The sequence below is a fragment of the Carex rostrata genome, chromosome 5, assembly GCF_964058835.1.
Source record: "Carex rostrata chromosome 5, lpCarRost1.2, whole genome shotgun sequence".
NCBI classification, from domain to species: Eukaryota; Viridiplantae; Streptophyta; class Magnoliopsida; order Poales; family Cyperaceae; genus Carex; species Carex rostrata.
Genome location: NC_135922.1, coordinates 10,084,792 through 10,156,880, shown reverse-complemented (window position 1 = coordinate 10,156,880; position 72,089 = coordinate 10,084,792). Strand labels below are relative to the sequence as shown.

Here is a 72,089-nt window from a genome sequence, read left to right as displayed (position 1 = left end):
AGGTCCTTCCTGTATCAGGTTCAAAACATGTATAACCCTTTTTTCCAGATGAGTATCCAACGAAAATACATTTGTGGGCTCTTGGATCCAATTTGTTTCCTTCTTGAGAATGTACATAACATACACATCCAAACACCTTTAAATGAGATATGTTAATTTTCCGATTGTACAGGATCTGTAGTGGGCTTTTAAATCCTAATACGCGACTTGGGAGTCGATTAATTAAGTAGCAACTGGTACGAATTGCAACAGCCCAATATTCTCTTGGCAAATTTGCAGAAAAAAGTAAAGCCCTGGTAACTTCTAGTAGGTGTCTGTTCTTTCTTTCTGCAACTCCGTTCTGCTGAGGTGTTCCTACACACGAAGTTTGATGAGAAATACCTTTACTCTGTAGGAATGTTTGCAAATCATTGTTGACATATTCTGTTCCGTTATCGGATCTGAGTACTTTAATTGTGGTGCCAAATTGATTTTTTACCATGTTGTAAAAATTTTTAAAAATTGTTGGTACTTCCTTTTTTGATTTTAAAAGGTACAACCAGGTGGCACGAGATTTGTCATCTATAAACGTGACAAAATATTTAAAACCTTCCTTAGAATCAACCGGGGCATTTCCCCAAGTATCCGAATGAATTAAATCAAACAAATTTTCTGCTTTATCAAGACGGTCCGAAAAAGGCAGTCTGTGCTGTTTTGCATAGTGACAAGAATCACAATCAACTGAATTTAAAGTAATGCCTAATAACTTTATTACATGATCAGAAGGATGCCCTAAACGGCTATGCCATAAATTAGGAAAAACAGAATGAGAGTTTATTGCGGCCATTGCAGATGGTATGGAATCCACCACATAAAGTCCTCCAGATAACTTGCCTTCACCAATCATCTTCCTCGAAACCCTGTCCTGAAACAGTACTTTCTGTGGAGTGAAAATGACATTACAATTCCAATTATTTGTGCATTTGCTAACAGATAGTAGATTAGACTTGAGATCCGGTACCACAATTGCATCTATTTCCCTTTTAAAGATGTTAAGTTTACCCTTGCCTTTTGTGGAGACTTTCTGTCCGTTTGCAACTAACACATGAGAATATGCACAATTGTTGTCAATTTGAACCAATCCGGTATCACTATATACCATATTATCAGAGGCCCCAGAGTCTATAACCAATTTAAACTGAGTATTGAGATTTAAAGAATTACCATTGGCTTTTACGGCATTGACTGTTTCCGGGCCAGATGTGATTCTCTGTGCGTGAAGAAGTGCTTGAACTTGTTGAGTCAAAAGGTTTAGTTTAGCCTCCATTGCCGAATCAGCACCTTTAGACTCTGTTTCTGTTGCACTGTTTCTGTTAGTCTCCATTGCCGAATTGTCATCAGCACAGAAGTTCACTTCGTGTGGTTTGGATTTGTTGGGTCGTAGGTGAGGGTGTAGCACCCAGCACCTTTCTCTTGAGTGCCCGTCTCGCCGGCAGTGATCACAGTAGAATTTAGAAGTCCCTTTTCCCTTTCCTTTGGACCAGCGATCTCTATCTTTTGAAACAACGTTAAGAGCTGAATTTTCAGTAGGTTCAGATATTACCTTGTGTTCTGTGGACATAACCCGGCTTCTATCTTCTTCGCTCTGAATGATGGAACACACCGTGTTAAAGGATGGTAGTTCGGGCCTTAAGAGGATAGAACGTCTCGCTTCTTCAAATTCAGAGCCTAGACTTGCTAGATACAGAAGAATTCGATCTTGTTCCTCTCTTTTGATGTAGTCATTGACTTCGGATGAGACCGGTCGGTATAACCGGAGTTCTTCCCATTGCTTTGTCATCTTGCCGAGATGCTCTGTGACAGATTGGTTAGGTTCCTTTTTGCACTTAGCTAGGTTCTGTTGCAATTCGAACACCCGAGAAACGTTGTTGGAGCGACCATACATCTCTTTGAGCTTGGTCCATAGGATTGCAGCGGTTTCGGAATAGGAGAAGATATCATAGATTTCAGGGTGCATGGAGTTGAATAGCCAATTCATGACCAGATGATCATTGGCTTGCCATTCGTTAATTTTGGTCTCATCTGCCGTTGGCTTGCTGGTTGTACCAGTAACGTGACCTATCTTGGATTTACCGCCAAGGGCGACGGTCACGGCTCTGGCCCAAGGTAAGTAGTTTTTTCCATTGAGAAGGATGTTGGTAAGAGGTGAATTTGTGGGATTTGAGTAAGAGTTTCCTGCCATCTTCAAGTATCTCGTACAGGTGGAAGAAAAAAAGGTTTAAGCTGTGGATTAGAGATAGGTTTTGATGGGAGATGGCTCTGATACCATATCAAACAATTCAGAGATAAATCAAAGAACACAAAGACTCCCGAGAAAGCACCCTTCCCACCCAGATTTCATTAACATAGAGAAAATAGAAGAATTACAGAAGGCTCTCTTAGCCGTGTATTGTATATTATGATTAAGGAATAAAGATAGGTGCCTTTTAACATCTCAGCACATAGCTAAATCTAGAATATACAATCAGCACAATAATTTACTTCTAAATAATGCGGAGACAGAGAAGATTTCCAATTCTGAAGCAGCTGATCTTTTGTGGCAATTTCTACAATAATCAACCAATTATTGTTAAAAAGATGAGTGATAAAATTCACCTCCTTATCTTATCTATACTATATGTAGAGTTGTATTTTCCGAAAACTGTTTATAAGTCATTAAATATTTTTATTAATGGGTATTATTAGACATTTTTCTGTTTCATGGTTAACTAAAGAGAGTTAATCCCGCTTGCCTAACAAAAGAACTACTTCCAATCCAAGTTTTCCTACTAGATTCCATTCAACATTGCCTCATTTATGTTATGAGTTTGGTTTTCTTTTAGTAAAATTATAGTTTCTTCTTTTCATAAGATTTGGCCGTACAGTAACATTGCTATACCCCACTAATGGATACGAATATCTTTCTAATAATGGAAGCTAGTAGGCAATTTTCTATATAAAAAAAAAGAGCATAATTATAGGGTTTAGGGTTTAGGGTTTCATTAGCATAACCGAACAGAAGTAATGTAAACACATAAATGAAAAGGAAACTAATTAAACGTGTGATAACAAATGATGAAACAAAGTACAAACAATCCATATACAACATGAAACACTAGTATAGAAAGCGCGACTATACACGGTTCAAATAGCTAACGACACATGGATCCACGATGTGTCAATGAGCGTCGTGTATGAATAGAAAGGTACATTGTACACGATTACTGAACCATGTATATATATAGTATTAACATACACTATTAATAGACTTAAACTGTGTCAGATCTAAAAAAAAAAACGTTGAATAAGGTGATTTCTAATTGGTCAAAGTAACTGTGTACAATAACAAGGATTATATACACTGATTCTACAAGGCATCTATGTATTTTTTTTTATTTTTGTAAACATACACAGCTTGTTATTTAAAACCATGTATGATTACTTTCTATTTTTTTTATACGATTTATAAATGGCTAGCATCCATTCCCATAAAAAATACAATTAATATTTTATATACATATATAATTCAATAAATTATATTCAACATCACAGCATACGTAAAACAACATTCAATATTTCAACCTTCAACATATATATACATCCTTAATTTAACATACATATACAACATAATTCAACATATTTGCAGAATTGTAAGTTAAAGATGAATAAGCCTTTAGGAGGAAAGAGAAATCCCAAAAAACAAGCTTGTTCACCCAAAATAAAAAAGTAAAAATTATAAAAATTAAATGTAAAAATAATAAAACCCAAAAACCTCTTGAGTGAGGCGTGGCGAAAGCAAGCAAAGGCGACAAGGCGTTAGTTGACAATTTATACCATGTTATGAAACGTCCGCACTTTGTTCATAGTGCCCACTTCTGATTTTGCTTTCGACTGAGGTGATCAAGAATTGCTATTAGTTTCATGAGCTACTCCATTCTCATAGTTCTTTTCTATCATTATTGGCGAAGTATTCAACATTATAAGTTAATGAGACATGCAAAAAGAACTACCAAAACACTAACTATTCAAATCAAACGGATGATTTAAGTACGAAGCACTTCCTTTGTAACACAATTTACCTTTAGTCAAACCTGCACGATATTTAAGAACTTGTTACATCCAAAACAAAGTTTCACTCATCAAAAGATACATGCAAAAAGGTGGAGCAAAACTCTTACTTAATAATTAAACAACCTTTTCAGGTGAGTTAATTTGAAGTAACTTACTCCACATTTTCAGGAGGAGGAGAATTAACTTACTATACACTTACTCCACCTATAAAATCCACTATCATATAGGTCGATATTCATTTTTCAATATCTTACTCATCTAAACAGATTAATTTAAATCATGACTTAAACTATCAAACAAGATGTGAAATATAAAGAGCAGATGAAGTAATTTAATATTTGTTAACTTTACTCCGTAACCAATTAAACATGACTTATGTCTTCAATTCTAACTCTATCCATCATCTTCACTCTCTGTACCAAGGGATGGGGAATTCGTCTATTAATTATTATAAAATTAAATCGCATTGTTAAAAATTATTCGAGTGATCGATCAGATTATGGTAATATGTATATTATGAATCAACTTGTACTATGAATCTATATCTCTACTTCTAAAGTTTAAACATGTAATATTAACGGCCATTTAACATGATCTTCATATATATGAAAATGTATTCGCAGATCAAATTTTTTTATTTGATTAGAATTTTTTTTTCTTTTTAATCAATTGATTTTCTTCCTATAAAAAAAATAGTAAAGAGTTTCTGAAAGATTGTAAAATTTGATCAGTAATTATATTTTCAGATAAAAATTATGTTGAACAATTTAAATTGACTATTTGCATTTTAAAAATAAAGATATGAGTCTATAATAGTGGCTGTTGTGTAATATCCATATTATTAGAACCCATATACTTTGATTTTTACCAACAAATATTCATCAATTAATGCGTAAAATACATCCAAATTTAATGTATGAAACTAGTTATCTACCCTGTGATGATTTATTGAAATTTTTATATTACATTCTATAAAATTATCTCAATTTACAAAATAAATCTGAAATTTAAAATATAATTTTGTTTAGTAAATTACCGTGATTTAAGAAAATGAACAACGCAACGGGCATCAAAAGCAACTGGCAGTGATGGAAAAAAATTCAGTAGAAATTAATAGAAAAGAAGAGAGAGAAACAGAAAGAGTTTAGAACACACCGGTCCTAAATCTTTTCTTATTTTTTTAAGCAGGGATAGAAAAATTTGAGTTTAGATTAATTGGTAATTTTCTTACCGTTGTACTGTAAGAAACTATGTTGTTTCTTTACATACATAAGAGAGGAAAAACCAATATAATATTTAATTAAAATATTGATGTTGTTTGTATCGGTCTGAATTATATTGATCAAAAATTGAATTAGAATTATACCGATCAATATAATATTTAATTAATATTCTAAGAAGGAGAGTAGAGACGAGACATAGAGGGTTGCTAAAACCCGAATGGGTAGTACTCGTTTTGCCCGGCCCGTATCCGTTACCCAAGGTATTCGTACCCGTGCCCGGGTATAGGCAGGTAAACAGGTACACGGGTACGGGTTTGAGACGGATCGGACACTATAATTTTGGAAAAAAAACCATCCAACCCGTACCCGTCTTACCCGTACCTGAAATCCGCCTACCCGCACCCGTTGTACCCGTACCCGCACCCATTTACCCAAACAACTTTACCCGTTTACCCTTTACCTGTTTTTTTTTAAATTCAAAATTCAAAATTATTTTGCTGCCGGAAAAAAAACGGAAAAAAAAAACAGAAAAAAAAGTTTAAAAAAATGGAAAAAAAAACAGAAAAAAAAGTAAAAAAAAAAAACCGAAAAAAAACATAAAAACAAAAAACAGAAAAAACAGTATTAAAAACTAAAAAAAACTAAAAAAAAAAGAAAAAAAATATCCGTACCCTACCCGAGATACCCGTTACCTGTACCCGTACCCGTTACCCGAGACGGGCACGGGATTGAAACAGGTAGGGTATATTTTTTTTTTAAATTACCCGACCTACCCATACCCGTTCTACCCGACTACCCGTCTTATCCGTACTCGCCCTACCCGTTACCCGTCCCGAAATTACCCGAGGTACCCGTACCCTACCCGAGAGCAATCCACTAACGAGACCCAAAAAAAATACCTAGGATCGGTAGTAGCTATATCGTTTCAAAATTTGAGATTTTTAAAATCAGTACAATTCATACCAATCTTACTATTAATAAAAATGCAATTGTACTCTTTATATTACTCTCTCTTCTTTTTTATCAATTTGTACTTATAAAAAATTTTCGGTGTACAATTGACAGCCCGTTTTTTTTTTCCTACCACCCTCAAAAATTAGAATTAAATGAATACCACCCGAATAATCAGATTTCAGATTCCGCCACGTTCGCACCGTGGATCTGCGAATGGATCACCAACCCGTTCGCGAAATGGATCTGCTGACTGACCCGCTCGCGTGACCCGTTCGCACCGTGGATCTGCGCACCGACCCGTGGATCTGTGCACTGACACGCTCGCTTTGACCCGCTCGTGTCATGACCCGCTCGAGTGACCCGTTCGCACTGTGGATCTGCGCACCGACCCGTTCGCACCGTGGATCTGCGGACGGGTCCCGTCCGCAGATCCACGGTGCGAACGTGGCGGAATCTGAATTCCGATTTTTCGGATGGTATTTATTTAATTCTGATATTTGAGAGTGGTAGGAAAAAAAAACGGATTGATAGCTTCTGTCGAGCTTTCAAAAAAAAAAAAAAATTCCGGTGTCACTCCAGTAACTCAAATTTGGAGTTTAGATCAAGACCGTCTGATCTGTCTTGGCACGGATATTAAGGAGGTCCCTTGCATTCTATCCAGGCTGGATATTACCAATTCTGATCGGACGGTCCAGCTTCAATCTCAAATTGTGAGTTACCTCAGAGGTGTCGAACTGTCTGTTCCCCTAAAGTATCCCATTTTTTTACTTTAGTTCTTGACCGTCCGATTCGAATCCCACACAATCCGATCCGAGGTGGAGCGCACGGGCCCCTTTAATCGGACGGTCCGATCTAAACTAAAAAATTGGGTTACCTTAGGAGATCGGAACTCACTTGCCTCAAGGTTTTTGCGTAAAATTCGATTTCCAACGGAGTGAGACGGGCGAAAGAGAGCTCTAATGGCGAGTGAAGAAGAAAACCTCTCTAAAACCCTAGAAACCCTAGAGGAATCCGATCACGATGAGGAGATGCCGACTGCCTCGGAAACCCTAGCCACCGCTACCGCTACCGCCTCATCCTCCGACGACTCTGGTTCGGAGGAAGAAGCCGATGAAGGGGCTGATGAGCTCCGCATCCAAGCCCTCGAACAAGCTTTGCGCAACCAACCCCTGGACTATGATTCCCATCTCCAGGTATGGTAAATTTTCTTCTGATGTTAGATTCTCAAGTGCTATATTATACATTTACTTTATCACAGAATCAGCTAATCCAGTAAATAATCTCTTAATTCTTACAAAATAGCTTTGTTCCTGCTATCTGGTACGAACAATTTGCAATTTAACCTTGACTTCTGATACATTGTATTTTTTTTTTTTTGGTAGTATGTAAACTGCTTGAGGAAATCAGGAGAGATTGAGAAGCTGAGAAATGCTAGAGAAGAGATGAATAGGCTATTCCCTCTCAGTCCTAAACTTTGGCAGGATTGGATTGGTGATGAAATCTCTTTGAATCAAGGGTAATTTTGGATTTTCCTTATCGACCTTAACTGTTGCTTGTGTGCCGGTATTCTTTCGGCTTATTTAATTATGTTTTCAGTTCCACTCTGATATAACTTCTCCTTTTCCTTAATGACTAGCGCTGAAGCATTTGCTGAGATTGAGAAACTTTATGAACGAGCTGTGCAGGAATATTTGGTATATCCTTTGTTACCTTATAAAATAAAATTCTGAATTTATGACAGTTTCTTTGCGAAACGAGAAATATTATTTGTGCTAATACTGGTTTATGCATTATGATTACTTACGAAGGTTCATTTCTCAAAACTGACTTAAATAAATAGTAGTCGGTATGATAGTGATTACACACTAGGAGCAAATGAAAAGTTTCCTTGGGCATATATGCAAAAGCTTCTCATAAGTCATGTTACTATTTATGGATTCTTATCTTGCTATAATTTTTTGTGATCAGTCAGTTCTACTATGGTGCGACTACATAAACTTTGTGCAAGAGCGTGATGAGTCAGTGTTGCAGTGTTCACCTAGTGGTGTCAGTAAAATGCGTGAATTGCTCGAGCGGGCAATTACTGTGGCTGGTTTTCATGTAACTGAGGGGAATAAAGTATGGGAGGCCTATAGAGAGTATGAACAAGCTCTTCTTCTTACTATTGATGAAGAAAACACTGAGGTTCGCTAACCTGATACATTTTTTTCCTAAAAATTTTGGTTTCCTTTTTCAAAATAAAATATTATTTTTCCAACTTTTTTTTGTCTATCAGGAAAAAGCGAAACAAAACCAGCGGATACGCAGTTTGTTCCACCGCCAGCTGGCGGTACCTTTAACAAATATCAAGGCAACTTTGATGGATTACAAAGCTTGGGAGGCTGATCAAGGGAACAGCAATGATATGGATAATGAGTTGGATGGGGTTCCTCCTAATATTGCATTGAACTACCAAAAAGCTTCTGCAGCTTACAATGCGAGGAAACAGTATGAGGATCAACTGTCAAGCCCGGTACTAAATGAGGCTGATAAACTACAGCATTTCATGGTACTTCATACAATTTCAGCTTATTGTTTTATAATATTGCTTTTGTAGAATTTGCATGCACAGTTCCAATTATGATACGTGATCTTGGTTTGAAAGTAGTTAAGTCTATCTGATCAATATAGTCATCTCCTTATCTGTCCAGTGCAGTTTAAGAAAGAAAACGTTTGGACATATATGCCCTTTTGGATTGAAATGTCTTGCTTGTCAAACAGATGTTCTTCAAATAGACCTTAGAAAGAAATTAGTTCAACAATTTTTTTTTTTGTGTGTGTGTGAAATATCATAGCAAGCGACAAAATGCTTTGTCATATAACATGGAACCAAGATTTAGTTCCTTAAAATTTTTTTCTTACTATAGATTACATTTAAATACCATAATTAGTGATTGAATGTCATCAATTTGTTGGAACAGAATTATATTAAATTTGAGGAATCTAGTGGTGATCCTGCGCGAGTGCAGATCCTTTATGAGAGGGCGATTTCGGAATTTGCAGTTTCAAGGGACTTGTGGCTTGCATACACAAACTACCTTGACAGAACACTGAAGGTTTAAACATCTTTCTTTCTAATACTTGTACTGCCAATTCATTTGACTTAATTGAAAGAACCTCTTACACCTCTCTCTTTCTTTAGGTGGCATCAATTTTGAAGAGTGTGTACTACAGAGCAACAAGAAACTGTCCCTGGATCAGTGAATTGTGGGTCCGCTACTTGCTTTCCTTGGAGCGGACAAACTCATCTGAGGAGGAGATTAAAAGTGTATGTTTAATTTGATAATCATTTTTTTTCCTATGATAATGGACCTGTGGGGTCTGTTTGTAATCTAACAAATACTAATATCACTGTTTTCTATATTTCCTTTTGAGATATTTTGTTCTTGAAAATAATACACATTTCCTTTTCCAGGTGTTTGAGCAGTCTCTTCAATGTGCCTTTCAGACAGCAAAAGAGGTAGGACAACAAAATAGCAATGATCTGGCACTACAATTTGCTGATTTGTCTATTTTCTTTTAACTTTTGTAGTATTTGGACCTTTATCTGGCACGAATTGATGGTTTAAGGAGGAGGTTCTCAATGGATCAGAGGGATTTTGACTTTCAACTTATACGCCAAACATTCATGGTTAGATATCTCTAGCAATTTGCTGGACCTTCCAAACTTTTCATGGACTTTGAGCAATAATGTGACATGGAATATTTTTTTCTAGGATGCATCAGATTCATTGTCAGCGCAAATATTACCAGAAGAATTGCTGAGCTTGCACAAATATTGGGCAAAACTAGAGATAAATCTTTGTAAAGACATAATTGCAGCTCGTGGAGTTTGGGACAACCTAATTAAAAAAAGGTATAAAACTCCACAATTCTGTACTTATTACTTCTATGCAAATTACATCCAAAATTGTACCTTATTTGTTAATAGACCCAACATTGCTTAAGACTTGTAAACAACACCCAATTGGGCAATATTTCAAAACCCTACTTATTTATCCTTGAGACAAAATTGGGCCAAAAATCAAGGAAACAAATTTGGTTGTTGGTTACGGTTTGTATAAACTTCTTGTAAGTGTTTCCTGAGATGGGGTTGCATAGTTTGTTCTATATGAGAAATGTGAAAAGTTTCTTTCAAATACAGAAAAACTTTAGTTGCAAGTTTCAAATCACTCTTCTTATGTGCATTTTTCACAATAATTCATTTGAATTGACTTTTTGTTAGTGGGTCCACACTGGAATCGTATGAAGGGTACATAGCCATGGAGGTAGCAATGGGTAATTTAAATGAGGCCAGAGCAATTTACAAGAGGTGCTATGCCAAAAGGTTTGTCGGCACTGGATCTGAGGTAAATTCATGCTCTATTTGTCAGGAAGTGTGTTCTCTTTCTTCCTGGAATGCTTCTTAGGCGGGGTGAACACTACTTTTTATAAGCTCAACATTGCTCCTATATTTACTCTTGTAACATATGGGATAAGGAGCCACCAATTCAGATTCCAGACCAGATAATCATATTTGCTTTTTTTTTTAGATGGACACTTCCTGCCAATACGTAACTAGTGGCCACTGGTCAATATTCCTTTGTGTGCATGAGACCCTTGAACTGGGGTAAATGTGGCCACTAACAAAGTTTAACTCTCTTCTATATTCTATGACTTCCATCTTTTGTATTAAAAAAAATCATTTTTGACCATCACGTTGCCAGAATGGTACTCAAATAAAAAACATTTAAAATACCCTCTTTTTCACTCCGGATGGGTTTGATTTCTAGCCTACCCCAACTTGTTTGGGACTAAAGGCTTGGTTGTTGTTGTAAAATACCCTCTTTTTCATTTGAGTCTAAATTTTCAATATTTAGATGTTAAATAATATTGTGTACAAAAATAATAAAAAAATATATACATGTATAATGTATCATATCCTTACATCTTGAGAAATACTGTATCGCCATATCCATATCCTGTGCAATATTTCATGTAAATAAATGTAACTATGCAGGATATATGTCATTCTTGGATAAAATTTGAACGAGAGCATGGGACTTTAGAAGATTATGATGTTGCTTTAAGAAAGGTATTTGTTTCAACATTTTGTATTTTCCTCTTTAGTTGTATGCCTTAATTTGTATTACTTGGTAGAATACAATCCTCTGTAAATTTCAATCTAAAGGTGACTGTTATTTAAGAAAAAAAATAACTGTTATAAAGGGGTTTTATTTTTACCCCTGTAAAATGTTGAAATAGTGTATACCATGCATAACAGTAAATAATATACGCAACAAAAGAAAGAAATTGGCCAAAACTCCCATTTGGTCCAAAAGATGTCCAAGTTATAAGTGGTTCCACTGTTATTGGTACACATGAAAAAAGGATAAGAGTTATTTGATATCTTTTAAGGAAATTGGAAGAGGGGAGTCTGTGACATTAATATGATACATGCCTTATGTGGCTTCTCATCTTGCAAGGATATACATAATGTGATCTTTCAACAGTCACTGGTAGAATTGAATGAGCAACTTTGTACTTTTGATGATTCTATATAGCATGCATGAATATTTTTTTTGTTTTTTAAGCTTTTGTCCTCTAATATATTTAGCAATTTATTATAATTGAAAAGGTAACCACACGGCTTAATGAGGTAATGCTGTTCAAGGCACAGCAAGAGTCTAAGGGTAAAATAGACCATTCTTCAGTTTCAGTAAAGGAAACCACCAGTTCTCCTCTCAAGAGAAAACCAGAACAAAAATCTAGTGCGAAGGCACAACCTCCTGCTAAGAAAAGAAGACAAAACACACAAAAAATTGAGGAGAAGCCCCAGCCTGATCATGGCCGAATAGAAGTAGATAGCAAAGAACAACTTGAAAAAGAACAGGAAGGGAAAGAAATTGAGAAACCAAAACCTGAGTTCTACAATGACCAGTGCACAGCATTTGTTTCTAGCCTAAATCTTCGGGTAAGTGTCTATGTGTAATACATCCTTGTGAAAATCTGTTTTGTCATTATACTTTCTAGGTTAGATACATGCACAAAATAAATATATACCAGCTTGTCAACTGAACTTGACAACTCAACGAAATATATAGAAATTTAATTATGTGTGGACACATTTATGTGTCCTTGTAACACTAGTAACAAGCTTAAACGGTACAGTATCAAAACTAGTATGGTAATGCAGCTTAAGTCATTAGGGTAGATATTTAATGTTTCATACTTTCATATTCATTAAGAATTGGCAAACCCATACCTGTTGAGGATCCTACCCATACCTATTATGGTCATCAGGTATTTTGTACTTAAAACTTAGAAAAATTAATTATGTGTGATGGTACTTTGTTATACAGTACAATGTAACATTTTATAGTCTATTGTTATTAAAGTTGGATTACCCTAAGTGCTTGGGTATTTAACAACTTCACCCATTACCTCATATGACATTGTACCATAATTAGTGAAAAGTAGGGCCCTACGATTTATAATGAATGGAGGATCGATCTGATTTACAATTCGCTGGGCCTTGAATGTGAATTTGGTCTGTTCGTTTAGAATTTTATGGCCTGATTTAGAATATTAGGGTCCTACTTTTCTTATGAAAAATAGGGAATACCAACTCTTAACTACAACTGCTATGTTACCAATAGAATAGCACATATTGTTTTGTCTTTGTTTTGCTTGGCCATTATCCACTGGCCAGTTGTTTTGACTATGTTTTATTTCTTTCTGACAGAAATAAATGAAATTAGGTAAATCTTATTTGTTTTAATAATGCAGACTAATGAGGAAGACTTAAAGTCTTTCTTTAGCGATTGTGGGGGTGCTACAGCTGTTCGATTGGTCAGAGACAAAGTCACAGGAAAATCTCGGGTTAGCTCTCTTTCTCTCTCTCTCTCAGTTAGTCCCTGTGTGTGGTCATTTGTATTGGATCATTTGAACTTCAATTGGTTGAAGTTTTACTTTTACCTACCTTTAAAGGATGAACAAAACATTTTCAAATGGCACTAAATTTCGCATACAACCTATCAAAAGGATGGGTAACAATTGATCACCTTGTATCGTAAAAGAGATTGGTTGTCAGTTCGTAGTATATTTCTTTTCAACCCTTTGATTCTGCATTTAGTTGCATTTTATGTAAATGTTATATTGGGTGGATTGTAAATTTTACCCAGAATTATATAATGTTCCTCTAAATCTGTTTGCTATCAAGTTTTGATAGTGGACAATAAGGTGAATTTTTGTACCTCCATTGTCATAGAGAATTTTCTCCCTCTCCCTCTCTCTCTCTCTCTCTCTCTCTCTCTCTCTCTCACACACACACACACACACACAGACACTCACACAACTTTATAATTTATTATATTATAAAAAGCAAATTTAGTGACTAGTATGGTCCTGGTCCTGGTCGTGCCATTGTCAGATGAAATAAGAAAATTCCATGTAAATATTTACTAAATACCGCTAAAAACAAATTGAAATTATCCGATATCACTTGCCCAAATATGTTGATACTGGTACATAAAAGATTCACGGGCATTAAGAAATTCTTATTGATGTGGTGCAATAAATGTAGGGGTTTGCATATGTGGATTTCTCTGATGATCAACACCTCCAAGCTGCAATTGCAAAAAACAAAAGCTCACTTCATGGAGCCAAACTGAGCATTGCTCGTTCTAACCCTTCCCGAAGCAAAAATTCTCATTCTGGTACTGCTGGTTCTTCCAGGGGCCGTGGTACAGGTATGCATATCTTCTCTCATTTCTCCATATTTTTTTTTCTATTTGATAATTAGTGAGGCTATGGTACTATGCATAGCGCCGATTGGTCCGTACTATGGTCAATATCTCTGTTTTCAAAGTCCAACAATCGATGTGAACCGTTCAACATGATCTCTATATGAAAATGTACTTGTAAATCAAAAGTAGTGATATTTTGTAACTATAAAAAAAAATAGTAAAAAAATTCTAAAAATTGTAAAATTTAGTCTGCCATTACATTTTCATATGGAGATCATGTTGAAAGGTTCAGATCGACTGTTTGGACATTGAAAATGGAGATTATGATCCATAGTATGGGCCAATTTGCGCTATGCGTAGTACCATAGTCTCACTCTTTTATAATTATGTGCTGTGTTTCCTCTATAAAATTCATGTGCGACATATCTTCCAAAGTTGGTTCTTTTATCCAATTTGGCATTTCATTTTTGACCAATTTTCCCAAGAGAATGCAATAATGGTGTTGTACTGGTCATGATCTGTACTTACAAGTTAGGGACACCATTTCTTTTGGTTCACCTCTTGTTACTTCCCATAGGGTTTTGATGTTTGTGTACTATGTAGTAATGGTATATGTACTATATAAACATAGGTGTTTTAACTGTGTGCTTGGTGCCTCTTTGCAGGTAGAAGATTCCCGCCTAGAAATGAAAGTAAGTCAGCAGAGGAAGAGAGAAACCCTAGCAAAGAGAAAGAAAAGGTTACATTTGCAGCACCACGATCGGTGATGAAGCCCCTAGGGTGGAATAAGAAGGATGACAAAGGAAAAGACGAAGCGGGTGGTGGTGAACAGCTCAAGTCGAATGAAGCGTTCAGAAATCTCTTTTTGAAGAAATAATAATTTTCAGCGAATTTGGAAAATAGATTTCTGAGATGTGATCAGGTGGTGATCTTTTTTTAGTACTTGTCGGATCCCACTTCTTTGTTTCGTTTTGGTTTATCTTTGATAAATGATAACCTTAGTTTTTGTTGGTACATTATGATTATATATTTAATTTTGTCGTGGTCCTTTTTGCTACTACTTTCCAGGACAGTGAGAGTGCTATGAAGCATAGAGACTGTACCAGTACTCGAAGCATATGCAGATTCCTACTTAAAAATTAGGAGATTTTGATTGATAATGAACAAGTAGAGGTACCTATGATTAAAAATGTTATAATAATGTATAGAAAGAACATTTGGTTAAGAAAATTCGCAAGTCGCGTAAATCTTAGTTTCCACTCAATTCTACCATACATCATCAAATTATTAGGAAAGTACAAAAAGATTGGTTCAAATGTATGAAACAAGCTGTGATTTGTCTATAAAACTTCCAAATTCAACAAAATTTCCACCAAATTTTGGATCTCCTTGTTTCTTGTGTCAAACTCCAGATCAATGGCCTCATCTAAATTTTCAATTTGGAAGTTTACCCGGTGCACATTATCCTTGGAAACATCAATTCTCTTCATGACATCACCTAGTTCCAATTTAGTTGCATTTGATTGTTCTTTCAACTCATCCTCTTCTTCTAAGAAGTCATACCGGTTTCCCTCCAATTTTTCTAACTCTTCTTCTGCTTCGGCTAGCTCAAATTTGATCTTTTCAATTTTATCCAATTGATCTAGAATTTTTATATCATGCAATTGACGCCGCCTTATCACTCTCTCGAGCTTACTCTCATGCATTTCTAATTCCCTCTTGTATTGTTTTGCTCTCTCTTTGTATTGTTCATAGGATTCATTAAGAGAGATTAGTTCATTGGTCAGGCTTGAAACTTTTTCTCTCTTTACTGTTTCTATATCCAAGTTTTGGTTCCTTATTTCATTTGCAAGCTCCTTTAGCATGGGAACCAGACCTGAAATTGAAACTTCAATTCCTTGCAAAATTTGTTGTAGCTCTTCACTGCTTTCTTCGAGTATAGCGGCTGTTGTTATGGAACCGGGGTTTTCTCTCAATGCATGTTGGATATCTTCTATGATTGCTTTCACATAGTTCCACTTCCGTGCAAGTTTCCTCTGTTCATTCGTTGATATGGAGTTGTTTAGGTCAAGAGATAGTATTGTTTTCTTTCTCGGTGGAAGATATGCAGATTGCGGTTTTCGTATCTTGCTTGTTGGGTTTTCTGGTGCATTTTTACTTGGAGAAACCACTTCTCCCCCTATATGAGAAAGTTTCAATGAAGTGATATGCTGTTAGGATACCATTATGAGCAAACAAAAAAAAAATGAAATGGTATGTATTTGTAAATAGACCTTATCACTATTTATACCATGTTCGGTTTCCATGCAGTTCCAAATTTTAATAAGCTACATATATTAAAAAACCAACAATTTTGATATGCAAATCACTACCCATATGATCATACCATGTACAAATTCTTCTGATGGTTCTCTTGATTGCCCGTCTAAAGCAACCTCTTTTGATTTGCTTGCATCTCCATTTGCTGCAAATGCCTTCACTGCTTCCAACTCCTTTACTTCCAGTTGAGGCACCTTAGTAATCATAACCCCACTTCCAGTTCTTTGCACTGTTGTGGGAACATTTATGATGTAACAAACATAGTTTAGTAGTAATTTCTATGTAATTGATCTGGTAACTAAACCACAAGTATCCAGCAATCTATTATAGAATTCTAAGTTGAAACCAGAAAGATTCAATTATGTATTCAAAAGGATTAGATTGAACTTTTTTCTTACCAATTGGGGTTGTTAGATCATCATCTGGAGTACAAAATGGTACTGAATAGTTTGACTTTAGGGATTTCATTTTGTTCACAAATCTTGCTACACCAACAATCTTCATAAATAGTTCTCTGTTCCATTTCTCTTGTGTCTCTCCTAAAAAATCATAATTAAAATTTAGAAAGGTTTGATTGAGATTACTGATTAATTACTTTTTTTCAGTTTTTCTTAATTACAATACATGGCTTTTATTTTCCGGAACGAACATTCAGATTCAACTTATATTAACTATAAATGGCTTCTAAAAAAATTAAATCAATGAAGAAATTCTAGTTATTTTCCATATAATCATTTACCTAATCTAGGAGTCATAAGAGGTGTGGGTTCCTTCAAAGCTTCTAAGATTTCTTCCTCAGAGCTTGGGCTTGGTAGATCTAACATGGTGCATGGTGCATTGGTTTGATTTGAACCATCTGCATTTCTACCTGTTTTAATTCTTAGTCCCAAATAGGACTTCATTTCTTCACGCTTTTCTCTTGCTTCCTTCATCTCCTTTTGTTGATCTGTGCAAAAAAAATTTACCAATAACCCTGTGTCCATTTTACAAGCATTTATTTAAGAAATATTATTAGTCAACTGATATTCAGGTCAAATTAAGAAAGAGAAATTGTGATCAAATATCTCTAAACTGAGTTTTGAAATGAAATGTACTGTAAGTTTTTTTTTATAATTATGAACAAATAATTCACCTTCACAGTTTTCCATTTTTGGAGAATTTGCTTTTGTATGACTTGAAAAGCTGGTTTCGACTGAAGTGTTACGGGTGGAACTCGCAGTAACGCGTTTAATTATAATCTATCATGGATCATGATGATAAACCTAGCTACAAAAGATACATCAAAGAAAACATCCACAAATTAATTAACTAAGAAAACCATTTTTAAATTTAATTTCTACAGTTGACAAAGAAGTACATAATGTTGTTTCAAATGAACATTTGTTTTTCTTTCACATAACTAGACTGTTGCAAATGCTGTTAATTTAGACATGACACATTTAATCAGAAAAATAATATACATTAGCTATAGAACAACAAAACAAATAACCTATGGAATGGCAATGAAGAGAGAAAAAAAGTGAGAGAGACCTCAATTGAGATTAAACATAGCAGATCATGAAGGTATCCAATTGGCCATGCTCTTCACATTTTTCCTTCAAAATTTGATCTGGGATTTAAAACTTTTGTAGGAGAAAAAGGGTTTTGACGTGCAAATTTGTATGGTCTTGAGCCTGAACAAACGTGCACACCAGAAACCAACATAGACCAAAACTACGTGCTAGGTCCGGCCTGACAAAAATATTGTTTGAAGAGAATTAAAATTATGAAGAAGTCTTCATTATTTTTTTAATTATTGATAGTATTTGTATATGTATTATGTTTTGATCTTTTGAAATTAATATTATTTATTTCTGTTCAATCAAACAAATTATAATTTACTTTTAAGAACACTCCAAACTAATCATAACCTCAAAGCCAAATTAACCATCATCCTATTATTTAAATTTTAAATATACATACCCATTGCATGCAGAAGAAAATAAATATTGACAAATAATGTATAAAAAAAGAGAAATAAAAACAGACAAGTGAGATCAAACAGATAAATTTCATTAAACGACTAAACAAAAGTTTGTTGTCTCAGACTCAATACATAAATTAATGCATCCGACTCGATAAAAAAACCTCAACAAACGAATTGAAACAATAATTACATGCAAGAAGGTAAGAAACCTACAATAAACCACACACACAAGTCAACAACTACTACACTTTAATTAACCAATTGTGTTGCAAGCTCATGCTGTTGAGGATGGCGCTCTTTAGACAATGAGATGTCTAGCATCTGTTGTCTAAAGCTTGTAATTTATTGATTTCACTTTTGATGCTCTACAGGTTTTGATCTCAAACTTAATTTGTACTTAAATTAACGTGTAGTACTTGTATAATTCTGATAAATGGTCAATTTTTGTTTCCTCCAACATCTTATTCGCAGAATTTTTTGGTTCAAATTAATATTGTATATTGTATTTTGTTTAGATTTTTCTGTAATTATTGTTCAAATAAAAGTAATCAATGCTTAGCTACTTGTAAGTTTTATAGTTTGGATGTTCTTATCATCATAAGTTTGCTTCTTACCTAAATTTTCTCATATCAAATAGATGATCTCAAACCAACAAAAATATGACAATTTCATTTTAGAGGGGTTTTTTTTGTTGTTGTTGGAATTACCTATGGTAAGTGGTGAAGTCGACCCAGTAATTAATATTGATTCTGATAGAGGATGAATTTTTGTTTCCTCCAACATCTTATCCGCAGAATTTTTTTGGTTCAAATTAATATTGTATTATTGTATTTTGTTTAGCATTTTATGTAATTATTGTTCAAATAAAAGTAATTATCAATGCGTAGCTTCTTGTAAGTTTTATAGTTTAGATGGTGTATTCTTATCATCATAAGTTTGCTTCTTACCTAAATTTTCTCATATCAAATAGATGATCTCAAACCAACAAAAAAAAAAAATAGATCGATTCGGTTTCTCCAATTAAATAGATCGATTCGGTTTATTTTTAAAAACTAGTTTAATTATTCAATTCAGTTCGGTTGAGAAATTTTAAAACCAATTAAACCGAACCAACTAAAATTCTAAAACTGTCTCACGTGCTAATTAACCAAACATTACAAAAAAAAAAATCAAACATTACGACATTATGTATATTGTTTGGTTCGGTTTCAAACCAGTTAGATCAAACCAAAAAAAAAAAAAAAAGTCCATCATAAAAAATTCAAAAAATTCAAAAAATTAACAAAAAAATGTTTATATTTATGATTAGTCTTGTTCGATTCAGTTTCAATTTGGTTGTATTTTTGAAAACCGAATAAAATATTAGTTTGTTTTAATTCAGATTTAACCAAACCGAATCGATGGACACGCCTATATGAGATCGGATCTCCTAAAGTAATTCAATTTGTTAGTTTAGATCTAGACCATCAGATTCGAATTGGGCTGTCAGATTAAAAGGGTCCTTTGTGCTCTCGGACCGGATTCGAATCGGACGGTGCAGATCTAAACCCAAAAAATTGGGTTACTTTAGGGATCCGGAACCCCTATGTATATCGTTAACCTTTCAACTCTAATATTGAACTGCGGAAGAAATGATATCAGGATTTTATTGGGCTTCCATTTTAGTTTTATTTGGGCCGGAGAAATCGGTCAAAACTACATATACCACCAGACTCACAAATTGATTATATATCATGAGGAGGGATCGAGTTACAACAAAGTATTTTCTACATTTTCAAATTAAGTCCAAATCGTCGATCCAAACCGTTAGATGTGATCTCTACTATAAAATGTGTTTGGAGACCAAATTTTACATTTTTTGGAATTTTTTTACTATTTATTAAGATGGGTACAAAAACTAGTCAAATTCAAACCATTGAATTTTGTACCGGTCTTAATAAATAGTAACAAAATTCAAAAAAATGTAAAATTTGGTCTCCAAGCACATTTTATTGTAGAGATCACATCTAACGGTTTGGATTGACGATTTAGACTTTAAAAATGTAGAAAATGCTTGTTGTAACTCAAAAATTGTTGTAACTTGATCCCTCCTCATATATCATAGAATTTGAGTATTAATTTAATATTTTTAAAGACCATTAAATATGAAACGTGTATATTTAAGTTGTTTGATGAAAGATAAAACTTCTATTAAATTTTGATTATTTTCTTATACGTGCAAAATTTAAGTTGTATGCATGATATACGTGCAACATTGATTGATCACGTTCCAAATATTTAATAAAAATAGTTGTTCACAATTGTTAATGGAAAAATAAATTGTTCTGTCGACCGGTCATAATTATTTTGATTTTTTCCATATTCAATTCAGTTTAATTTATCTTATTTTAGTTCAACCAAACAAATCAAAATTTAGTTAATGTTTACTTAAATTACTTCATTTTTTATATTTTATTCTGGATTAATCTCTCTTATTTCGATTCAACTAATATATATCTTGATACTTATTTTATAATTATTAAATATATTTATTTATGTATTAAGTTTTAATCTATTGAATTTATTCTCTCTTATTTCAGTTCAACTAAACAAAAGGAAATTTACTTTGATTTTTTTTTTATCAAGTTGTTATTCGATTCATAAACTTAATCCGGTTGATTTGGTTATATTTTAAAAACCGAATAACCCACTATTTTAATTTGGTTCAACGCCGATTATACCTTTTGTTGAAGAAAATAAATACTAACAAATAATAAATAAAAAGGAGAAGAGAGAGTACACAAAGCAGTGAGACCAAACAGACAAATTAATTTCATTGAACGACCAAGCAAGCAAAAGTTAAGTTTACTGTTTCTCATACTCAATAGTACAGAAATATATAATGCATCAGACTATATAAAAACAACTCAACAAGCAAATTGAACCAATAATTGCAAGCAAGATGCCTACAATAACCGCAAATAAATCCGTTGCGATTCGAAATTCGGAAGCTGTAACTCTAAAATTCCTGTTTTTCTAAATCCAACCGTCCAATATTTTATGTGCACGTATCTCAAAACAGCTAGTTTTTTTGTGCACATATTTCGAAACAATTCGACAACTTGATTTGAGAAAGCAGGGATTTCAGTATAGTTCACAGGTGAAGGATCATAGCACATTCGGATTCACAATAACCGCACACAACAACTACTAGTCTTATTAACTAATTTGATACGTTGCACTGCAATCACTGCTCAGTTTGCCGAGACAGTGAGTTCTTCGTCCACTACCGAAGTCGGGATTGCTGGAATGGCACCCTTCTGAGTAGTGCATATCGCATTGCATGCGTCTGAAAATCGTAGTGCTTTTCTTAGTTTCTCCTCATTCTGTATAAAAGAGATACAATAGTTGCACCACACCTATTTTAAACAAGGAGATGCCTATCATCTGTTGTTTAAAACTCCTTAATTGATTTCACTTTTGTTGCTGCAAATGTTTTGATCTCAAACTTTGTACTTAAATTAACTTATATTACTAATATAATTCTGATATATGATGAATTTTTGTTTCCTCCAACATCTTAATTATGTGCAAAATTCTTTGGTTCAAATATTGTATTGTATTTTGTTTAGCTTAATTTTTATGTGATTATTGTACAAATAAAAGACCCCAAAAGAGATGTTTTATAATGCATCATTTTTATAGCTGTTTAGACATCATAAATTTGCTTCATACCTAAATTTTCTCATACCAAATAGATGATTTCAAACCAACAAAAAAGCGAGAATTTCATTTTTGTTGGATCCATCAAATCTTTCAAAAACTTGACTACTATATATATCGTTAACCTTTCAACTTTATTGGGCTGTGTAAGAAATGATATCAGGATTTTATTGAGCTTCCAATTTTAGTTTTATTTGGCCGGAAAGATCGGTTAAAAAATAAAGATATAATGCACAGAGACAAATAAAACGGTTTTATTTCGGCTTTTAAGTTTTAAATTTTGAATTATTAAATTTTATAAAAATAAAAGTATGATGGCGATACAAAAATAGAGGCATTTAAACTCTCTTAATCTTATTTTGTTATAATCTTCTTTTTTTAAGTATATTTTGTTATTATTTTTAACAAACTAACTCAAAACTTTAAAAAAATGCTCAAACTTTATTTTTTTTGCGTGACCAAATATGACGTGATTATTCAAGTGATATAACTGTTCATCACTATTTTAGACATATCACATCATATACTAATACATTTTATTTACGTATCATGATCAAATCACAATGTGTTAGAATAACGTAATGTGACATGACATTATTTTTCTTGAGTGTAAAACCGGCTGATATTATCATAACGCCAATCCATTTTACTGTTATTCAAATTCAAATATATACGAACCCTTGGCGGAAGAAAATAAATATTGACAAGAATAAATAAAAAAGAGAAGAGATATATATTGTAAAACAAGCATTGAAACTAAATAGACAAATTAATTTCATTGAATGATCAAGCAAAAATTCATTGTTTATCAGACTCAATACAGAAATTAACGCATCAAACTCAAGAAAACATCTCAACAAGGAAATTGAACCAATTGCAAGAAGCAAAAATCCATTATTGTTCACATATCGCACCGTATGTGTTTGAAAATCTCAATGCTTTTTTCAGCTTCTCCTTGGCTTTTTAAACTTTGTACTTAAATTAACTTATAGTACTTATATAACTTTTTATTGAGGTTAGTGATTTTAAATGTCTGTTAATAATTTTATAGATAAAAAAAAAACGTATTTACAATTAGTCAAATGACCGTATTTTCTAAATCTATTTTTTTATTCTCATAAAATCATCTAAACTACTATAATATTCTAATTATTTCATAAACACTCAAATACTTTAATATTCATCTCGCTTTACTACCACATCTCTGACCGTCGTCATGTTTCGACAACGATTGGATCGATCTATCTTGCTCCACGACCGGATTTGCTCCTTCGACCACTACCGCACTCTGACAATGACCGAATCTACTCACTGTCGAGTTATACTTGTATAATTATGATAGACGATGAATTTTTGTTTCCTCCAACATCTCAATTGATTTGCAATTTTTTTTTTGTTCAAATATTGTATTGTATTTTGCTTATTAGCTTTTATTTATGTGATTATTGTAAAATTAAAAGACCACAAAAAGAGATGGTTTGAACTTTGAAGACTATATATATTTTTACTACTGAAAAGTAGAGATACTTGTAAGTTTTATAATACATGGTGTATTCTTAATTTCTTATCATCATAATAAATTTGCTTCTTAATTACCTAAATTTTCTCATATCAAATAGATGATCTCAAACCGACAAAAAAAAGGGGGGACAATTCCATTTTAGAGGTGTTTTTATTGTTGGATCCATGAAATATTATAATTACCATATCTTAAAATTACTATTTTCTTATTCGTGCAAAAGTTAAGTTGTATGATAGACGTGCATCATTGATTGATCACGTTCCAAATATTTCCTAAAAGAAGTTGTTCACAATATTGTTAATGGAAAAACAAATTGTTTTGTTCGGTCATAATTACTTTGATGTTTTCCATATTAAATTCGGTTTTATTTATCTTATTTCAGTTCAATCAAACAAATTGAAATTTATTGAATACTAAAATTACTTCATTTTTTTATATTTGATTTCTGAATTAATCTCTCCTATTTCAGTTCAACTGATATATATCTTGATATTTATTTCTATAATTATCAAATATATTTATTTATGTATTAACTCTTAATCTATTGAATTTAATTTCTCTTGTTTCGGTTCAACCAAACAAAAAAAAATTACTTTGCTTTTTTTTTTAATGTTGTTATTCGATTCATAAACTTAATCCAGTTGGTTGAGTTATATTTTAAAAACCGAATAATTCACTATTGTAATTGGTTCAACGCCGATTATACCCTTTGTGGAAGAAAATAAATACTAACAAAGAATAAAAAAAAAAAAAGGAGAAGAGATAGTACACAGATCAGTGAGACCAAACAGACAAATTAATTTCATTGAACGACCAAGCAAAAATTCACTTTTTCTCAGATTCAATACAAAAAATTAATAAGACCATTTACATCTCTGGTATTATGATAATTTCTAATCTGATGTAGCAGTTCCTAATTCAGTCTTAGAGATATCGCAGAGTTTTTTATTTAGAAACTATGCAGGAAAGTTTCTAAAAAGTAGTTAACACAGTTATTTAAAAACTCATTTGAGTTGCTAAGATGTAGATGCTCATCAGACTCTATAAAAATAACTCAACAACCAAATTGAACCAATAATGGCAAGCAAGATGCCTACAGTAACGGCACACAACGATTACTAGTCTTTAATTAACCAATCACGTACGTTGTACTGCTGCACTAGCTCATTGCTCAGTAGACAATGAGTTCTTTGGTCACTATCGGAGTCGGGATTGCTAGGATGGCACCCTGCTTCTAAGTTGTGCATATGGCACCGCATGCGTTTTTCAAACGTAGCGCTTTCTTCATCTTCTCCTCATTCTGTATAAGGGTGATGCAATAGTTGCACCGCACCTATTATAAACAAGGAGATGTCTGGCATCTGTTGTTTAAAGCTCCTTAATTGATTTCACACTTGTGACTGTAGATGTTCTGATCTCAAACTTTGTATTTAAATTAATTTATATTACTAATATAATTCTGATAGATGATGAATTTTTGTTTCCTCCAACATCTTAATTATGTGCAGAATTCTTTGGTTCAAATATTGTATTGTATTTTGTTTAGCTTAATTTCTATGTGATTATTGTACAAATAAAAGACCCCAAAAGAGATGTTTTATAATGCATCATTTTTATAGGTATTTAGACATCATAAATTTGCTTCTTACCTAAATTTTCTCATATCAAATAGATGATTTCAAACCAACAAAAAAGCAAGAATTTCATTTTTGTTGGATCCATCAAATCTTTCAAAACTAGACTAGTATATATAATGTTAAGCTTTCAACTTTATGTTGGGTTGCGTAAGAAATGTTATCAGGATTTTATTGGGCTTTCAATTTTAGTTTTATTTGGGCCGGAGAGATCGGTTAAAGCACATCATTAGTTTTGTATTTCAACTATATCCTACATCTCTATCTCTGTTTTCAAATTTCAAATTGTTGATCTAAACTATTCAACATGATATCCATATTAAAATAACTAAATTTTATATTTTTTTGAAATTATTTTACTATTGGTTTAGATAAGTACAAAATCATTGTTTTTGGATAGTCCAGAAGCAGTGATTTTGTACCTATCTTAAAAAATAGTAAACAATTTTGAAAAAATATAAAATTTGGTTTCTAATCACATTTTAATATGTAGATCTTGTTGAGTGGTTCGAATTTAATGTTTGAACTTTAAAAACAAAGATAAATATGTGGAATATGATTGGAACACAAAACAAATGGTTAATTAATTAGGTAAAACTTTACATTTAACTATCTGAGATGGATAATGAAACCTGAATTTTAGGCATCCTTACCGTAGGAGAATTGAAGAGGATCTGAAGGAAATACAATAAGCAGGCGGATATATATATCATAAGAGTGAGGCTATGGTACTTTTTGTAATGTGTGGATCGTTTCGTTTATTAGATTTATATCTCTGTCTTTATCACTTGATCTAAAAATTCTGAACCATCCAAAAGTATTGATTTTTTACCTACCAAACAAAATAGTAAAACAATTCAAAAAAATATATAAAATTTGGTCTCCAAGTACATTTTTATATGATAATAATATTGAGCGATTCGGATCGACTATTTATACTTTAAAAACGAAGATACAAATCCAATGCACGGAACGATCCGCGCATTGCAAAGTACCATAACCTCACTCTAATCATAAAGCCAAACCATGTTTCCATCATCTAAATTTTAAATATAATTTTATTTGAGGAGGATTCAAATTCCTTTATTTATAGTGTTTTTCCCGTGCCTTTATTTTTAAAAGGTTAATAACTCAAAATTTAAAATTTAAACGTTAAAATAAAACCATTAGATGTGATCTATATGATTTTTACTATGCTCTTATAAAAACTTATTACATTTCAATTTTGTTTTTATGTGATTCAATAAATTAAAATAAGAACATCTAAAAGTTATCCACAACAGTAGATTTTTACAAGCTCTTGATGACAAACACAACAAAATTAAAGTATCATAATTTTTTACACATATATAGATAAAATGATATAGATCATTTTGACTTTTAAGTTTAAAATTTGAGTTATTAAAAGTTTTTAGAAATAGAGGCATGATGGATACACAAAAAATGAAGGCATTTTTTAACCCTCCTAATCTTATTTTGTTATAATCTTCTTTTTTAAGTATATTTTGATATTAATTTTAACAAACTAACTCAAAACTTCAAAAAAGAAATGCTCAAACTTTTTTTTTTGTGTGACCACATGTGATGTGGTTATTCGTTATAACTATTTGTTACTATTTTATACATGCCACATTACATACAAATACATTTTACTTACGTACCGTGATCAAGTCACAACGTGTTAGGATCACGTTATATATATGACATCACATTTTTTTTCTTGACTGTAGCACTGTGATCTGATATAATCATAACGCCAATCCTTTTTACTATTATTCAAATTCAAATATATACGAATTAATCATTTGCACAAGAAAATAAATACTGACAAAGAATAAATAAAAAGGAGAAGAGATATAGTAAAACAATGCAATGAGACTGTTAAAAATAACGAAGAAATTGAGGATCTATCTCAGTCATCCATCATTAATCGAGCGATTTAGATTAAATATTCAAGCATATATAACAAAGGGTACCAACAGTACAACTGTACATTAAATAGGCACAATACCAACGGTACAAAAAACTAGCCGTTAAATTTTGTAATATAAATAGGACTTCGAGCTTATAAAGAGAAATTAATATACAAAAAAGTACAATATATTTTTATCATAAACCATTCTCTCTCTCTGTCTCTTCTAAATTACCCCAAAATTCACCAGACTGCAAACAACTTAATAAAAAAATTAATACATCAGACTCAAATAAAACAACTCAACAAAGCATACTGAACAAATGCATGAAGCCTACAATAACAGCACACAGAATGACTGCTCAGTTTGCCGAAGCAATGAGTTCTTCGACCACTGTCGGGGTAGGGAGCACCGGGATTGCACCGCATGTCATTGAAAAGCTTTGTGCTTTCGTCAGCTTCTCCTCAGTTTCTTTAAACTTTGTACTTAGATTAACTTAGAGGACTTGTATAATTCTGATAGACGATGAATTTTTGTTTCCTCCAACATCTTATCCGCAGAATTTTTGTGGTTCAAATTAATATTGTATTATTGAATTTTGTTTAGCATTTTATGTGATTATTGTTCAAATGAAAGTAATGATCAATGCGTAGCTACTTGTAAGTTTTATAGTTTAGATGGTGTATTCTTATCATCTTAAGTTTGCTTCTTACCTAAATTTTCTCATATCAAGTAGATGATCTCAAACCAACAAAAATATGACAATTTCATTTTAGAGGGGTTTTTTTTGTTGTTGTTGGAATTACCTATGGTAAGTGGTGAAGTCGACCCAGTAATTAAAATATTTTAACCATTCAACTTTATTTGGGCTGCGTCAGAAATGATATCAAGATTTTGTCGGGCTTCCATTTTTAGTTTTATTTGGACCGGAGAGATCGATTAAAACTAAATATCTCATGCACACAAACAAATAATAAATAAAGATTCAATCTCAAATTTTGAGTTACCTCAGTGGAATGGACTGTCCGATTCCCACAAAGTAACCCAATTTTTTAGTTTAGATATAGACCGTCCGATTTGAATCCCAGCCAATCCGGTCCGAGGTGGAGTGCACGGGCCCTTAAATCGAACGGTCCAGATCTAAACTCAAAAATTGGGTTACTTTAGGAGATCCGAACTCACTCGCCGCAAGGTATTTGCGTAAAAATCGGTTTCCAATAGACGGACTGAGACGAGCGAAAGAGAGCTAATGGCGAGTGAAGAAGAAAACCTCTCTAAAACACTAAAGGAATCAGATCACGATGGGGAGATGCCGACTGCCTCGGAAATCCTAGCCACCACCACCGCCTCATCCTCCGATGACTCTGGTTCGGAGGAAGAAGCCGATGAAGGGGCTGATGAGCTCCGCATCCAAGCCCTCGAACAAGCTTTGCGTAACCAACCCCTGGACTATGATTCCCATCTCCAGGTATAGTACAGTTTCTTCTGATGTTAGATTCTTAAGTGCTGAATTAGACATTTGCTTTATCACAGAATCAGCTAATCCAGTAAATAACCTCTTAATTCTTACAAAATAGCTTTGTTCCTGCTATCAGGTACGAACAATTTGCAATTTAACCTTGACTTCTGATACATTGTATTTTTGTTTTTTTAGTATGTAAACTGCTTGAGGAAATCAGGAGAGATTGAGAAGCTGAGAAATGCTAGAGAAGAGATGAATAGGCTATTCCCGTTCAGTCCTAAACTATGGCAGGATTGGATTGGTGGTGAAATCTCTTTGAATCAAGGGTAATTTTGCATTTTCCTCATATATCAACCTTGGCTGTTGTTGCTTGTGTGCCAGTATTCTTTCGGCATATTTAATTATTTTTTCAGTTCCACTCTGATAACTTCTTTTTCTTAATGACTAGTGCTGAAGCATTTGCTGAGATTGAGAAACTTTATGAACGAGCTGTGCAGGAATATTTGGTATATCCTTTTGTTACCTTATAAGATAAAATTCTGAATTTATGACAGTTTCTTTGCAAAACAAAAAATAGTATTTGTGCAAATACTGCTTTATGCATTATGATTACTTACGAGGGTTCATTTCTCAGAACTGACTTAAATAAATAGTGATCGGTATGATAGTGATTACACACACTAGGAGCAAATGAAAAGTTTTCTTGGGCATATATGCAAAAGCTTCTCATAAGTCATGTTACTATTTATGGATTCTTATCTTCCTCTAATTTTTTGTGATCAGTCAGTTCTGCTATGGTGCGACTACATAAACTTTTTGCAAGAGCACGATGAGTCAGTGTTGCAGTGTTCACCTAGTGGTGCCAGTAAAATGCGTGAATTGCTTGAGCGGGCAATTACTGTGGCTGGTTTTCATGTAACTGAGGGAAATAAAATATGGGAGGCCTACAGGGAGTATGAACAAGCTCTTCTTCTCACTATTGATGAAGAAAACACTGAGGTTGGGATTTTCATCTCTCATTTAGCTTCATTTATTGTATGTACTAGTTTCTGCCTATTTCTACTCATAGGTGATGACATTTAGAACTCTCGGAACACATCATAAATAATATGTTCAATTTATTTATCCGTGAAAACTAAACATGTGTATACTCCTGAGTACCAGTTAGGCTAATATTTTATGATACACGCAATAAGAGTTCATGCAAAAACCTCATACACATGTATTGGCTAACCTGATACATTTGGATTCCTTTTGTCATTTTTCCAACTTTTTTTTGTCTCTCAGGAAAAGGAGAAACAAAACCAGCAGATACGCAGTTTGTTCCACCGCCAGCTAGCGGTACCTTTAACAAATATCAAGGCAACTCTGATGGATTACAAAGCTTGGGAGGCTGATCAAGGGAACAGCAATGACATGGATAATGAGCTGGATGGGGTTCCTCCTAATATTGCATTGAATTACCAGAAAGCCTCTGCAGCATACAATGCGAGGAAACAGTATGAGGATCAACTGTCAAGCCCGGTACAAAGTGAGGCTGATAAACTTCAGCATTTCATGGTACTTTATACAATTTCAGCTCATTGTTTTACAATATTGCTTTTTATAGAATTTGCCTGCATTGTTGCAATTATGATATCTGATCAATAGTGTCATCTCCTTATCTGTCCAGTGCGGTTTTTAGAAAGAAAATGTTTGGACATATATGCCCTTTTAGATTGAAATGTCTTGCTAGTCAAACATATGTTTTTCTAATAGACCTTAGAAAGAATTTAGTTTAACAGAAGTTCTTTTTTTAATTGTGAAATATCATAGCAAGTGACAAAATGCTTTGTCATATAACATGGAACCAAGATTTAGTTCCTTGAATTCCTTTTTCTTAATAGAGATTACATCTAAATACCATGATTAACAATTGAATGTCATAAATTTGTTGGAACAGAATTATATTAAATTTGAGGAATCTATCGGTGATCCTGTGCGAGTGCAGATCCTTTATGAGAGGGCGATTTCGGAATTTGGTGTTTCAAGTGACTTGTGGCTTGCATACACAAACTACCTTGACAGAACACTGAAGGTTTAAACATCTTTCTTTGTAACAGTTGTACTGCCAATTCATTTGACTTGATTGAAAGAACCTCTTACACCTCTCTTTCTTTAGGTGGCATCAATTTTGAAGAGTGTGTACTACAGAGCAACAAGAAACTGTCCCTGGATCAGCAAATTGTGGGTCTGCTACTTGCTTTCCTTGGAGCGGACAAACTCGTCTGAGGAGGAGATTAAAAGTGTATGTTTAATTTGATAATCATTTTTTTTCCTATGAAAATGGACCCTATGGAGTCTGTAATCTAACAAAAACTAATCTCACTGTTTTGTATGTTTCCTTCAGAGATATTTTGTTCTAAAAAATATAACTTATTTTCTTTTCCAGGTCTTTGAGCAGTCTCTTCAATGTGCCTTTCAGACAGAAAAAGAGGTAGGACAACAAAATAGCAATGATCTGGCACTACAATTTGTTGATTTGTCTTATTTTTTTTTTATTTTGTAGTATTTGGACCTTTATCTGACACGAATAGATGGTTTAAGGAGGAGGTGTTCATTGGATCAGAGGGATTTTGACTTTCAACTTATACGCCAAACATTCATGGTTAGAGATCTCTGGCAATTTACTGGACCTTCCAAACTTTCATAAACTTCGAGTGATCATGTGACATGGAATATTTTTTTCTAGGATGCATCAGATTCATTGTCAGTGCGAATATTACCAGAAGAATTGGTGAGTTTGCACAAATATTGGGCAAAACTAGAGATACATCTTGGTAAAGACATAATTGCAGCTCGTGGAGTTTGGGACAACCTAATTAAAAAAAGGTATAAAACTCTGCAATTTTGTACTTATTACTTCTATGCAAATTACACCCAAAATTGTACCTTATTTGCTAATAGACCCAACATTACTTGAGACTTGTAAACAACACCCAATTGGGCAATATTTCAAAACGCTACTTATTTATCCTTGAGACAAAATCGGGTCAAAAATCAAGGTAACAAATTTGGTTGTTGGTTGCAGTTTGTATAAACTTCTTTTAAGTGTTTTCTTAAGATGGGATGCATAGTTTGTTCTATATGAGAAATGTCAAAAGTTTCTTGCAAATACAGAAAAACTTTAGTTGCTAGTTTGAAATTACTCTTCTTATGTGCATTTTCACAATAAGTGGGTCCACACTGGAATCATATGAAGGGCACATAGCCATGGAGGTAGAAATGGGTAATTTAAATGAGGCAAGAGCAATTTACAAGAGGTGCTATGCCAAAAGATTTGCTGGCACTGGTTCTGAGGTAAATCCATGCTATATTTGTCAGCAAGTTTGTTCTCTCTCTCTCTCTGGAATGCTTCTTAGGAGGGGTAAACACTGCTCAACATTGCTCCTGTGTTTACTCTTGTAACATGTGGGACTACGGAGCCACAATTCACTTTCCGGATCAGATAGTCATCTTTGGTTCTTTCTTGTTTCTTTTTTTCTTAAATGGATACTTCCTGGTAGTACATAATCCTTTTTCTTAAATGGACCCACAAACGGGGGTAAATGTGGCTACCAACAAAGTTTATCTCTCTATATTTTATGACTTACATCTTTTGTATAAAAAAAAAAAAAAAATACAATTTTGACCATTTTCACATTGGCCAGAATGGTACTCAAATAAAAAGCATTTAAAATAGTACTCTTTTTCATTTGAGTCTAATTTTTTTTTCCATATTCGGATGTTTGATAATATAAGTGTACCAAAAAAATAAGAAAAGATATATACATATATAACGTGTCATATCCTTAAATATTGAGAAATACCGTATCGCCGTATCCATATCCGCGTAACATTTCATTTAAATAAATGTAACTATGCAGGATATATGCCATTCTTGGATAAAATTTGAACGTGAGCATGGGACTTTAGAAGATTATGATGTTGCTTTAAAGAAGGTACTTGAATCAACATTTTATTATTTTCCTCTTTAGTTAGAGCAAAGCTAGGGTGTGATGTGTTCACATAGAGGGTTTGGTGAGCACAACTCCAAAAGTACATTGGATTGACTTCAAACGCTGAATCCAAACCGTTAAAATCCATGTGCTTCATGAGTGATGCATGTACATGTAAATTTTTGGAAGTTTCGAGTTTATTTGTTACAATGTCAAGCGGTCAAAGAAATGAATCTTTTATAAGTTAATTTATGAGTTGTTTTATATATTCAATTTTTATCATTTCTTTGACCGCTTGACTTTGTAGGAAATAAACTCAAAAGTTTCAAAATTTTGCATGTACATGTATCACTCATGAAGTATATAAATTTCAATGGTTTGGATTCGGCATTTGAAGTTGATCCGATATACTTTTGAAGTTGTGCTCACCAAACCATCTTGGTGAGCACATCACACCTTAGCTTTGCTCCTTTAGTTATATACCTTATTTGTATTACTCGGAAGAATACAATTCTATGTTAATTTCTATCCAAAGATGACTGTCCTTTCAGAAAAAAAAAAAGTTATAAAGGGGTTTTATTTGTACCCCTTTAAAATGTTGAATATTGTGTATACCATGCATAACAGTAACTATTATATGCAACAAAAGAAATAAATAGGCCAAAAGCCCAAAACCCTCATTTCGTCCAAAAAAAGGAAAACAAAAGAAAGTTATAAGTTCCACTGTTATTGGTACGCAGATGAAAAAAAAGGAAGAGAAAAGAGCTATTTGATATCTTTTAGGGAAACTGGAAGAGGGGAGTGTGTGATATAATATGATACATGCCTTATGTGGCATGTAGGCATTTTCTTGGCTTCTCATCTTGCAAGGATACACATAATGATCAACTATGTGCTTTTGATTATTCTATAGAGCAGGCATGAATAATTTGTTTTGATTTTTGTAGCTTTTGATGTCTTATTTATTTAGCAATTTATTGTAATTGAAAGGTAACAACACAGCTTAATGAAGTAATGCTGTTCAAGGCACAGCAAGAGTCTAAGGGTAAAATTGACCATTCTTCAGTTTCAGTGAAGGAAAGTACTAGTTCTCCTCTCAAGAGAAAACCAGAACAAAAGTCTAGTGTGAAGGCACAACCTGCTGCTAAGAAACGAAGACAAAATGCACCAAAAATTGAGAAGCCCCAGCCTGATCATGGCCGAATGGAAGTAGATAGCAAAGAACAACTTGAAAAAGAAGAGGAAGGGAAAGAAATTGAGAAACCAAAACCTGAGTTCTATAATGACCAGTGCACGGCATTTGTTTCTAGCCTAAATCTTCGGGTAAGTGTCTATGCGTAATACGCCCTTGTGAAAATCTGTTTTGTCATTATACTTTCTATTAGACAGAGCTATGGTGCCAATTATTGTTATATTTTACAAAATTTGCAGGAAAAATATGAGAGAGCTATGGTGCAGAAGTATGGAGAGGATAAAGACACATGGCCCAAATACGACGACGACGTTTGGTACTCTACGGGCATTGATGATCAGAATGTCCACGGTAATAACTATGGTCTCGGTGCTCTAGGTAAAATAAACATTTTTTGAAATTTGAAATTTATTTTTAGTTTTGTCATATAATATTAATTGTCTTACTTTTAATGTTCCAGATAAGACGAGAGGCATGTTTCACTCCAGTGGGTCTAATAGTGCTCAATCGCATTCTTCACAGTCATATTCTTCTATGCCGCCAGCTCCGCATCTCACAGAAGAGTATATCGACAGGATATCTTCTCAGATACTTGATAGGATGGAGGCTCGGTTCGAGGCTCAGTTCGAGGTTCGGTTGGAGGCTCGGTTGGAGGCTTTGTTCAGAGCTTCTCGGGTACGAAATTCGATATTTCAGTATGTTTTAATTGTGAACCCTAAATCCTAAATTATAATTATCTAAAATACTTTCTTACAACCTCACAGGGAGGTTCGGGCTCGCAGCCGGCCTCGATGCCTGCTCAGGATGACGAGGATCATAACGACGATGATGCCGGTGATAATGACGAGGGGCATTGGTCGGATGTCGGCGGCGATGGTACTGCTTAGGTCTTTTTATATATTTATATCTTATTAGATGGTACTCGACATGTTATTGCTTGTGTTACTCGGATGTTTATGTTTATATTTGTTTGTATGCTTATGTTGTATGTATCGATATTTATGCTTATGTTGTATGCGATGTTTATGTTCATTGTGTATCGATTTTTATGTTTATGTTATGTTGTATGTTGTATGTTGGTACATGTAGTACCAATTAATTAAATGGTGCAAATATAAATAACAAAAAAAAAATTTCAAAAACCTAACAGAAGATATCAGAGACCATTTTTTTGGTCTCTGGAAAAAAAATTTTTCAATGATCGATTTGGAGTTTCAGCGACCATTAATATTGGTCTCTAATAATTTGGTTATTTGTGATTGGGTTTGACTATCAGTGATCTTTATTTTGGTTGCATATATTTATTTCTGACATTAGCAAAAAACAACAGCGATCAAAAAAAATTGGTCGTAGAAAAATTATTAGTGATCGGCTAATGTCATTTAGCGACCGGTGACGTCATTAGAAGAGTATCTGCGACAATACTTACAGCGATTGGGTTATCAGCAACCGGGATGAGTATCTGCGACTGGTGCTTTTACTTTATGCGATCAGAAAATCGGTCGCAGAAAGTGGGTTCTGTTGTAGTGATTGCAGGGATCATTGCCATAGGAGAATTGTAGAAGAGAAGATCCGGAGGAAATACAATATAGATACATATATAATCATAAAGCCAAACCATGTTTATATCATTTAAATTTTTAATATAATCTTATTTGTGGAGAATTTAAGTTCCTTTATGCATTTATCATGCCTTTATTTTTAAAACGTTAATAATTAGAAATATAAACATAAGTGTTAAAATAAAACTGTTAGATGTGATTTATATGATTTTCACTATGTGCTTATAAAAACTTATTACATTTTAATTTTATTTTTATATGATTCAATGATGACTCTAAATGAGAATATTAATTTTTAGTATATATAAATATATATTTAGTTACTCTAATGTTACTCTATCGGATTATAAGCGTATAATTCTACCGTTTAGTGGTGTCGAGTGTCGATCCACAAAGATAGATCTTAGTAGTTAAAAACAATAACACTAATCTATGCGGTATGCGAAAGGCCGCCACATACCGCATATACGGTATACGGCTGCATATGCGGATTTTCATGCGGATTTATATATCTAGAAGTTATTAAATAAATTATACTATTACGAGTATTCATTTGCAATTTAGTGATTAAATAATGGGTAAATTATACTATTACAGATATTAAATATGCACATATAAAATAATTGGTAAATAAATGGGTAATTAATAGGTAAGATCAATTAAAAAGATGTAATCAAAGCGTTTACATGCTGCACTGTTCTTCAACACATATTTTCTTGATTAAGTTGCGAATATATAATGCAAGCCCAGTGGCCCAGTCAGCCCATTTAAAATGCAAATCTGCGGTGAAAGAAAGAAAATGTCCCGATGCTGCGCAGTTCTTTCTTTAGTCCCACCACTCTAATTAAAAAAAACATCTTTCCAGAGTCTTAAAAGGAAGCAGCTGACAGCGGGGGGTAAAGCACACTCGACCAGTGTTATCAGAACCGGACCGGACCGGTGGTTTAACCGGAAAAAACCGGACCCGGTCATCTGTCCGGTTCGGTTCTTTGAAAGGATCGTTTCTGCTTTTGGACCGCTCAAAATTGGTTGAACCGGTCCGGTTTTAATAAAAACCCAACAGACCAGACCGTTCGAGAAAACGGTTCAAAGCATATTCATTGTACATTTATCTTTCCTTCTTCGACCATCTTTCCTTTTCTTCACTGGTACCGTCAACATGGAAGCAACACGAATCGTGCTGGATTATATAACAAAATTGGTTCGATTTCTTACTATTTTTCTCAATTCTCTAATCTCCACTGCACTCAACCATTGCAAGGCTCAACCTCAACCCCTCAAGGCTGCACGTTCTCAAGGCATAATTTTGAATCGAAATCACAAAAGAATCTATCAAGATCGAATAATGTAAGTAATCTCATGTAATCAAATTGATAGACCACTTGAAAAGTTAATATTTGAGTTGATTTTATTGAATAAATCAATGCATTTAAGGTGTTTGATGAAATGCTCAAACTAAAGTGTTTTTCTGCAAGTATAAATTCTTATACCAGTTGGGCGTTCATGTCGAAAGTTGAATTCTCATACTTTGGTGTTAGGTTTACCGAAATCTATGTTTACAAATTTAAAAAAAGCAAAATAATCAGGAGTGGAATTGTTAAATTTCTAAAGACAATGCATAGTCAGACAGGAGTTAATGCAGGCTCTTGGTGGGTCATGAATTTTTCGTATTGGATGGAAAAAAAAATTACCGGAGTTTTGTACTGAGAAAATACTTGTCGACATTCTTTATAGCTATTAACTACCTTCTCATTAATTAACACACGAGGGACTTTAATTGATTCAATTTTGAACATATAGTTTCATTAGAAATCTGACGTTTCAGGCATAAGAATAGTTTTAGTTGTATCTCATTAAAAACCAGTAATTTTCTCGGCAATGTTACTGACGTGTACTGGTATCCTATTGTGATTATAAGAGCTTGTATACAAATGTTCTGAACTTAGTATGGTTATTTTGTAACATATGACATTCATTCTTGTAAGAAGGACTTTAATGTAAAAGTAAATGACATTGCTGGAATTTCAGGTTATAAGTTGTAATTGTTTTAAAAGACCAGCAATTGAACCGGTTGATCCACCGGTGTGACCAGTGAACCGTTGAACCGGAGCTTTAACAGGTCGATGTCCGGTTCGGTTCTGATAACATTGCACTCGACTGGACTTTGTCCGAATGAGAATGGGATTGTATTTCGGTTATCGTGTATATGATTCTATTAAATGAAATTATTCGGATCCAATTAGAATTGGGTTTTTTTAATAAAAAATATTCGGCACCGATTTGAAACTGCATAATAAATTGCATATTGGTTTTCTATGCGAATTTGAACTGTGTACGCATATGTGACTGCATAGACTGTATTTTATTACACTGGTCCAAGGTATAATTTCTATGCAAATTTGAACTGCGTACGCATATGCGGCTGCATAGACTGTATTTTATTACACTGGTCCAAGGTATAAGTGGAGATGCTAATTGTTGTAAATCAAGTTCAGGGAGCCTCTAGGAATTTTGATAAAGTCCTTCTAATTATCTCAATATATATTTATGGTACTCATGTCTACCCGTATACGGCCTTCTGTCACTGCCGCGTACGGCCTCGCATACGACCTTCTGTCACTACCGTATGCGATATAGACCACCCGTTGAGCAGAGCCGCATACCAGTACTATTATTCCCTACGGATGCTTGGGTTCGGTTCTATGGATATTTGAAAGGTTCTCCGACTCTAAGGTTGGCTTGTGGGAGACAATTCAAATTATTACAAGATATAATGTAATTAAATTACTCATACTAAACTAATCAATTATATTTTCCTGTTACTCGCCAAGTAATAACCCTAAACCCTATTCATTGCAAGTAATAAATAAATTCCTAATTATACTTTGAGATGTTATCTAATCTATATCCTGTCAAGGGAGTCCAATGGGTTCGAACCCTAGCCTTTGAACCGTTGCCAAGACTCGTTACAACGACTCTAAGTGTGTATAGTACTTGTATCCCCTCTCACACTGAGATACAATGATTTAACACCTATTGGTATGTGGAGGACATTAGTTAATCTGTAGACAGAACTATGTATGCAAAGATATATTTCAATAATATTCAAAGTATAACAAAATCTTAAATAGACATAAAAGAAAAATAAATATTATAGTAAAGAGAAATTAGAATTTATTACATCCATCCCTAAAGAGGAGGAGCTTAGCTACTCATAGAATCTAGAACACCTCTTCCTTGGATGACTCTTTCTTATTCCGCCTTGGACTTCGAGAGCCTCTTCTTCTCCACGACTCCAGAAATTACATGCAATATTCTGCTCTAACTATAGACTTACACAACTAAAACATGTACACCAATTCCTATTATAAGAGGGGTTTATATAGTCTATCCTAATGGTGTGGAGTCATGGAGATCATAGGAGAACATGGGTGCCAAATATAGCATAAAATGTTATATTTGAAGTGCTAAAAATAGATTTTAAAGCAAGGCAAGGCCTACAACATATGGAGATTCGTCCTTCTAAAAGGTTGTTGTCCAATGGCTGACATTTAATCCAAACTAGACAGTCCACGGATCCAATCCGTGTGCTCTTACGGCATAAACATTTATACCGCATGCAGCATACCTGAGGTCGTAAGGTTCTATACTTAGCCGAATTTCAGTGAATTTTGCCATGTTGCATGTTGTGCACTTCGTGTGATGTGTTTGCATACTCCATATGATGCCCTATTTTGACGCTTTCTTTAGAATCGGCCTAAATATGATATTTTTGATCCGTTTTCGGCCTAAATTCACAACTTTCTCCAAAACCTGCCAAAATAGCATAAAAACACATTTGCAGTGAATAATTCGAAAAAATGTGTACTTTGCATGCGCTTTTCCGCCATTTTTTTTACTAAAAAGTAGTGATTTTCGCTATACATTTTGTCGTTATCATTCAATAAGTTGAAAAACAAATGTCTAATAGTTATTCACAATAATACATTTTTACAAGCTCTTGATTACAAATACACCAAGTTAAAAGATCATAAATTTTTACACGTATATAGATAAAATGATATAAATCATATTTAACGGTTTTATTTTGACTTTTAAGTTTTACAATTTGTGTTATTATTTTTTTTAGAAATTGAGACATGATGGAGACAAAATTGAAGGCATCTCAACCCTCATCTTATTTTTTTATAATCTTCTTTTTTAAGTATATTTTGTTATTATCTTCTACAAACTAATTCAAAATTTGAAAAAAATAATATGAATGCTACTTGTTTCATGACCACACGAGACGTGATATTCACGTGATATAACGTAACTATTAGTCACTATTTTAATCACATTATATCATGTAAAAATAAATTTTAATTAAACGTCACCTTTTCTCTTCACTGTAGCACTGGCTGATATAATCATAACGCCAATCCATTTTACTATTATTCAAATTCAAATATATACGAACACTTGCAAAAGAAAATAAATACTGACAAAGAATAAATAAAAAGGAGAAGAGATATAACAAAGCAGTTAAACCAAACAGATAAATTTCATTGAATGATCAAGCAAACATGCTTTTTTCTGCTTGTGCTTAGCTTCTTTAAACTTTGTACTTGAATTAACTTATAGGGTTTCTATAATTCTGATAGACAATGAATTTTTGTTTCCTCCAACATCTTATCCACAGAATTTTTTGGTTCAAATTAATATTGTATATTGTATTTTGTTTACCTTTATATGTGATTATTGTTCAAATAAAAGTAATCAATGCGTAGCTACTTGTAAATTTTATAGTTTAGATGGTGTATTTTTATCATCAAAAGTTTGCTTCTCACCTAAATTTTCTCATATCAAATAGATGATCTCAAACCAACAAATATATGACAATTTCATTTTAATCTTTCTACTTTATTGGGCTGCGTAAGAAATAATATATCAGGATTTTATTGGGCTTCCATTTTTAGTTTTATTTAAGCCTGAGAGAGCAGTTAAAAGTTAAAACTAAAGCAGTGAGAGACCAAATAGAAATTTCATTGAATGACAAGCAAGCAAAACTTCACTGTTCTCAGACTCAACACAGAAATAATAAAAACAACTCAACAAGAGAATTAAAACAATAAACCACACACACAACTACTCTTTAATTAACGAATCGGCCGGGTGCATTGCTCAGTTAACCGAGGCAATCAGTTCTTCGGCCCCTGCCGGGGTCGGGAGTGCCGGGATGGCGCCCTTTTGGGTTGTGCATATGGCACCGCAAGCATTTGAGAATCTGAGTGCTTTCCTCAGCTTCTCCTCGTTCTGTACAAATCAAAGCATGGTACATATTTTATTAAAAGTTTCAAATTTGGGTACCAGATTTAACAAGCTTAAAACTGTTCAAAGAAAATGAAATAAACCTCAAAAATTGAGTTATCCTTGGCAATGGAGACAAGAAGGGAACCGACAAAGGCATCACCGGCACCGGTTGTATCAATGGTTTTCACAGCGAAACCTGAAACACTGCCCTTGAAATCCTGCACAACACACGAACAAACCAAAATAAATGTAAAAAATTTCCCCTTCTTAAAAAAATATAAATCTTAAAGGTAAAATAGAAAATTATTAGAAGGTAATTAACCTTTGTAAAGTATCGGCATCCTTTCTCTCCATCAGTAACAATGAGAAGTTTAAGTCCCTCATACCATAGAGACAACACATTCGCTTCGTCCTGTGGGTCCCGTTGTGTCAAGAATGCCACCTCATCATCACTTACCTTGATGAAATCGGCTTCCTTCCAGATGCTCATGATTCCCTCACGGGCCGCTTCCTCTGACGGCCATAGCGGCAGTCTGACATTGGGGTCGTATGAGCAGAGAATGCCGGCCTGCTTAGCGGCATTCATGGCAGCCATGTGAGCAGATCTACACGGCTCAGAGATCAAACTAATGGATCCATAGTGGAAGATCTTAGCACGACGGATGAGGTCGAGGTTGAGTTCGGCCTCTGTGAGGAGCATGTCGGCTGATGGATTGCGGTAGAACATGAACTCCCTTTCACCATTCGCCTTTAGAGTGACGAAGGCCAATGCGGTGCGTGCGTGTTGGTCGAAGAGGACACCTTCGTCGTTTACATTGTTCTTTCGAAGAATGTCGGCCAACATGTGCCCGAACTCGTCGTCACCGAACTGCATCACACATGACAACACAATGTTTAGGTCACATTTGTAAAAGCAGGTAAAAGTAAGTATGGTAAGAATGTGAATGTAGTTTGCAGGTGAGAAATCAACAAATTGAATGGATTGGGTAGGACTTGGCATTCTTCTTCTTTTTTTCTCTCTTTTTAGTGTTCTTAAATTTTCACTTAAACAAGTAGGAATGTGAAAATTTTAAGTGAGACACAAATTCAGAAATGGTAAAAAATTTGAATAAAAATATATTTTTTAGTTCGCAAAACAAATTCTGCGATTTTAGTTTTTCGTGGTTTCGATAGTAGAAGATCGCAAACATTGTCTACGAACTAAAAAATAAATAATTATCTACAAAATTTTCCATTTATAAAATTTCTTAGATTTAAAGACAAAATTACTATTATCAATTTTCTCAAGAGGGAGGAAAAAGAACTACTATTACATGTACACCACACACAAGAACACACAACTATGGCTACAGAGCATGCTGTCTCCACTTGATAAAAGTAAACAGGCTAAAGACTGAAGAGGAACCCCACCAAAAATGATGGTACACTGTGACGGAGGGCAGTAATGGACCCCACAAGGCCGTCTCACCAAACACACTACCAATAATTTAACCCAAATCATAAAAAACAAATAATTATTTCACCCACGTGCACCAACCACTTACACTGACAACTGGGCCCTGCTATTGGTTGAAATTTAATGTTAAATAACGAACAGTTGTAACCTGATGGACCCGTCACCTTATTCTTATCCACTTAATAATTTTAATGCAACTTGCGTTAATCTTCCAATCCCTATATAATTTATAGCTTCAACAAATCATATTTGTATGTATACCAAGTTTTTATACCTTATGCTCACATGTCAATTCTCGAATATCGAGCAGAAAAAGTTAGCTTGGTATTAGAATAAAAAAATAAGAATCATTGAATTTTTAGCCTTTTGTATGAAAAAGATAAACGGTCCATGTCAGATCTGAGTCAGCATTTGGCAATACGACGCTTATCAGGCCCTTTGTATACATATAAATAGTCGTTAATAAAACCGTTGACCGTTAATTTATACGAATTTGAGAAATACTTAATAATATATATGAATATTTTTCCAAAGCAGAGCACACAAATGTTGGTTAATTTCTTTGGTGATAGCGATCCTAAAGACCAATTATTAGCAAAATTTTATTTCTTTTGATATTTTTTTGCTCTTGTGGAACTAAGATCCTTGATCCAAATAATTTCAAATTATACTTGAATTATTCTCGAATTACAAATTTTTAATCTTGCAGATCTCTCCACCCAAATAATTTAATCTTGCAGATCTCTCCACCCAAATAATTCATTTATCACTATTTTGATTGGTTAAATTTATTTTAAATAAGAAAATCTCTGCTCCATGTCAGAACCCAGTCACAAGGGATTCAGCGACTGTACACTTTGCTGCATTTTATCCCCAAATCAAACCAAAACCATTTTTTTATTTGTTCCTAAAAATGTTTTACTCTTTATTCCTAGTTAAGTAATATAGAATATATTTGTCAAAAATAAAATGAACACAAAACATCAAAAGATTTTTTCAACGGTTTTCTTTTGAAAGGAACGTTACTTAAATACTAATTTTATCAAGTACATACAAAAGAATACAGTTGAGCAAATATGGCAAGCATTTTGTGAGGAAAAAATTTAGATAATATACGACAAAATCTAGCACGGATTTTTGACTAAAGCTGCCGTTGGTACGAATCACACGATCGCAAAATTAAGATTCCATCCCAGATCCAATGATGTATCAAAGAAAAACACTGCAAAACAGAGTCTGGTACAGAACTACAGATCATACCAAATTACACTTTAAACCTTAGTTTTTACGCTAATCATATTTTGTGACTTTCTCCCTGTCACAAGCAAAGCCTCATTTGTTCACATTTGATCAAAAACTTTAAAAATTCTTCACAGATTTAAAACGTAGCAGATCTGAAACAAGAGACATGAAAATCTGACGTTTGTTCAAATTTGATTCTACACAATGTAGTTTCATTTTGATCTCCATACTGCAGTTTCATACAATCAATTCAGATCCAGAAAAGAGGAGAACAGTTACAGAACAAAGGTCAAACCTCTAGCTAGTTGATCAAGATTTAAAGCAAAATGAGTTTATTACCTTTCCAACAAAGGCGGATTGGCCGCCAAGCTTACTGATCGCGACGGCGACGTTGGCCGGAGCACCACCGGGAGCCTTGAGGAATCCAGTCGACTCAGCAAGAGAAACACCAGCTACATCAGGAACGAAATCGATGAGCATCTCACCGAAGCACACGATCAGATCTTGTCCTGCTCCGTTGGTTGCCATTTGATTGATAGCTTAGTAGAAATAGGTAGGTTAGAATAGTTAAAGAGAGGTGGAATAGATAACAGCAGGGGTTTTAGAGAGAATGAGATCTGATGAGGAGAGAGCAAGGGGAGAAGGACGGTTTATATAGGATTTTAAAATGCCTTGTGGGTGAAGGGAAATAGAATTTGAGATACGTTCTATTTCTACTACTTTCTACTTTAGACTTCGGGAGGTTCTAATTTGAGCAATTGGAAATTGGAATCCTATTTTTGATTGGATAAGAAGGTAAACATTTAAACAGAGCAGTTTTCACTTCATGCAGCGAATTATCCATGGACTCAAATCAGAGCTGGATATGGTTCGTGCGCTGCATGAAGTGAAAACTACTCTGTTAAAATAAATAACCGGATAAAAAAGAATCATTTATTTAGGGAGGTTCTAATTTGAGCAATTTAAATACTATTTTTGATTGGGACGGAATCTATTTTTCTTTAACAGGCAAATTTTAGCTACCTAAAAATAGAGTAATCCTTTTGTTTTTATTTAAATTATTTTTGGTGCTTCCATTTTTAAATTCTACATTCTGTAAAAAAAAGAAAAGAAGAACCATTTTTTTTCTCTTTGGAAATTCATTAATAGGACTTTCTAGATGCAATTCGGATGTTTTTAATTTTTCATTCCTTAAATATTGTGAACAATTTTAGCTTGTATCCAATTGTTACATTTATCTATTTATTTTGAAAAAATATTGTTCAAATTGTGGATGCATATTTTGTTTCTACTACTTTCTACTTTAAGCGCCGGGGAATTCTAATTTGAGTAATTTGCATCCTATTTTTTATTGGACAAAAAAGAACAATAGAGTAAACTTTTTGTTTGTTTGAAATTATTTGTTGTCCTTCTATTTATAAATTACAATTAATTAGTATGTGACTGATTAATTAAAATTTTATAAACAATTTAGCATTTTCATTAAAGTTATAGTTATATGTATATATTAATAATTTAGAAGATGATTGATTTAACTAAACAAACTTAACAAATAAACTTGTTTTAACTTAGATAATTAAGAAAGTTTCATAAAATTGTCTTTTATAAAATACTCAGATAAAACAAGACAAAGTGTAGTATGTATAAAAGACAAATCGTTGAATTTTACATTCACATCCGCAAATAGCTTTCCGCACTCTCTATTCGTGATGATTTGATCAACACCACCGGCTCAAAGGGCGATTAGTCGGCCAACTTGGTCGTTTTTCACAGCATTACAAAATACTAATGATGCTTTAAAATACTAATGATGCTTTGAAATATTGAAGTATCTACTTCGATTTAACTTTAAGTCATTTATCAAATGCAAGACATTAGTTAAAAAAATGAAGAAATATATAAATTTGTACAAATACAAACATATGCAAGGTATGAGTTAAAAAAACATGAAGAAATATTTAAATTGTACAAATACAAACCAATATGAATAGATTGAGCGAGACAACAATATACGTACAACATGTACGAGCAAAAAAAATTCTCTACGAACTAACAAAATAAATACATGTAATTGTTGTAAAGAAAATATTTTTGACCTTTCAAAACATTTTTCAATTATATATGCTACATAGAAAATAGAGAAGTTCAATACAGTGTACTAATTTTTTTGCAAGTTAAAATTTCTACTGAATACTAAATAGAAAATCATGTCCAATACAATTATCTAACTCAATAACTTTATGTAGAAAAAATAAAACTACAAGTCTTTCTTTTACTAAATAAAATAATTTTTACTAACGAGAAAAGAAGCGAAAAAAAAAAATTCAGGTCAAACAAGGATTAGTGGGTTTTCACGTAAAAGAACGTAGAAACGGCTCGTACCAACAAGGAGGTCAATAAATTTGCTGACCTGTACTAGGATTAGACCCCACGTCTGACGTTTTTTTTTATAACTCATTGCACTAGGTCTATAACGTAACTAATGAACCAAACCATTCACCATATCACCACCATCAAGATGCTAATCCTCTCAAGTCATAGAGCTGACAAAATAGCTCTTGGTTTGATCGTGATTTGCAGATGACTTGTCCATTTACAGTATGTTAGTTATTGAGCTGAGTTAGGGTCTAACTCGCTCGATATTAGCTCGGTTCAGAATTAACGAGTTGAAACTGGAGCCTAACTTGTTCGTCAGTTCGCAAACTAGTTCAGCTAAGCACCAATTTGTGAATTTGTACAAATTTGTGTGTATTTTATAATATATATCTATTCTTAATCTAATATTTTTAACGGTAGCTATTCTAGCTATTATCTAGTGCATCCAAACGCACCCTATATGAATTAAAGAAGATTGTTAATTTCTCTATCTGAATAAATTTGTGTATATAAGTTTCATTATAACGTATAAACTACTAAATTAGATGCACAAATTTCAATGCAGATCGAACGATTTAGATTGAATATCAAATCAAATTTAATCCGATGTTCATCGAAACCTCCCGCTCTCTTAAATTACAAGACAAGTTAATATATAGATTAAATATTAATTAAACTAAATCGTCTGGTTTACCTGAATATTTTTTTAATTGACCTTAATTATTAGATCCTTGAGCATGCCTTCCATTGTTATATATTTTACTCTTAACATTATTTTGATAATATTTTAATTAGTAGATAGAAAAGCGCCCCTTGTTTAAGTAAGATGCACGTCTTCGAGTTGTTTTGCAAGAGCCCCACAAAAAATTTGGATAGACTTGGATCACTACGTACCCTACTAATTGAACCAAATAAATTATAATTGAAAATGGTGCATTGAAAATCAGAATTCATATCATCTACATTAACCCAAAAAAAGAATCTTTTGAGTTAATGAATCTCGATCATCTAATCTATTTTAAGATTCGTGTTAATTAGATTTATATTAATATTAAAAAGTCTCATATATTATAGGCAGTAGCTGAATTTGCTTCGTTTAAAGTCAGACAGTTAAAATTTTTTAACTCAAAAGATATACTTTTGAGTTAATGCAGGATACGCATTAAAGGCGGAGCCATAGCCTAATTTTAGATAACTACCTAATTTAGATTTTGAAAATTAAATTTTGATTCATATATATCTTCAATTATATTGTTTCGACCGTTGCCTACTTCTGAATTTATTAATTCTTTGCAAGGGCATTACTCTTCATTATCCAAATAAAATTGAAATATATATCTTATTAATTAGCTTACACGTCGATTTCAGTAAATTAGAAACATTGAAGTCGTTAATTGCATTATTATTGTTTTTGGAGTTTCAAACATTATTATTGTTTGTATCGTATTTTATAATTTAAATTTTAAGTCACTACACAAAGAATTTGAACACAATTCGTTTCGAATTGACATGAATATTTAATGGTTCTAAAAATTTTCAAATTGATCCGAATTGACTTAAATTATGACGGATATTCTGAATTTCAAACGCAAATAAAGACATGAATTTATGAGTGTTTTAAATAGCTAATTATAACTGCGCATTAGTTATGCTATAGCTTTTTCAGACCTAAAAAGCTATATATAACGCTATCAACCATTTTTTTTTTATCAGGATACTAAATTGTTGCACTATTATTTTTTCTGATCTTAAAAATAATGAGCGCAATAATCGCTATTTAGAACTTTGGAATTTATCCATTATTATTAAATTGATACATGATTATACTACGTTGGTATTGGTAAATAACTAAATATCTATGTGATTCATATTGGATCTAAGAAAATTGTTTCTTAAATGTTAAGATGTTATTTGGTTATATCATTTTATTTTCATTAGAATATGGTTCATGGTCATAATGATACGCCCAAATAATGCATAATCATCTCCAGTGATTTCATAATGGAGATGATTGCAATATCATTAGATTCCAATTAACTTTAGTACTGTTAATTATTATCATATTGGAAGAGAATATATGACATGGATATCATCTCAAAAAGGAAAAAAAAAATCAAAGAATAATTATTGCTGATTGATGTAAAGTAGGGGTGGCAACGAACCGAACCGAACCAAACTTACCTTAGGTTTGAGTTTGGTTTGAATTAATTTCGAACCGAACCTGGTTTGATTCGTTTCGAACCGAACCCATTTCGAATCGAATTAATTGCGAACTACATATTTTTCGAATCGAACCCGAATCGAATCACGAACTAAATTATTTTTTAGCAGTCCTTATACCGATAGTTTATACATTAATTTTTTCTCGCGAGACAATTCACATGGCTTCCTTTTACCGGTATGAACTATGAAATGAGTGTTTTTAAGTTGAAAAATTATTCATGAAAAAATACATCAGAGACAGCTTTCCTGGTATGAACTATGAGAGACGACCGAAGAGAGAGGAGAGACAATCATCTAGGCCGGAGAGACAGCCAGTCGCCGAGAGCGTCGGCTAGATTTTAGAGCTAGAGGGAGAGTGAGTTAGGGAGAGGTGGAGAGAGAACTAGGTTATTGAGATTTGAGAGCGAGGAAGTGTCGGCTAAGTTAAATTATGACTCTCTATCTTGGATTTTAATTTCATCAGGTAAATGGACGGCCGATGTTATTACGAGATTCGAACCATAAAAATGATCGAACCCATTTCGATCGAACCAGGCTAGGTTTGGGTTTGGTTTGAATTAATTCCGAACCGAACCTGGTTTGGTTCGTTTCAATTCGAACCCATTTCGAATCGAATTAAACTCGAATCAAACTCGAATCGAATCACGAACCTCAAATTTTTTTGCCAGCCCTAATGTAAAGGATGAGGTGATTATATATGGAGAGAGAATTCGAATCTCCAAATATATTATAATAAATTAAGGGAAATTATAAGTTGTTCCTTATTATCCTCAAAAAGATTTTAATTATAAGTTGTTCTTTATTATATAAACTTTAATATCACAAAAATTATATCATACATCAAAATATAATTTTTTTTATGCACAAAAACTTTAATATAGAACCATTGAATATGATTATATCATACATAAAAATAGATTTGTTAAATATGATTATATTTTTTATGCACATGCAAAAATTACTGCAGTTCTAATTTGTTTAAATGGCATCAAGAGATTGTAAATGTTTGATTTTGCAATTTATTATTTTCTACAAAATAATATCGAAATGTAATGTACCCAAGTTTTTTTTTTCTGTAGACAAAAATAATAATACTTTGTTTGTGTAGATAAAGTAATGTACATGCACAGACGACATTGAAGAGAAGTAAAAAATATATATATATATATATATATATATATATATATATATATTTTCTGCGTTGTTGGACTTGAAATAATTTAATTTGAATTTTTTTGGGTACAACTTGATGCTATCTTGGAGAATTAGTTTGAGATACTTACAAAAGGTAATGATTTAATTTTCAAGTGAGATGTGACGGGTTTGAAATTCGAATATAAAATTATTTACGAATATTGAATTTGGAAGACAAGACCTCCAATTTTTCTTTAAAAAAAGCAAAAAAAAATGTAGTGGTATTACACTTTAGGGATTTCGTTGAAAAATAATTAGTTGAGTATTTTATTAATCAACAATTTGCTGTTTTTTTAATGGGAGATAGATTATCTATGTATAAATTAATACAGAATCTAGGTTCTCTGTCACAAGCTAGGTCTTTGTCTCTAGTCTAGTCTCTATTATAAGTCACTAACAAGCGGGCCCCACGCCGTTGCAATTTTCACAACGTTCACATTAAATCCTTCAAGGGACCACATGTCAGTGTCTCTGGGAATATTGAAATTGGATTCTGTTAATTTGTGGAGGGGATAAGGCTTTATAAGGGATTCCTCATGTGTTAATTTATGTGTTAAGCGATTAAATTATCTAATATTCTAAAATTATATCTCATTTACATATAAAAATATCTCTTTTGTCACTAAATCAAATGATAATTCTTGTAATTATGACCCTTAAGAAATAATTTATAAAATTAAACGGATGTTTAGATTAGTTTTTTTACTAGCTATATTTCTGGCAAATAAAATAAAAGAGGAGAGATCCAATTATACCATTTTATGGTGATACATCTTAAAATCATATTTTTATAAGTTATTTTTGCAATTTTAAAATTCAAATAGTCGATCCGAACTGTTCAACGTGATGTCCATATTAAAATGTGCTTGGAGACCAAATTTTACATTTTTTGGAAATTTATTACTATTTATTTAGAATTTTTTAAAATCAATGTTTTTCAATGGTCCAAAATTACCTGAAAACAACAATTTTGTACAAATCTTAATAAATACTAAAAAAAATTCCAAAAAATGTAAAATTTGGTCTCCAAGCACATTTTAATATGAAGATCATGTAGAACGGCTCGGATTGACTATTTGAATTTGAAAATCGCAGAAGTAACTTATAAAAATATAGTGTCATGATGTGTCACCATAAAATAGTGTAATTGGATCCATCCTCAAACAAAAATGCTTGTTTTGCTTTTTACTGATTCTCGTTGACACAAAATTCAAAATGGATTATTTTTTAAAAAACAAAAGATGTTATATTGATGCACAATTGCACATAAAATTTCAAATATGGGTTCTTGAACTACAATCATCCAATCTGAACGCTCCATCAGGTACAACCTGATTCAGCCCATCTGAAAATCAATAAATAAAAGTACGGCCCGTTTTGGCCCATCTTCACTAAAATCACTAAACTTTATTCAGCAAAAATTAAAGCCCACAACACAAGGCTTCATATTCTTATCAGGTAGCCTATAGACAAAAAAGTTTCACCCATTTTCTATGTTTATAGAGTGGGAGCTAAGCGGATCAAATTCGGTCTGATATTTAGTCTGGGTCATCCGATCAGCATTGAGATTTGTGCACTTGGTTTAGCAACTTAATTTTAGTTGTTCGGACGAATCTCAATGCAGATCAAATGGTCTAGTACTGGATATCAAATCAAATTTGGTCTGATACTCGATCTGGATCATTTGATCTCCATTGAGATTCGCGTATCTGGTTTAGACGAATCTGAATGCGGATCGAATGACCTATACTAGACATCAGATCAAATTTGATTCGATGACCATCGGAAACGCCCCGCTCCCTGCAAGAATTCTCATTATTATTAAACTATTTTTTCTTAGAACAAATCCTAAATAGTAAATTCAGAAGTAATTGGAGGATGTAATCCACTGTTTTATTATATATATATATATATATATCATTACACATTCATGTATGACTCATGCATTTTCTTACATTACAACTAATTATTGTGAGCTTATTACAACCATGCTCATTCATTAATTTTACCTTACCACATTAAATTACAACAACTTCCCAATAACAAAGCCACTATAACATAAGCAAATAGTGTGGAAGCCTCATGCAAGGTATATGCTTTAAAGTACCTAATGCAACATATTTTAATGTAAGCCAAACAAGCATGCAATATATATTATCGATCAACATGTAATCAGACCTACAAGCAAGCCAAACTACTTGTGTGCATCTGAACTACATGCATCAGTTTATCCTACGGCAGTTGAGCCGGACCTCGCCTTGGTTTCCCTCTTTCAAGTCAAGTTGTCCCATTCTGAGCATCCCTTGTTGGAAATTGAAAAAGAACATGGCTTGGTTCATGGCGTAACCATCGACAATCATCCGGGTTTGAGGCGAGTTGTAAAGGGTCTGATCCGATGTCAAAACCCCCTGCGAGCTTTGTAAAGCGTGGAAATATACATTGTCGAATTTGGTGCTTGTTCTATCAAACGGCACAGTGGTGCTGTCACCAGCACTGCATGTGCTGGCCAACGACTGTGCAAAGTTGGGCTCGAGTGTGGGGTCCGCATTGTCGAGCCTGTTCTTCAGTGATGCACACCTTGCCACACCTAATGTGTGCCCCCCTGCGAGTTTCCATTGGTGAAAAATCAGAATTGATTGAAATTTTAAGCATTGATATAATTAACGAAGAAATAGGTAAATTATTTTTACCAGATAACGCGACCAGTTGTGGGACGGTGAAACCGTGCTTATCAACGAAGAGTTTGATTAGATCAGTGGTGTTGAGTGTAGGTGGTGGTAGAGCTCTGGTATCCTCTATCCTTGACCTGGTACCATCTCTTCTTCCTGTCATTATACCATAGTAAGGACCTCCAGCCTGAAATTTAAAAAAAAAAAAAGTGAGAATATATTTGTAAGTTCAAATATGAATATTACAGATCTTGTCAACTGATTAATTACTTAATTAGTATATTGCATCAGGATTTGCATTGATAAAATAAATTCCAAGAAATTTAAATAAGAAGGGGACTACATATGGGTCCATAAATATGGCCTAAAAGAATTCTATAAAATATATATAGCTGTAGCACTAATACCTAATATTTGACTAGGACACTTTCACTATGAAGAGAAGAATAAACCAAATTCTTCTAAAATTATGAAGCTTAAATAAATCAATTATATGCATTAAGACATTAATTAGTTGAGTAAGCAGAAATAAAAATTCATGCCAAAAGTTTTTTAAATCATTACCCAAAAAACAGCATCTCTAGCTGCTAGTGCAACTATGTCTGCGCATGAGACTGTACCGGGACACCGAGCTTCTATCAACTGCTTTATTTGATCTATGACCTCATATCCACGCACGCTCCCATTTGCCGGAGAGTCTTTCTCTGCTGTACCATCTGAGTCATCAATTAGGATGGATGCGTCGCAACCCTATACCGTGTAGTGCAAAATAATTGAAAACAATTAGTAAACTAATTAAGGAAATATTTCTAATGACATCTACATGCCAAAAGTTGCTCATTATGCTTATGAAAAAAATGTGAAGATGATATCCATGTTGACTAAATTTCTTTTTATCTTCTTTTGGAAATGGTCATATTTATATATCCACTGTTTAAGATGATAACCAATTCCCATTTGAATGTGAATAAGTGTTATGTGCAACAGTTATATTTGAATTTTCTTTAGTAGTTTTGTATATTGCTATAGTTTTTGTTAAGATTCCTCCACACCAACTTTTACTTATTTATTTAGTTACTTTTACTCCAGATCATATATCCTCACTTCATATCATTAGAACTACATGTTGACAGAACAGCCAAATTCATGTCAGTGACATCCCAAGTTGGCACGGCCATTTTTATTAATATCCCTAAAAAAAATGAAAATTTTAAAAATAATTCTAGTTTTTTATTTATGCCCTGACCGCCAGACCCTGGGGCGCCCCATAACACTAGTGAGGCGCCAGACCCTGGGGCGCCCCATAGGCTAGTGAGGCGCCACCCCCCCGGGCGCCCCACGGTTCTTCTATTTTTTATTTTTTTTTTATTTTTTTTTAGAGATTTTAGTATTTTGATTTAAATAATTTTGTGAAGAAAATTTTTTCTTGTTTAGAGTGTATGCCAAAAAATAAGACAATAGTTGTATATTTTTTTAACAACTTGTTGATCTCTTTTTTTTCAATTTTTATAATATATGTATAATATATACACATATACACATATACACATACACATATATACACACACACACATACACATATATACACACACACACATACACATACACATATACACACACACACATACACATATATACACATACACACACATACACATATATACACACACATACACATATACATATACACACATACACATATACATATATACATATATACATGAGATATGCTAATGTGCTTTCGGTAGCATATGGGCCGAAATACACACGGTCCAAATTTGAAATTTCAAAATCCAAACGGTCGATCCGAACCGTTCATCTTCTTCTCCATATTAATATCTGCTTGGAGACCAAATTTTACAATTTTATGAATTTTTTTACTATTTATTAAGCCACTTTGAAAATCGCTAATCCAACGGTTTTACTGTTTTGTGCAGCCACCGTTGGATCAACAATTTTGTAAAATACTTAATAAATAGTAAAAAAATTCACAAAAATGTAAAATTTGGTCTCCAAGCAGATATTAATATGGAGAAGAAGATGAACGGTTCGGATTGACCGTTTGGATTTTGAAATTTCAAATTTGGACCGTGTGTATTTCGGCCCATATGCTACCGAAAGCATATTAGCCTATCTCTATATACATATATACAAATTTTTTTTATAATATATGTATATATGTATAAATATGTACATATACATATACATATACATATACATATATATACATGTAGAGTAAGGCTATGCTACTTCATGAATTAAACGGGGCATTTTAATTCGTGCTCATATCTCTAGTTTCGAAGTCCAAATATCCGATCTAAATCATTAGATGTTTAATCTATATTAAAATATGCTTGGAGAGCAAATTTTATATTTTTTTTGAATTTTTTTACTATATTATTAAGATGGTTTGAAAATCATTGTTTTTTAATACCTACCGTCGAATGAAACTTAAACTGGATTTTTGAGGCACTAAACGACATTTTTTTGAAATTCTGATGTTTCCGATACGACGATTCCTGATGTCTCACCAAGGCAAAATCGGATCCGTCTCGTCCTCCCCTTTCCGAAAAGTGCTCATACGCGTAAATCCGACTTTCCTAACCAAAGTTATGGCAGTTTAAAGTTTTTTTGAAAATTAAACTTTGAAAATTCATAACTAACTGTAGAAAAATCCAAATAAGTTGAAATTTATATCAATTCTGTGTATTTTTGAATGCTCTACATGCTGGTGCAATCAGTTTTACATTTTAGTCCCTGTATCAATCCCCACTACTTCATTAGAGGAATATTGACGAGGAGACTATTGGAGGACTGAAAAGAGAGGATCATCATATCAAGTTACGCATGAAAATATTAATATCTTTCTTTGCAAGTATTAATCTCTTATTTCTCAAGTATTTATACCTATGAAAGTTGACGCATAAACTAATGCAGTGACTGAAAAAGAAGGCCATAAAATTAGTGGAAACCATAATATAACCTTCTTCTAATTGATTCGATCCTTTTGAGTTTATATTGCATATCAACTATTGTCTATGGTTAATGATTTTGGTATGCATATAAATTTTAAGGAATCAAATCAATAATTTAGTTCTTTAAAATATACTTCAAATCAACTATTGTCTTATTTTTTGGCATACACTCTAAACAAGAAAATTTTTTCTTCACAAAATTATTTAAATCAAAATACTAAGATCTCTACAAAAAAAAAAAAAAAAAATAGAAGAACCGTGGGGCGCCCGGGGGGGTGGCGCCTCACTAGCCTTATGGGGCGCCCCAGGGTCTGGCTTCTCACTAGTCTTATGGGGCGCCCCAGGGTCTGGCGGTCAGGGCATAAATAAAAAAAAATGGTACACAGGGTTATTTTTAAAATTTTCATTTTTTTTAGGGATATTAATAAAAATGGCCGAAGTTGGCATGTGCAATTATTTTTTATTTGAGGCCTATGTAATAACAGCCTTATCATATTCCTAATAAAAGTAACATCCCTATACATAATTGCTATGCTTGAACTTAATCTACATAAAGTTGTAAATACATGAAACAAATTTAAATAGTTCTTCACCTGAACAAAACAGTCATGGAAATGCAACCTGAGAAGCCCAGCTGCAAGGGTAGGATCTTTTTGCAGTGCCTGATTAACTACATCTCTAACAATCATCTCCACAAAGGGACAACTCATGCCATAATAAAAATTGCTGAGACCATTTGAACCTCTCATCTGAACTCCAATTAGAAGTAACAAGAACAAAGAAACAACTCTCTTTGATGCCATTGATCCCCTCATTTTATTGTTCTTTTCTCTGTTACAATGGTTGTTGTTTAAGAGAGAGGAAGAAGAGAATTGAGCAAGCACAAGTTATTGGTTTGAGTAGTGGAGATATGAGGGGTATATATAGTTGCACGATGATGGAGATTTTTTAATATAATATTCTTTGTAGTAGTGTGAGTGGTGCCACAAACTTATAGTATGACAGCAAATTAAGGTTAATATAATACCAACAAATACAAATATTACACAAAATATTAGATAAGCTTTTTAGTGTCAATATGTACCTAGGGCCTAGATCTTCACAAAATTAGGAGGCTAGCTATAAGAAAGGACGTAATCATTTGATATTAGATAAGCTTTTTAGTGTCCATTTCTATTTAGAAAAAGAAGAAGAAAAGTCTTCATTTTTTTGTGTCTCCGTCATGCTTCTATTAATTTACAGAAGTACAATAACTTAAAATTTTAAAGCTGAAATATCAAAATAAAACTGTTAGCCATTAAACTAGATGTTGGCTCTCAATTAATATATAATTAATTATTCTAAATTGCTAATATATTCTCTTTTCAATTTAAAGTTGTGAAGATTTATTTAATAAAACTATTCTTTATCTATTTATTTTTTCAAAATGGCAAGATATATATTATGACGCAACAGATGATCAGATCGTTATCCAAATTCTTGTTTTCTTAATTTATTTGCAGAGAAAGAGAGAGCATCAATTATTCAGAACCTCAAGTAAACGAAAATTTGTACAACAGGAGTAATGTAATTGCCCAAAAAATTATAAATTTTGAATGTGCAGTATATGATTAATTAAAAAACCGAAAAACCAACAATTTCTTGTGATTATCATCTAGGATTTTGTTTTTTCAATTTTTAATGAAAAAATGTAATAATGATAGGAGAACATAAAGAACCAACATTTTGATTCTTCCTCATAAAACTGAGAACAAATTGAATATGAAACCATATGAATATAAAATCATATAACCTTCTTTTTGTTGTTGCATGGACATTAATTGTGTATGCTGATTGAAAAGAAATTAAAGGGGAGGAACAAAAAAGATGTTAGGTAATTAAATTAAATTAGATTGGTGGTATCTATTTATTTTTTTATTTTTTTCTTGATTGGTGGTATCTATTAATGAAGTGGGGGTGGTGGGAAATTTTTTTTAGTTGGCTCCCATCATGAAATGTTATATCATATCACCTCCTCATGTCACTATCTTAGGAGGAAGTGGCTCACTATACTTCTCTTCTTCTTTTTCTAAATAGAAATGGATTTTTGCACAAAATTTATTCTTGAACTGTAAACAAAATCAAATTGGTCCTTCAACATTTGAAAATGATAAAGCTTATATGTATACTTTTTTTTTTCTTTCTGCATTCGGCAAGTTATTAGTTAATCCCTCAAGTTTCAGAAAATTAGCAACTAATTTGGAATGATTAGTTATATATAATTTTAAATAAATTAAAAGTCCACTATAGATTCTTTTTGAATGTTTAAAGGATATATTTGGTAATTAAAACTGAAAGTGACCAACTTATTTTAAAAAGAAAATTAAAGAGGCAATTAATTTAATGAAAATAAAGTTCATGAATCAATTTATTTTTTTTGGTAAAAAATGAAAGATGTACTATTAAAATGATAAGTACCACCAACATGTATAATGAGTATATGTAATATAATCCATAAATTTTTAAACATATCGTACATGAACTTTCCAGAATGAAGAAGCTTGTAGCTATAGGATCATATCATCATATAAGGAAAATTTGAATCTGTGGGGGTTATATGTGTACAAACACAAAAAAACAAAGTATATGCTTTTTCTGGGTCTGATCTGAAATGTTTACGACAACGATAAGACAAAATATATATAAAACAAGTACTGGAATATATAATAACCGACTGTAATTAATTAGGAGCATCCTGTCCTCTTGTCTCATAACGTTTTCATTTCTCTGAAAATTGGAGGTATCACAGATTCATAGTTCATATATACCATACAATTATATATATAATTATATATATATATATATATATATATATATATATATATATATATATATAGAGGAGGGCCGGATTCAATTACATTCTTTTTTGGTGACACCGGATTACACTCTATATTTTCAAAATCCAAATAGTTGATTCAAACTGTTCAACATGATAGATATGTTAAAATGTGCTTGCAGATCAAATTTTACATTTTTTTGAATTTTTTTTACTATTTATTAAGATAGGTACAAAAATTTTAATGGTATGAATATAGTGATTTTGTTAAATACTTAATAAATAGTAAAAAAATTCCAAAAAAATATTAAATTTGATCTGCAAACACATTTTAATATATCCATTATGTTGAACGGTTTGGATCGACTAATTGAAGTTTGAAAACTTTAAAAATCAAGAGTGTAATTCGGTGTCACCAAAAAAGAGTGTAAGTGGATCCCTCCTCATATATATATAGAGTCCGGCTAGTATGACATTGGTGTCATATGACACCAATTACAAAATTGATTGGATATATTTCAAACGACTAATCCAAACCGTTCAAACCGATTTACTTTATGAGTGATTCATTTACATGCAATTTTTTTTTTTATATTTTCTAGTTATTTTAGTATCAAATCAAGCGGTCAAAAATGTTGAAAAACAAATGCATTAAAATTAACTTAAAAACTCGCACATTTGACCGCCTGACTTGATACTAAATAAATTCGAAAAATTATAAATTTTACATGTAACACACGACTAATGAAATAGATGGGTTTGAACGGTTTGGATTCACCATTTGAAGTCGATTCAATAGGTTTTGGAGTTGGTGTTATATAGGCTAAAATGACACCAATGTCATACTAGCCATACTCATATATATATATATATATATATATATAGAGAGAGAGAGAGAGAGAGAGAGAGAGAGAGAAAGATGGGCTACGGTGAGTTGTGAAGTAAAACGCGTTTCTACTTCACGCCGTATTTTTATTTTGAAAGTTCAAACGACCGATCCGAACCGTTAGATGTTTAATCCATATTGAAATGTGCTTGGAGACCAAATTTTACATTTTTTTGAATTTTTTTACTATTTATTAAGCATTTTTGAAAATTGATGTTTTGCTGTGAACAGTAAAATTTTCTGGACCATCTGATCAGCGACTTTCAAAATTGCTTAAAAATAGTAAAAAAATTCCAAAAAATGTAAAATTTGGTCTCCAAGCACATTTAAATATGGAGAACAAGATGAACGGTATCGACGTTTTGAACTTTAAAATCGCAAAATATGAGCGTGAAGTAAAATAGTCGCTTTACTTCGCAACTCACCATAGCCCATATCTCTCTCTCTCTCTCTATATATATATATATATATATATTGAAATCTTGGCAGCAACTGCCTCCACTACGTACTATATAAACATTTGCATTTTATCACAAGTATCAACTGTTTCGAAAAACTATCGAATAGATTTCAAATAAGGAATTTAAACTGATCGATCTACATCATAAATGGTGTGTTTCCATACAAAAATTATAAAATTTTAAATGCATTTTATATCGAGTAAGATGTTAAAAAATGATGAAAAATAATACATAAAATTAACTTAAAAATCTTTTTTTTTTTTGAATTGTTTGAGTTGATAATAAACTGTAAAATTTACAAATTTAGATAGATATTAGATCAAATTGTGCATTCCTCTTGCTCAGGGACGAAGCCACCCTGAAGAAATGAGGGTTAATTGACCCCATTTTATTTCATTTTTTTGTATTAATTTATAACTTATTTTCTATATAGTTAAGAGTAAAATGCTATATGAACAGTATAAAATCGACCTTCATTTGTAATAGAAATTTTTTATATACTTAATTCTATAATATATTCATGTTTAATCCAATAGTTTGAAAGTTTAGTTCCGCTCCTTAATTTCCTCGCTCATCCTTTAATTCTACGTGTAATATATGAAAAGAACACTACCAGTTGCAAAACACTTGGAAAATATTGATCCCTATAAAATCATCCTCCATTTTATTTGCTTTCAGGCACATGTGTATACCTCTCTACGTCATGTCTAGTCAAATACATATATAGCATATGAATCTCTAGTTTGACATTTGGTATCTTACAGTACCACTTTCAAGATCAGACTAATTTGGGATAAAAAGTGTATTTATATAAGATAATATTTAACATATGGGTACTTAATGCAGCCGCCATACATCAGCAGTACATGCATATCTTGTGGATTGCCTCCAATTCATGCATGCTAAAGTTCACCTCTCCATTTCATCTATCAATGGAGAGAATATGGAAGAAATATTTTGGGGAAAACCAATACAATAATAAGTTCTCTTCTATTTTTATTTCTCTAAAATTGAATGTATTTACTGAGTCTAGTTATAATATATTAAGCATATGCCTCATGATCATGTGGCTTACTAAAACTATTAATTATGAGATTACTTCAATTATGTATGGAATGATGGTCTTGTTCTAGTTCATAGTTCTTCTCCGTTAGTTGCATGAATCGGAGAATACATGTGTCTATAGCAAATAAAATTTAAATAATTAATAGATATCGGTATATATGTTGGTTCTTCATAGAGCACTGCTAGATGGTGGGTGTTTGATATCTCACTAAGTGGAGATTAGATTTTAAAGGAATTAATTTCATCAAGTGCTCTTATGCGTGGAATAATTTTTGACTTGGAATTAATTTGTATTTGTTCTTTGCATGCATGATACAATGTTAGTACATTGAAAGCGATTACACTAAGTTTACACTTGTTGGTGGCTTATTTGATTTCTTTTAAAAGTCTCCAATTAGTTATCTATTAAGAAATAAAAAAAAGAGGGCACAAGTGCTCCTGTTTTTGTCTTTATTAGGATATTTTGGAAATTAATTAAAAAAAATTGAATGAGACAAAAATTATGTGGCCTATATTGCTTTAATTTGCAAAGCAATGGTTATTTTGTGCTTCAACTAAAATTTAAATTTTTGATATTTCAATTTACAATATACTTAATTACAATTTACAAGTATATATTAGTAATTTTTGGATTTTTTTTTTAGAAAAAAATATGTTGGATGTCAAGCCATCCAATTAACTATGTAATATTCATTTTTATCCGGATTTCGAACTTGTAACCACATTTTTTTGAAATCTTTGAACATTTTTTTTATAGGTGAACTACTTGTTGCTATCAATAAGTTCATAAAATAAAATAAACCTAGGTCACCCATATGAATTGAAAATTTTCATTATATATGTTCTTTAAATTTTGTTTTTTTTACAAAAAATATTAATATTAGCCTCTCTTATAAAATGAAATTACATGACATCTATTCTTCGAACTATCTCAATTTTCTAGTTTCACCCCTGTACCATATATAGCCTAGATGTACGTATAGTCATACATGAATTAATTTTCATCTACTATTTTAAACTTTGTGTCATAGGAAGATAATGGATCGATAACAAATAACATGAATTACATATTATTGACATCAATGCTCATCTAATAATTCTAATAAGTTTAATGATATTGGCAGAAGACAATTTCCTATTAATTCAAAATAAACTATATATACCCATAAAAAAATATTCAAACATGTCCTTGTCATAAAACAAAAACCCTAACTAGTAGTTATGGTTTGTACAATTATTGTAAACTGTCACAACCCATATAATCGACAACTTGCCGTGGCATCTAGGTCAAGTGACTCACAACAACGCACCCAACTAGATGTCAAAAGGCACAATAGTACTTAAGGTTATGGCAATACCAATGCTCAACGCTGCCAATATTCAATATAGTCTTCCAACATAGATATCATACATGTGTTGAAAACAACACATATATATAAGTTTACAGTCTTTTCAATATTTACTAAAGAAGCTTCTCATGCAAATATGAACAAAAGGCAAACTAAACGAGAAATATCCAAGTGCAACAAGCACTGACAAAATGACTGTATAACTAACATATACATATATGTAAAGACTATACCAAAATATGTACAATGTGGCAGCCAATGCTCCTGCCGTCAAGTCCCGATACTGCTACACTTTGCTCCTAAAACCTGAAACCCACAAAGTGGACATATGAGAGATTGTAAACCTCACAGTGCGGTAGTGCGGTATTTAGTTTCTGTCGTGAGATCCTCAGATCCAACCAAGCAAAATCAAAACAACATCAAGTACAACAATAATGTAATAAAAGTATTTGACAATAGAATGAAACAATCACAATAAAGATTAGTCAACTATTATACGCTTAACACAACAATATGCAAAGGTTAAGTTCATCACAAGACCACATAGGTTCAGTTCCAGTAGTTAAAGAATACATTTATGTTTACATAGAAGACTTCATTATCTAAACCATACTTTTTATTATCACTTATCCAAAGTTGAGTGGAACCATTGTTATATGAATTACTTTTCTGTTACTTTCAATCAAAATCATGCACTATAGGTTCAACACATATAAAACTTAGGTCATGCACAACCTAGCTATGCGCTACTCGAATAATGGCACCTACTCAGCCCAGCTGTGCGCTACTCGAATATGGCGCCTACACAGCTCAGCTGTGCGCTACCCGAATATTGGCGTCTACACAGCCCAGCTGTGCGCTACCCGAATTTCATGCTTCAGTTTCAATCAAAGTACATACAAGACATTCCCTATGCAAGAAAATCAAGGTGTTCTATAAATGCAAGTCATATTCACATTTCTATTCAAGTTCCCTTTGATGCATAGCTATCAAAAATTCAACAATGTTCATGAAGAAATTTTAGGCTTCAATTCTAACAAAATTATAGAAAAGACATACTATATGCAAACAAATCAAAGTGTGCAATCAATGCAATGCATATTCACATTCCTATCTAAGGTTCCATTGATGCAAAACTAACAAAATTTCAGCAAGGTTCCTGACAAGCGCATGGTTCAAATCATGTCATATATATTATATCATGGATGAAATTGTACAATAAAAGAATTGGGTTAGCACAAGGATCAATTAAACATGCTTACAATACAACTCTAAGTATATATATTGATAAGGCTCCTGCCTTGTAACACAGATGCATGTCAATAACTCAATAAACAACCCTAACAAACTAAACATAAAAGCCCGAATCAGCAATGATAGGGTAGACACAAGTGTTCATCAACAGAATCTCTAACCGAGATAAAACAAACTGAGTAAATTCAACATCCGCACCTGACACATGATCTATTAACCAAGGGGATATCGTTGCTCTAATCAAGTCGCTGCTCCATCATCTTCTTTCATCCCTCTTTCTTCTGCTAGTGACCTCCTTTTCATTAATTTCCCGGACAAAATCCGCATTTAAGTTTTGCCTCCCCTTTTTAATCAGTCGATTCCCCCAAAATTAAAATAGAGGTTCTTTTTCCTCCTTGGCGTGAAGACCCTTTGTGGGATTTGTGGAGTTAATTAGGTGGTAAAAATGAGTTGTCCCATGACCAACAGGTGCCTCCATGCCATGCTGCCAAAGAAATTAAGTTATATATTCTATTTTTATTATATAACTATTCGAGTAAAGCTAGCGTGTGACATGCTCACCAAGAAAGTTTGGTGAGCATAACTCCAAAAGTATATCGGATCGACTTCAAATGTCAAATCCAAACCGTTGAAATCCATGTACTTCATGAGTGATGCATATACATGCAAAATTTTGAAAATTTCGAGTTTATTTGCTACACGGTCAAGTGGTCAAAGAAATAATAAAAATTGAATATATAAAATAACTTATAATAAAATGTTCATTTCTTTGACCACTTGACCGTGTAGCAAATAAACTCGAAACTTTCAAAATTTTGCATGTATATGCATCACTCATGAAGTACATGGATTTCAACGGTTTGAATTTGACATTTGACGTCAATCCGATATACTTTTGGAGTTATGCTCACCAAACTTTCTTGGTGAGCATGTCACACGCTAGCTTTACTCTAACTATTCTACTTATTTACTATTGTTATTTTCCATGAGAAGATTTGACTAACTAAATCAGTTGTCCCATGCATGCAACAGGTGTCTCCATGTCATTTTTTTCAAATAAAATATTTAAATATTATACTTATTTATATAAATATCCCGCGAATTTACTATTGTTATTTTTATAGAAAAATAATTTGGCTAACTAATATAATATTCCAAACAATAAGATATAGTTCCAGTAAAAAAAAAGGATGTTTAATTTTCACTAACAGTTGTTGAATGGATAATGATGAATTGTGTAGGTTAATTTATACATAGTCTTTCTATTACTTTAAAATCGTAAAATTTGTATTTTGACATGCTATGTTTTTAATACGTACAAAAATAAATCATAATTTATTATAATTTTACACTTAACCCCTCTTTTCATTTATAGTTAAAACTTGACTCCTTATGATTTTATATTTTAAATTTTCAGGATGTTACATCAACAATTCGTGCTGAGATACTAGTACGTACACGGACGAATGTTTCAAGTGAGCCTGAATTAAACATGGCCTGTAAAAGCCCAATTAAAACCCAGAGATTTGAGCTTGGTTTCAAATTATGTCTATATAGAATCAACAAAGGATTTAGTTTAGTATCTACAAAAGTGACCCAAAAGTGACAACCGAGTAAGAGATGGACTCATGGTAAGACAATAATATTCAAGAGTTAGTAATCACAAGCTGCCTCAAGAGAGCAAAATGTGGCCCAAATTATATGTGAAAAAGGAAGAAAAAACGTAACAATGACATGAATCCAATAAACTGAGTTCAAAAATGTTCAAAGAAAAGGAACTGCGGACTTAGCACGGTGGCATGCATGAGTCATGCCTCTCTATGTGAGATGGGAGGATCAACTAGTAGATGTGCTGACAAAAGTTGTAGAATTTCTACAAGATTTATTGGAGCAGTCGATTGCCAAGTTGTACATGTAGATATCTACCTGCCAACTTAAGAAAGGGTGTTGAGACAGGTCATCAACTTGACCCGTGTGCAATTGCCAACGCATCTGGCATGAAGGAGATATGTGTTAAAAATAGAAAACTAAAGAAAAAATGTAACACATTATATTCGAATTTAACTTATATTTTCTTTCTAGAGATCGAGCAACATAATTAAATTATGGCAAGTAAAAATGGTTTTCCCTTGATTATCCTTTCATTGGTTGTTGGAGTTCTAACAACAAACCCCACAGGTACATACATACAGTCTCCTCTCTTAATTAATTTCTTTTAGTAATTAATCATTAGTGAATAACATATATAACATAATATAGAGGTATACTTACAATGAAATGGATTGACATATGTATGCATCAGCAGCAGCAACAGCAACAACAATATGTGTGTCGCGCAGGTGTGGAATCGATTGGTGTTTGCTATGGAATGGTTGGTGATGACAATCTCCCTCCACCGTGTGATGTTGTAGAGATGTACCGATCCAATGGCATAAAGGCAATAAGGTTATACGCACCCAACAATACAACCCTTGGAGCTCTCAAAGATACCGGTATCCATGTTATGATGGGCGTCAATGATGCAACGCTCAAAGATCTTGCTACATGAACCAAAAAATGCAATTAACCATCAATTTTCGCATTTTATCATAATTATTAAAATGTGGGGTGGAATATGTGGCGGCTGCGGTATGCATGTGTGTGTCATGCGATTTTTTTTGTTAATTAAGGTAACTCAAAGAGATTAATTTTACTGAAGTGAGGAGTTTGCAAAGATTAATTGGGTCCATCATATGAAATTAAGGAGCACACATATTGATATGAACATATTGATGTGAGATTGTATTTTGTTTTTTTTGCGAGAATTTGAAATAGAAGGATATCAAATTGTATTTTATATATATATTTTTTTGAAAAGCTGATAGAAGCTATCAGTAAGTATAGGAGTTGTAATTGTGAAACGAAGCTCATAGGAAGGTTAATGTCATTGTCATATATGCCTTCCACTTTCTTTTTTTTGCAAATAATTTGGGGCATTGTTTCCTCTTGTACTACAATTATATTTCTTTAGTCATCACCCAAGTTTGCCCAAAATTAATATGGACCTTGATAATTATTTCCCCACTCTCATTTTGTCACACCCCGAGACAACCCGCCACGTATTTACACGTAAGGCGTGTGCACATCACATACATTATCAATAATAAATACTCATGCAACATTTAAAAGTCAAATAAGTCTTCCAACACTACAATTAATTTGAGTACATAACACACATTCAACATGAGATCAAGACAAACATGGCAAACAAACCGATAATTGCCATGTCAGTCAATGTATCCACTTTCAAAGAGAGAATTAAAGTTTAACTAAAAAGAAAATAAAAAGATAATTGAGTCCACTGTTTGTTGCCTTCTTGATCCGTATCCCTCCTATTCGTGCTCCATGTCGGCCTCATGATTTCCTGGAACCCACATAAAAGTGGAACGGGTGAGAGATCGAACAGTCTCTCAGTACGGGATTTAGTTCCAGTCCCGGAATTTGTCAAATTTACTTATTAACACAAATAGGATATTAAAATTATATCCTTACATGCGATCTTACTAATGAATATTTAAAAAACACACACGCGGGGGTACACACACACACACACACACACACACACACTTCTTAAGTTATCTTTCAAGTTTTTAACTGCCTCACCAGGGGGACTCAAACCCCACCAGATCTTGGCTATGCCACTAGACGGGGACTCGAACCACCGCTAGATCTTCTTTGCCTCACCAGGGGGACTCGAACCACCACCAGCTATTGGCGTCTCACTAGGGGGACTCGAACCACCACTAGTTCAACTGTCTCACTCAACGGGGACTCGAACCACCGCAAGATATTGACCCGTGACAGAGAGTCCAACTAACGCCACGTTAACGAGGGGTCCAATCGAATACTAGACCCAATGTATACATTCCAACATGCGTTCAACGCATATTGGCCCCTTTCCTTTAACTTATCCATTACATTCCATATTCGTTTCATTAATCACGCTCAAGTCATACTCAACACAACACATCCAATAAGTCCGTTGATCAATCGAATAATCCTATCCTAGTATTCTCTAAACAAAGCCAAAGGGATCGTTCGATTCAACATGAATAATTCCAAACAATTAAATAAATAACATGCACACAAAACGGTAAGTATAATTTGACAAGGTCTAGGAAATCCGTACCTGCTACCGCGGTGTAGTTCACTCCCGCTTTTACGTTACTCTTTACTTCAGAACTCAGACCTAGACCATGTAACATGATTTCCAAATTAATATTTATACATGTTTAAATTTGTTGGTTACTAGACTGACTGTTGTTATGTACAATCTGAATTGTAAATCCATATATAAACATAGTATAATTTTATCATAGGATACACATATACTAAAATCTATTTGACTGAATACATTTCCTAATATTTAAATAGGAACATAATTGTTACTATGCAGTGATGTATATATATATATATATATATATATATATATATATATATATAATGAATTTTTTTTTCTCAAGAAGAAAGATATATATTATTGATAAGTTTTTAGAATATAGTTTCTTGTAATAAAAATAGTTCTAGGGTTATCGGTGAAAAATTACCATCTAAATAAAATAATAGATGCAACTTTGATGAAATTTCGGTGGAAGTTTAAAAACAGTCTAAACAGATCAAACTTCTGACAATTGTGATTATGAACATAATATATCAGTTTAAAAATAATTAACCAATCAAAAACAAAAATAAAAACTCTGCACCTCATGAAATTTTCAAGAATTAATAACTATTGCAATCATTACTAATTTCCAGCGATTATGAAGAGATTTTATCAAATAATATATATAATACATCCTAATAAATAAAATAATTTTAGAAATCATTGAAATCCTTATCAAATAAATAAGTATAACATAAGGAAGATTATATGACAGGATAAAATTCTGATCGAATAAATACGTATAATATAAAGATTATATAAATATATAGAAGATAAAAGAAAATCAAACCGGTGAGTATCAAAACTGTCTAATCAGATAAGCAATAATTGAAAATCATCAACTACAGAGATTAATTAGCGGAGAAAACTATCAACTACAGATATCTAACCTTGTTCTCTCTTTTTTAATCTTCTATGAATAATTAGCGCAGAGAGAGAGTACAGGATAGAAGGGTTTTTTAATTATACAAGTAGTTAGTTTATAATGGGAGAAGTAGATCATCAGAGGAATAGACGCTAGCTATTTAAATTTGTAACTTACATATCCAAGAGGTGGCATCTTCTGACCAGTTATTTTGGAGGTTATCAATTTGAGTTTAGGTATGTCTTATATTACAACTTTTGGCTGTTGAAACAAATGGATTGTATTGGTTCCAAAATTAATTTGCTATGATCCTCTATATAGGCTATTTAAATCATGATCTACATTGGAACCTATTAGTTTCTTTTCACGGCATTTTAATTTGGAAAATTTATTACATTGTTAAATTAAATAAGTGTAAGAAAAAAAATAACATAGAAGAATAAATAACTATATACACTATTTATGTTGTACCTTAATTTAATATTTTAATTTATGTGGTGTTACACATTTCCCCATTATCCCTCCAATTTTATTTGTTTAATATCGTCTACATTTTTCACGATCTATAAGAAATTTTGCGAATCTAAAACCACAAACTTTTTCTACGCAATTTTATTTTTCAAATGAGATCCATGATGACATACTTTTGAACTCGTCGTCACACAAATATTTATACCTCGTCATTTAAGTATTTATATTTAGTATTTTCCATATATGACACTGCTTATATTTAAAAATATTAATATAAAGTATTACAAGTATTTATACCTATGCACTGAAGTATTTATACTTATGTAGTCAACTATTTTTGTTAGAGAAATGTTAATGCAGGGATGATTGGGGAATGTTGATGCGGAGATGCGAAGTCCACGATTGGGGATAAATACTTACAAATATAGATATAAATACTTGCATGATGAGATATAAATACTTGTGTGACGATGAGCTTGAAAGTATGTCATCATGGATCTCATTTGAAAGATAAAATTGCATAGAATACGTTCGTGGTTTTAGATTCGCAAAATTCCTCATAAATCGTGAGAAATGTGGACGACATTAAAAGAAAAAAAAATCCACCTCTAAAAACATGTATGATTCTTCTCCCTATATAGTTTGAGTGGTCCCCCATATAGTCATATCAAATTAGACATGTAAGTATTAATATCTTAGTTTGCAAGTATTAATTTATTATCTTCCAAGTATTTATACCTATGAATTTAATTAAACTTGGAAGACCACAGTATTTTGAATAAATTTAATTAAAATAGTTAGTTAAGTTAGTTTATGGAAGTTAAAATATGTTTAAGAGATTAGAGGATGATGGAAAGATAGGAGTGAAGGATTTCATATAATTATTCAATTAATATATATGTTTGAAAGAATGCAATTCAACTAATTAATTCATTATTTCTCATTTTGCTATCCATTTAATTTTTACGTACGACTTGACAAAAAACAAGACGTCAGCAGAACCCATTTACAATATGCTATTGCATCATATATAATGCTATTTAATTTGTTTAACTAATACATTTTTAATACGGTTTTGACTGTTATATCCATATCTATCTATATATAGAGAGAGAGTGACTAATGTGCATTCAAATATATATGGGCTGAAATACATACGATCTAGCTTCAACTTTTTAAAATCCAAATGGTCGATCCGAACTGTTTATCTTGTTCTCCATACTAATATGTGGTTGGAGACCAAATTTTATATTTTTCTGAATTTATTTCCTATTTATTAAGTATTTTACAAAATTGTTGATCCAACGGTGGCTGCTGATTTTACTGTTTTGTTAAGCCACCGTTGAATCAATAATTTTGTAAAATACTTAATAAATAGGAAAAAAATTCAGAAAAATGTAAAATTTGGTCTCCAAGCACATAATAATATGGAGAACAAGATGAATGGTTCGGATCGACCGTTTGAATTTTGAAAAGTCAAATTTGGATCGTATGTATTTCGGCCCATATACATTCGAATGCACATTAGTCACTCTCTCTCTCTCTCTCTCTCTCTCTCTCTATATATATATATATATATATATATATATATATATGAGATGTGCTACGGTGAGACGCGGAGTAAAACGCGTTTGTACTCTACGCTATTTTTTCATTTTGAAAGTCCAAATCGTCGATCCAAACCGTTAGATGTGATCTCCATAATAAAATATGCTTGGAAACTAATTTTTACATTTTTTGGAATTTTTTTACTATTTATTAAGCCACTTTGAAAAATCTGAAAATCCGGGTGAACAGTAAAAAACAGTAAAAATTTCTGGACCACCGGATCGGTGATTTTCAAAGTGGCTTAATAAATAGTAAAAAAATTCCAAAAAATGTAAAATTTGGTCTCCAAGCACATTTCAATATGGAGAACAAGATGAACGGTTCGGATCGGTTGTTTGAATTTTCAAAATGAAATTTTTTTGCTATGGAGTAAAAAACCCCTTTTACTCTATAGCTTACCATAGCTCATCTCATATATATATATATATATGTTGGCTATTCTACTACCATAAGCATATGAGAGCATATGGTTGTAACTCGTTTTTGCGTTTTCAATGTCCAAATGGTTGATCTGAAGCGCTCAACATGTTCTCCATATTAATATGTGCTTGAAACAACTTGGCGAAATTTAAAATGAGAGGCCCTGGCTTATGCCCTTAAATTATACTTAAGGTACATACTGTTTATTTCCTCAAATCTCTTATGTACATTTGAGCATCTTTTGTATTTTTAATTTACACTAAATTGTAGTATTACAGTTCATGGTTTCAATTTTTTTTTATTATTTTTTTTCATTTGAGCAAGGTTTTTTGAGATTATTCCATCGGCGGTGAAGAGGTACACTTTGAGGTATGCTAGCTAGGTTTTCCTTGTCTTTTAATTTAAATAATACATTTATCGAAGATGCACAAGCAAGCAATTAATGATATAAATATTTGTTCAGATTTTGAAGTTTGCACTGGTGGAGACGATAAAAGAGGGAGTGCCATACATGTGGCTGAATTTTATTTTGCTATTGCACCAAATTTCTTCAACTATTGTACTTCTTTTTGCGTTTCATGAATTTTATTTTGTGTTCTTAATTGGTTTTGAGCTCCAATAAATCAATGGTAAATAAAAAAATATTTTATGCTGGCCAACAAATATATATGGAAGCTGGCCAAATTTTTTTTTTTAGATCCAATATAACATCAGGATCAGTTGTTTGTATCGAACAACCGATCCTGATAGTTACTATTAGGATCGGTTATTTAACCGATTCAGATTAGTGTAGTATCAGTATCGTCTTCATCAGGATCGGTTGTATTCCGATACTAATATGCGTATATAACCGATCCTGATTTCATATTTTCCACTAGTGTAAGTCTCATGCCAAAATCTGTTTTCAACATACTAGGATTAGGAAACCTCTCACCTACAAGTATTACCCTACAATTAGCCTATAGGTCCATCCGCTATCCCGAAGGTATACTAATGGACGTGCCTGTTAGAATCGGAGAGATATGGGTGTCTTGAGACTTGTAGTCATCGACATGGAAGAAGACAACAGGATTCCTATCATTCTAGGATGGTTATTACTCGCCACATGCATGTAGTGCAATGATCAATGTCAAGAATGGAGAAATCTCGCCAAACGTAGGAAACAATAGGGTAACATTTAGTGCAAGCCTGTCTGCCAACTAAGGCGACAATGCTAGGCAAGCCTGCAACGTAGATTCAATGAAGAACAAGAAGGAAGAACTGAAAGAATGGGAAAAAAAAGGAGAAACAGAAGCTGATCAAGCCCCTGTGACATCATCAATACCACATACGGTATCGAGCCCAGGCCGTACGACTACCTTATCTAATTCTCCTGCAACCCATCCTAAACCTGATTTGAAGACCCTTCCTGAAAATATTCGATACAAATTTTTAAGTCCAGACAAAACATATCCAGTCATAATAGGAACACACCTGGATGCAATCCATGTTTATAAGCTTTTTGCTATGCTCAAGAAACATAGGAAGACTATATGATACTCCATTGACTACATCAAGGACCTAAGTCCATCCATATGTATGCACCGTATCCTACTTGAGGACGACCAGAAACCAACCATGGAAGCACATTGAAGGCTCAACCCAACTTGAAGGAAGTAGTCAAAAAGAGAGTTCTCAAACTTGTTGATGCAGGTATAATTTTTCCAATTTCTGACAGCAATTGGTTAAGCCCAATACAGGTTGTTCTAAAGAAAGGAGGCACTACAATAGTCAAAGGGGACAACGAGGAATTACTACAAGCTAGGGTTCTGATAGGGTGGCACATGTGCATCGACTATAGGAGACTCAATATTTTCATTTGTTAGATCTGTTTCATATATGAAATATACTCATGTTAGTAAACGATAAATCTTTATCAACATTTATAGAGCTGCAATGTACTTTAATCAATATAACAAACTTATCATAGTATATTAGTGTTCTATG

General features: G+C 32.8%; 5 protein-coding genes across 6 annotated transcripts; 2 read left to right on the top strand and 3 right to left on the bottom strand.

Annotated features, from left to right (window-relative positions):
* Positions 1 to 725: 725 nt before the first annotated feature.
* On the bottom strand, positions 726 to 2,585 carry LOC144554589 (uncharacterized). 2 transcript variants are annotated; one of them, XM_078302899.1, is made up of 2 exons: positions 1,204 to 2,585; positions 726 to 919 (listed from the first exon to the last, which is right to left on the bottom strand). In XM_078302899.1, exons 1-2 carry the CDS (start codon positions 2,219 to 2,221, stop codon positions 876 to 878), a joined length of 1,062 nt encoding a protein of 353 aa, XP_078159025.1. In that variant the 5' UTR covers positions 2,222 to 2,585; the 3' UTR covers positions 726 to 875. The 2 variants fall into 2 exon arrangements, with proteins under 2 accessions (XP_078159025.1, XP_078159026.1); XM_078302900.1 differs by having other exon boundaries at positions 726 to 904.
* A 4,593-nt stretch (positions 2,586 to 7,178) lies between these two features.
* EMB140 (EMBRYO DEFECTIVE 140) lies at positions 7,179 to 15,046 on the top strand. The gene is made up of 16 exons (XM_078302171.1): positions 7,179 to 7,459; positions 7,649 to 7,782; positions 7,903 to 7,960; positions 8,235 to 8,450; positions 8,542 to 8,814; positions 9,227 to 9,361; positions 9,448 to 9,573; positions 9,721 to 9,765; positions 9,838 to 9,936; positions 10,022 to 10,161; positions 10,531 to 10,654; positions 11,305 to 11,379; positions 11,923 to 12,258; positions 13,074 to 13,166; positions 13,870 to 14,035; positions 14,698 to 15,046. Exons 1-16 carry the CDS (start codon positions 7,226 to 7,228, stop codon positions 14,907 to 14,909), a joined length of 2,466 nt encoding a protein of 821 aa, XP_078158297.1. The 5' UTR covers positions 7,179 to 7,225; the 3' UTR covers positions 14,910 to 15,046.
* Positions 15,047 to 28,272: 13,226 nt separating this feature from the next.
* LOC144553999 (uncharacterized) lies at positions 28,273 to 34,779 on the top strand. Its single transcript, XM_078302172.1, has 16 exons — positions 28,273 to 28,556; positions 28,743 to 28,876; positions 28,999 to 29,056; positions 29,334 to 29,549; positions 29,838 to 30,110; positions 30,493 to 30,627; positions 30,712 to 30,837; positions 30,982 to 31,026; positions 31,099 to 31,197; positions 31,282 to 31,421; positions 31,766 to 31,889; positions 32,456 to 32,530; positions 33,518 to 33,850; positions 33,959 to 34,097; positions 34,180 to 34,394; positions 34,484 to 34,779. The coding sequence occupies exons 1-16, from the start codon at positions 28,338 to 28,340 to the stop codon at positions 34,604 to 34,606; spliced, it is 2,454 nt and encodes an 817-aa protein (XP_078158298.1). The 5' UTR covers positions 28,273 to 28,337; the 3' UTR covers positions 34,607 to 34,779.
* Positions 34,780 to 40,285: 5,506 nt separating this feature from the next.
* Positions 40,286 to 43,903, bottom strand: LOC144554001 (fructokinase-2-like). The gene is made up of 4 exons (XM_078302173.1): positions 43,611 to 43,903; positions 40,896 to 41,441; positions 40,675 to 40,791; positions 40,286 to 40,576 (listed from the first exon to the last, which is right to left on the bottom strand). The coding sequence occupies exons 1-4, from the start codon at positions 43,797 to 43,799 to the stop codon at positions 40,445 to 40,447; spliced, it is 984 nt and encodes a 327-aa protein (XP_078158299.1). The 5' UTR covers positions 43,800 to 43,903; the 3' UTR covers positions 40,286 to 40,444.
* Positions 43,904 to 50,930: 7,027 nt separating this feature from the next.
* On the bottom strand, positions 50,931 to 55,605 carry LOC144554270 (Peroxidase superfamily protein). Its single transcript, XM_078302592.1, has 4 exons — positions 55,302 to 55,605; positions 52,298 to 52,483; positions 51,755 to 51,920; positions 50,931 to 51,666 (listed from the first exon to the last, which is right to left on the bottom strand). The coding sequence occupies exons 1-4, from the start codon at positions 55,521 to 55,523 to the stop codon at positions 51,287 to 51,289; spliced, it is 954 nt and encodes a 317-aa protein (XP_078158718.1). The 5' UTR covers positions 55,524 to 55,605; the 3' UTR covers positions 50,931 to 51,286.
* Between the last annotated feature and the right edge of the window lie 16,484 nt (positions 55,606 to 72,089).

Bases quoted from the DNA above. Each gene is read 5' to 3' on its own strand.
- LOC144554270 (XM_078302592.1), bottom strand. From the start codon at position 55,523: ATGAGGGGATCAATGGCATCAAAGAGAGTTGTTTCTTTGTTCTTGTTA. The intron at 52,484-55,301 runs GTGAAGAACTAT...TACACGGTATAG, and splicing joins TCCATGACTGTTTTGTTCAG to GGTTGCGACGCATCCATCCT. The intron at 51,667-51,754 runs GTAAAAATAATT...GGAAACTCGCAG, and splicing joins ACAACTGGTCGCGTTATCTG to GGGGGCACACATTAGGTGTG.
- LOC144554001 (XM_078302173.1), bottom strand. From the start codon at position 43,799: ATGGCAACCAACGGAGCAGGACAAGATCTGATCGTGTGCTTCGGTGAG. The intron at 41,442-43,610 runs GTAATAAACTCA...TGTGTGATGCAG, and splicing joins AATCCGCCTTTGTTGGAAAG to TTCGGTGACGACGAGTTCGG. The intron at 40,792-40,895 runs GTTAATTACCTT...TGTGTTGTGCAG, and splicing joins GATGCCGATACTTTACAAAG to GATTTCAAGGGCAGTGTTTC.
- LOC144554589 (XM_078302899.1), bottom strand. From the start codon at position 2,221: ATGGCAGGAAACTCTTACTCAAATCCCACAAATTCACCTCTTACCAAC. The intron at 920-1,203 runs GTAATTCTTTAA...TTCACTCCACAG, and splicing joins CAATGCCGTAAAAGCCAATG to AAAGTACTGTTTCAGGACAG.
- EMB140 (XM_078302171.1), top strand. From the start codon at position 7,226: ATGGCGAGTGAAGAAGAAAACCTCTCTAAAACCCTAGAAACCCTAGAG. The intron at 8,815-9,226 runs GTACTTCATACA...TTGTTGGAACAG, and splicing joins ATAAACTACAGCATTTCATG to AATTATATTAAATTTGAGGA. The intron at 13,167-13,869 runs GTTAGCTCTCTT...CAATAAATGTAG, and splicing joins AAGTCACAGGAAAATCTCGG to GGGTTTGCATATGTGGATTT.
- LOC144553999 (XM_078302172.1), top strand. From the start codon at position 28,338: ATGGCGAGTGAAGAAGAAAACCTCTCTAAAACACTAAAGGAATCAGAT. The intron at 29,057-29,333 runs GTATATCCTTTT...TTTTGTGATCAG, and splicing joins GAGCTGTGCAGGAATATTTG to TCAGTTCTGCTATGGTGCGA. The intron at 30,111-30,492 runs GTACTTTATACA...TTGTTGGAACAG, and splicing joins ATAAACTTCAGCATTTCATG to AATTATATTAAATTTGAGGA.